General features: G+C 29.7%; 8 protein-coding genes across 19 annotated transcripts in view; 4 read left to right on the top strand and 4 right to left on the bottom strand.

The window, feature by feature from the left end:
• The window catches only part of LOC107432652 (subtilisin-like protease SBT4.14), a 5,751-nt gene extending 835 nt beyond the window's left edge, over positions 1-4,916 (bottom strand). The window contains exons 1-10 of the mRNA XM_048465811.2: positions 4,698-4,916; positions 4,480-4,571; positions 4,239-4,336; positions 3,926-4,069; positions 3,689-3,794; positions 2,006-2,519; positions 1,733-1,830; positions 1,209-1,433; positions 960-1,068; positions 551-764 (exon numbers count right to left, since the gene is read on the bottom strand). Coding sequence (XP_048321768.2) covers positions 551-764; positions 960-1,068; positions 1,209-1,433; positions 1,733-1,830; positions 2,006-2,519; positions 3,689-3,794; positions 3,926-4,069; positions 4,239-4,336; positions 4,480-4,571; positions 4,698-4,823 — 1,726 coding nt within the window. The 5' untranslated portion in view covers positions 4,824-4,916. The remainder of the gene's footprint in view (positions 1-550; positions 765-959; positions 1,069-1,208; positions 1,434-1,732; positions 1,831-2,005; positions 2,520-3,688; positions 3,795-3,925; positions 4,070-4,238; positions 4,337-4,479; positions 4,572-4,697) is intronic.
• A 2,254-nt stretch (positions 4,917-7,170) lies between these two features.
• Positions 7,171-11,862, top strand: LOC107409165 (CRS2-associated factor 1, mitochondrial). 3 transcript variants are annotated; one of them, XR_007238462.2, is made up of 6 exons: positions 7,171-7,829; positions 9,064-9,191; positions 9,814-10,039; positions 10,126-10,253; positions 10,955-11,425; positions 11,506-11,862. XR_007238462.2 is itself a non-coding variant. In XM_048465812.2 (5 exons), exons 1-5 carry the CDS (start codon positions 7,196-7,198, stop codon positions 11,129-11,131), a joined length of 1,293 nt encoding a protein of 430 aa, XP_048321769.2. In that variant the 5' UTR covers positions 7,171-7,195; the 3' UTR covers positions 11,132-11,862. The 3 variants fall into 3 exon arrangements, 2 of the variants coding, with proteins under 2 accessions (XP_048321769.2, XP_060668835.1); XM_048465812.2 differs by having other exon boundaries at positions 10,955-11,862; XM_060812852.1 differs by lacking the exons at positions 10,955-11,425; positions 11,506-11,862 and adding an exon at positions 10,662-10,936.
• A 6,817-nt stretch (positions 11,863-18,679) lies between these two features.
• On the top strand, positions 18,680-25,778 carry LOC107432666 (lysophospholipid acyltransferase LPEAT2). The gene is made up of 14 exons (XM_048465120.2): positions 18,680-19,365; positions 20,231-20,411; positions 20,555-20,614; positions 21,080-21,243; positions 21,334-21,397; positions 21,491-21,559; positions 21,975-22,070; positions 22,879-22,923; positions 23,526-23,596; positions 23,987-24,053; positions 24,155-24,205; positions 24,404-24,514; positions 24,614-24,661; positions 24,815-25,778. The coding sequence occupies exons 1-14, from the start codon at positions 18,890-18,892 to the stop codon at positions 24,956-24,958; spliced, it is 1,647 nt and encodes a 548-aa protein (XP_048321077.2). The 5' UTR covers positions 18,680-18,889; the 3' UTR covers positions 24,959-25,778.
• A 37-nt stretch (positions 25,779-25,815) lies between these two features.
• Positions 25,816-30,161, bottom strand: LOC107432667 (uncharacterized). Its single transcript, XM_016043852.4, has 11 exons — positions 29,969-30,161; positions 29,809-29,853; positions 29,540-29,581; positions 29,226-29,345; positions 28,933-29,078; positions 28,708-28,855; positions 28,432-28,515; positions 27,348-27,463; positions 27,021-27,079; positions 26,345-26,435; positions 25,816-26,200 (listed from the first exon to the last, which is right to left on the bottom strand). Exons 1-11 carry the CDS (start codon positions 30,075-30,077, stop codon positions 25,973-25,975), a joined length of 1,188 nt encoding a protein of 395 aa, XP_015899338.3. The 5' UTR covers positions 30,078-30,161; the 3' UTR covers positions 25,816-25,972.
• An 8,688-nt stretch (positions 30,162-38,849) lies between these two features.
• LOC107432650 (MADS-box protein SOC1) lies at positions 38,850-46,408 on the top strand. 8 transcript variants are annotated; one of them, XM_048466132.2, is made up of 8 exons: positions 38,850-38,934; positions 40,100-40,289; positions 43,762-43,846; positions 44,858-44,919; positions 45,018-45,117; positions 45,321-45,362; positions 45,643-45,684; positions 46,042-46,408. In XM_048466132.2, the coding sequence occupies exons 2-8, from the start codon at positions 40,108-40,110 to the stop codon at positions 46,183-46,185; spliced, it is 657 nt and encodes a 218-aa protein (XP_048322089.2). In that variant the 5' UTR covers positions 38,850-38,934; positions 40,100-40,107; the 3' UTR covers positions 46,186-46,408. The 8 variants fall into 8 exon arrangements, with proteins under 8 accessions (XP_048322089.2, XP_048322090.2, XP_048322088.2 ...); XM_048466133.2 differs by lacking the exon at positions 38,850-38,934 and adding an exon at positions 38,971-39,040 and having other exon boundaries at positions 40,106-40,289; XM_048466131.2 differs by lacking the exon at positions 38,850-38,934 and adding an exon at positions 39,016-39,040.
• A 202-nt stretch (positions 46,409-46,610) lies between these two features.
• On the bottom strand, positions 46,611-49,982 carry LOC107432677 (probable fructokinase-7). 2 transcript variants are annotated; one of them, XM_016043866.4, is made up of 8 exons: positions 49,774-49,982; positions 49,439-49,516; positions 48,976-49,193; positions 48,617-48,829; positions 48,148-48,345; positions 47,926-48,066; positions 47,651-47,767; positions 46,611-47,049 (listed from the first exon to the last, which is right to left on the bottom strand). In XM_016043866.4, exons 3-8 carry the CDS (start codon positions 49,135-49,137, stop codon positions 46,915-46,917), a joined length of 966 nt encoding a protein of 321 aa, XP_015899352.2. In that variant the 5' UTR covers positions 49,138-49,193; positions 49,439-49,516; positions 49,774-49,982; the 3' UTR covers positions 46,611-46,914. The 2 variants fall into 2 exon arrangements, with proteins under 2 accessions (XP_015899352.2, XP_048322083.1); XM_048466126.2 differs by lacking the exon at positions 49,774-49,982 and having other exon boundaries at positions 49,439-49,742.
• A 2,439-nt stretch (positions 49,983-52,421) lies between these two features.
• Positions 52,422-57,770, bottom strand: LOC107432672 (agamous-like MADS-box protein MADS3). 2 transcript variants are annotated; one of them, XM_025079604.3, is made up of 8 exons: positions 57,010-57,770; positions 54,930-55,035; positions 54,411-54,472; positions 54,111-54,210; positions 53,563-53,604; positions 53,414-53,455; positions 53,092-53,243; positions 52,422-52,714 (listed from the first exon to the last, which is right to left on the bottom strand). In XM_025079604.3, the coding sequence occupies exons 1-8, from the start codon at positions 57,189-57,191 to the stop codon at positions 52,621-52,623; spliced, it is 780 nt and encodes a 259-aa protein (XP_024935372.3). In that variant the 5' UTR covers positions 57,192-57,770; the 3' UTR covers positions 52,422-52,620. The 2 variants fall into 2 exon arrangements, with proteins under 2 accessions (XP_024935372.3, XP_015899344.3); XM_016043858.4 differs by having other exon boundaries at positions 54,960-55,035; positions 57,010-57,767.
• An 11,013-nt stretch (positions 57,771-68,783) lies between these two features.
• The window catches only part of LOC107432671 (histone deacetylase complex subunit SAP18), a 3,628-nt gene continuing 2,348 nt past the window's right edge, over positions 68,784-70,063 (top strand). Inside the window, exons 1-3 of the mRNA XM_016043857.4 lie at positions 68,784-68,978; positions 69,237-69,269; positions 69,659-69,769. Coding sequence (XP_015899343.2) covers positions 68,895-68,978; positions 69,237-69,269; positions 69,659-69,769 — 228 coding nt within the window. The 5' untranslated portion in view covers positions 68,784-68,894. The remainder of the gene's footprint in view (positions 68,979-69,236; positions 69,270-69,658; positions 69,770-70,063) is intronic.

The raw sequence follows: 70,063 nt of genomic DNA, 5'->3' as shown, positions 1-70,063 counted from the left end.
TTTAACCATAATATTTTGCTTCTTTGACAATTTTTTTTTTTTTTTTTGGGTACATATCATTTTGGTTGTATCTATTTTGAATTTTTTTTTTAATAATAAATGCAATCTGTATTTTAGAAAATTTTACTATAGCACTCTCTCATTTAATTTTTGTTTCAATTTAGCCCCTCATATTTAATTTTTGTTTTACTTTAGCCAATTTTACGAAGTCAAACTATTACTCAACACATGTGTTTGACTTAAATGACATTTTTAATTATATATACACACAAACAAACAATTTATTATTCTTTTTTTTTTAAAAAAAGTAATTATAATTTCATTTACAATATTTTGTATTCATAATTAAATAGCGTAAGAAATAATGGATAAATTAATAACTAAAGAAATTATGATTGATCATTGCAAATGGTTTCTTTTTTTTTTTTTTTTTTTTTTGGTATATTTGAATTTGTGAAAAAAAATTCAAAATAGGAGTTAAATCGATATTTATTTATTTATTTATTTTTTAATTATTGATTTGGTAGCTAGTGATAGAGAGACTATGTACCTGTGGTGATGATGGCAGACCTAATGGCAGCAGGAGACCAATTAGGGTGGAATGATTTAATGTAGGCAGCAATACCAGCAACATGTGGACAAGACATGGAAGTTCCAGACATGAGTGTAAATTTAGAGAATTGGGTGTCACCTGCCAACCCAGTCAGTGACTTCAAAAGAGTGTATGATGCCAATATGTTTACTCCAGGTGCTGCAATGTCAGGCTGCATTCAAAGCCCACATCAAAAAACTACCTATCTTCAATAATCATCACCTCATGTACATGTATATACATATATCCTAATTAATTTTTTTTATCAATATTTTTGGCGAATTATTCTACATATATATTGAAATAGTCTAATCCAACAATTGGATAAAATATGAGAATATTTAAAGTCAGTAATTTATTTGTATACCTTAAGTAGGCGTTGTGATCCTGGGTTTGGACCCCGGGATGAAAACGAAGCAACAAATGGAGCTCTTGCTTGTACATCATGAGACTTGTATATCACAGCTGATGCTGATCTGAAGCAATATCAAACAAATTATGAAGCTGGTTTGTTTAATTTTATGTTGGAAAAAATATATATATACATATATATATTATCAAACACATATTTGATAAATTTGGTCGAGATTGATATTGTTTGCATGGTTTAATTTACCTGGTGGAATGTATATATTTATCAATGGTATCGGCAATGGTGGAATTGACTATGGTTCCTGGAGCCATGAAAATTTGAGCAGCATCAAGAAATTGTTCAGATTCAACGATTATGCCAGCCCCTCCTATTCTTTTAACCACTGAATCAATTCCCCATGTTGAAAGCTGGCAGAGAACAAGCTTCCCTTTTACCTTCTTAGGGTCTAATGAGTCCTGAACACAATACCTGTTTATAAGGTTAATTTACATATATATATATATATATATATATATTTCCTTCTTGTCAGATTTCTTACATATTATTGATATATATATAGATATAGATATAGTCCTGCTATAGTAGACAATGCCTTGCTTATATTGAGCATTTAATGTTCATAATTCATCAAATATATATATATATATATATATAATTCATAAGATATATTAACTGAATTAGATCTAATTAGGTGTCAAATGCCAATTATAGCAAAATGCTATATTTATATAGACATACCAAGCACAATTATATATTTATATATTTACCTAGCAGTTTCTTTGCTCCCGGAGCTGGAGGGTATATCAGCTCCATTAACAAGAGGGTACAAATTTTGTTTCGGATCGAACGTGTTTACTCCAACACCCTGCATATTACACATACAAAATCAGGAAGATCAGGCACATATAAAGCCTGACAACTATTAATATTGTACAACAAGTTACTTATAAATATCAAACACTAGATAGTTGTTTAGTAGGGTCTGCATACTTAATTAGTATATATACCAAATTGTATGTGAGTTTATTTGTGATACTTACCGTGATATTTAGTCCACTGCCCAACGTGACTGTGCTCTTAAAAGCTCTATCAATGCCACTAGCCGCCACAGTCACCAACCAAGGTGCATAATTAGCAACACCCCCCAAACTAGGTCCATCATTCCCAGCGGAAGCCAAGGTGATGATACCCCTCTTCAAGGCATGAAATGCACCCACAGCAATGGGGTCGGTCGTAAACTCTGACGATCCCCCACCAATTGAAATGGATATCACATCAACACCGTCGTGTATGGCGGCGTCGTAAGCGGCGAGAATGTCCATGTCAGAGCATCCACTTCTTTCCCAACACACTTTGTACATGGCTATCCTTGCAGAGGGCACTGCCCCACGTGAAGTCCCTTTGGCAAGGCCAAAGAGGCTGGCGTTTGGGACAAGGTTTCCTGCAAGGGTTGATGAAGTGTGAGTTCCATGGCCGTCCGTATCCAAAGGAGATAAGACATCATTTGGATCTGGAATCCCATCTAGCTTGAAGTACTTTGCTCCGATAAGCTTGCTACCATATTCAAGATGAAGCCTAGGTTAGATTCTGGTAACAGGAAGGAGACCAAGAATTTTTATGTAGTTAATTTTTTTGGTGTACTAAGCAACTCTTAGTTAGGTGTTCATATATAGTTATACTATTTTTTTTTTTTTTTGGTGTTTTTCATTTTCTATTAATGTTGGTAGAATAAAGTTTTTTTTTTTTTTTTAAACTAATGCTGTTTTTGAATTTTTAATCATTTAATTTCTTGATCAAGATTGGAGGCTCAGTAATCAATATACATTTGCAATAACGCTGAGTCGGAATTATTTCATCAATTAGTATTGTGTTTTACTAATTCAAATTTAGTTTTTTTTTTTTTTTTCCTCAGAAATTCAAATTTAGTTTCTTTCAACTATTAATATACTTTTCACGTTATAAGTTACTAAACAAAACTGATACTAGCATTGCTCATAACCAGATTTAATATTATCTGGAGAGGAGCATATTTAGAATTTTTTTTTTTTTTTATCTTTGTAAAATTTATGGTTAAAAAGAAGAAATTAACACTTTTGATGTGGATTTTAATAGCTAGCATTTAAGAATTTATTATTCTTTTTTTTTTATGAAAAAATGACTTGACTGTTATCAGAAAAACATGCCAATGTTTTCGATGTGATTTAGAAGCATGGACATTACCAAGTATATTGAAAATGACCTTAAAGAAAAATTGAAATTTTCTTGTTATATTGGGAAAGGGAATTTAATTATATGGCAATCCTGGTGATTCATGAATAAAATTAACAGAATAGGACATATTATGATGGGCATTTATGTGGAGTATAATCATTAGCATATTATTAGTTTGCAAAAAGATCTAAAGAAATCCTAATTCATCAATAAATTATTCCATTTAAAACCATACAGAAAGCATCCACTTGGGTGCCTTTCTATTTCTGAAAAAGTATATATATTTAATTCATTTGCCTGTAACATTAGATGGTACCATCCATACATTAAAAACGAAAATAGACCTATTCAAACATTGAAATTTGAAATTAACTTAAAAATTGATTTATGTGTTTTCCAAAATTAATATTGAAAATTAGTAAATATATTCTGAAAAATGGTGTTATATATAGTCAGCTCAGTTGTAAGAATTTTGTTTGTTTGGTTAAAATATATGGAAGATTATTACTCACTTGTTACATCCTGAGAAATTAGCAAAGGGACCACAACTTCCTTTCCATTTTGCTGGTGGAGGCCCAAACCCATCATCCTTAAAACTGTCGGAGTCTGGAGTGATTCCTGGGAAACAAACAAACCAAAATGTGTATATATACTTTCCCAGAAAACTAACTAAAATTAAGGAAAACAACAAAGTTAATTATTTCATATATATGTGTATATATATAACAAGAACTTGAAACAGAATTAACCTGTATCAAAAAGAGCCACAACAATATTACTTTCAGTCTGCAAATTTCTTCTAGCTGTTAGAGGCAAACCAATGAAATCCCATGATCTTGTTGTATGAAGCTTGTGATATTTATTCGGAATTACAGACAACACTTGCTCCATTCCTATTTATATACATATATATATATATATATATTCACAACAAATTAACAAAGGCAACTTATTTAATTAATTTTTCAGCAAAAAACAAAAAAGAACTTATTTAATTAATTGTAATAATCCATATATACACCAACAGAAAATTAAATAAAAGATTTATATAGGTATACTTGCCCGATAAATTATTGGCTTCATCAGAAGAAAGCTTTGCAGCAAAAGCATTGAAGCTCTTTGTGTAGCTGTGGACCATGGACTCCTTAGCTTCAACATAGCTACACAGCAACATCATCACATCATGAACAAATCACAGACCATATATAGAGGATGCCTTATATATTAATCGGTTATAGGTGCGTATTAACGCTAATATGTTGATCTTAGACCTTCCAAAATCCTGTATAACACCATTACTAACCTTCCTTTGATGGAGGAGAGGAGATTCAAGTGAGTCTGAGCCGCAGAGTTTTCATTCACCGGATTATCTCCCAAGAACACAATGTAAAAATTCTGCGCACATTAAAATTTTCGTAAATAATTAATCATGGAATATCTAAGTAATGGTGAGGTAGAGATTTAGAACAAAAAAATTATTTGCATAATGCAATGTGTATTATCTCCCAATATATAATATACCTTTTGTTGATCATATGATCCTTTTATACAAGTAGGGCACATCATGATGCTGAGTAGAAGAAGAAGAAGCCAATTGGGAAGAGGATGAGGAAGGATCATAAGGAAAGCAGCTTTCTTGCTCCTCATGGTGTCAATTGGCAAGGGGAAAAAAAATAAGTGATAAATGACAACTTCCTTATGCTTTGTATTAAGCTTTTCCTTACTGTATTAATAGTAATGATGAGCAATATAGATTGGTTTCAACCAAAAAAAAACATTTTAAAAAAATTTTAAAAAAAAAAAAAAGAAAAAGAGCAACCATTTTATAACAACAAGTTGACAAATTAAGCTAATTTTGTCGAGGTTATTTTTGGTTTGGGAAACCTTAAAAGAAAGACAACAGATTTTCTGGTTATTTTGTTTGCTCATGTCAATGTCATACATGGCCTAAAAAGATTGCTTCTATGAAGAAACTTGCTCAAAATATAAATAAATCAGATCTCTCTCTGTATTTCTAATTTACTTGGAGTTGGTCCATTTTAATTTTTTGATTTATGGCAATATATTGCAATATATGCCCTATCATGGGTCACGATAAACTTTTTTAATTTATCATAATTAATTAATGAAATATACTTTTCTCAAACAGGAAAATAAATTGACCTTATTGTAGGTATTTTGCATCGTCAAAATAGTTGCTATCTTAAATATCTTTTGTTATTTTATTAAATTGGTTAAGATCATTTAGGTACCACATATATGGTGGTGGCAGCTAATTCTTATGTGATCTAATAAAACACAGTATTGGCTTATAATTATAGACAAATTAATATGAGTATAAATATGTGTCTTTAATTTTAAGTGTGGATTAGTATTTAAATAATGAAGAAAATTAAAAATCTTAAAAAAAGAACGTTTTATTATGATCTAGAATCGGAAGTTATGATAATTGTCAAATCCAGATGAGTTTGCTTTAAAAAACAAAGAGGTCATAGACCAAGTTGGGCTTTTCTTTTATATCTTGTATTCTAATTCAAGCAAAACGAAGCTTTCAATATTTAATTTCCAAAAGAAGCTTTCAATATTTATCCATTTGTGTAAATTAATGAGGAAAGCAAACCGTGAAGCTTCTCAACAACAATTGTTTAAATTTACCCAAAAAAACAACAATTGTTTAAACATTTACCAACAAAAGCAATAATTGTTTAACTAGTCAAATTACTTTGCTTATCTTCTTAAAAGATTTTATCCGAAGCCTCGATTGAACAGAATTAAATTATTAGAACATTACTTTTAAAAATAAGCATTTATATATAAAATTTGGTTCAATTTTTTTAATTTTTTTATGGACTTGGGCTTTTGATTTCTTTTAAGCCTGATCCAATACTCTACCCGCTAGGCCCCGATGGCCATCCTCGTACGTTCCAACCCAAAATTATACTATACATTTTTTTTTTTCGGTGAACAAAATTATACAAAACTATATTATACACTTTCGTTTTTATCAAAAAATTATATTATACACTTATAATCATATATATTCACCAAGTGCATCAAAACAATTTACCCAGGAAAATATATATATATATATATGGTAACACATGTTGACTCAGCTGTTAAGTAAGTTATATTTAGAATTGGTAAATCACGGTTCAAAATATGTTTTTTTTTTTTTTTTTTTGGATGAACATTATTATATTATATATTTATAATAATATATATTCAACAAGGTGCATCAAAACAATTTACCCAATATGTATATGTTAATGCATGTTGACTAGCTGTTAAGTAACTCATATTTACAATTGGTAAATCAGATTCAAAATACGAAGTGAAGGGAAGAAATTGTTGTTATAATAATAATAATAATAAGTAAATGTTAAGGTAGTCTGTCTTGTTAGATTTTATAATCAAATAGCTAAAGGCATGATTTCAGTAAATAGATAAAATAATAAAAAAACCTTTAAAGTCGAATAATTATATAAATTAATAATTGATTAATTATATAAAATTATTTAACATTAAAAAATAATCATCGTATATATAAGGAAGTCGTTACTTGACAACTTATATTTTATATAAATTCTATTTCTTTTTCAAAATATATCTATAAAATCATTTACTTTGTATATAAACTGTAATAATTTTTATTTTTTGCAATTCCACCGCAATTTTTTTTTTTTTTTTGATGAAATGCCACCACATTTTATATATTCTTTTTTTTTTTTTTTGGTGAAAATTATTAACTAGATCATGATCACTATTATGTATGCGTAAAAAATAATAATGCATGTACCCAAAAAAAAAAAGTTTAAAAAGCAGTAATAATAATAATAACATCCATTTAAAGTTGATAAATTATTTATTATTTATTAGTTTATAGAAGTTTTTGTATTAAAAAAAGTTTATAGCTTTATTTTTTTTTTGAAGTAAAAAAATAAATAAATAAATAAATAAAAGAAAAGAATTAAACGGTATGTCGTTTAAGCCTGTATGGTGTGGTAGTGTAACTTGTGAGAATGATTCTAATTCTACCATTTTCCGACACTGCAACTGCAGCCGAGGACAAAAACCCTTTTGAACACCTAAAACCCTTCATGTTCGTCGCGAAGCTCTCCCGCCAAAAACAAGCTCCACTCGCGCTTGCTCTCAAACTCTCCACGCGCCGCCTCTCCTCCAGACTCCATGACCACTACTCCTTCAAACCCCCACCGTCCCTCTCTCCGAGCCCCCAAAACCAAAGCCTCGACGGCAAAAACCCTAGCTCCACCAATCTCATGAAAAAGAACAAACCCCGTTACTGCCCACCGTCGTCGCTCGACCGGACGGGCTTGAAGCCCATACGTTCAACCCTGCCGTTCGATTTCAGGTACAGTTACACGGAGACCAGCCCTTCGGTTAGGCCCATCGGGCTGAGGGAGCCCAAGTACTCGCCTTTCGGACCTGGCCGGCTCGACCGGGAATGGACCGGGGTTTCTGCTCCGGCCGTGGACCGCAAGGTCAGATCCGTGGAGGTAGTGGAGGATCCCAAGTTGGACGAGAAGAGGAAGGCAATGAGAGAGAGTATTCTGGGAGAACCACTCACTGAGGCTGAGCGCAAGATTCTTGTTGAAAGGTGTCAAAGGAACAAAACCAAGAGGCAAATCAATCTGGGTATTGAGCCTTTTCTTGCATTGTTTTATTTGTTTTTGAATCTTGGTACTTGAATATTTCCTTTTTTCTGTATTTGTTCTAGAATTGGGTATATTTTTTTTCTTGCAATTTAATTCGAAATTGAGATTTTGGAGCTTGGGTTGTGTATGAAAAATTGCTTATTTATTTGTTTTTTGTTTAATTATGTTGGTCAAGAGCTTTCAGTTATGATAACTGTGTAAGTAAGATACAGAAATTTGCAGCATTTTTTGCATTTCATATTTTTCAATTAATTGCATATCAAATACTAGGTTCGCCTTGTCTAGTTTCCATTTAGTTCCAACTTAATCAATTCAAAATTTGTCATATAGTGGGAAAGTTTTTGTGGATGAGGATAAAAGAAAGCATATATTAATTCACAAATGAATTAAGGTGGCCAAAAAACAGTTTTATTCCATTCTATGCAACTAAAATCAATACTCCTTGGTTTTCATGGTTAGCCTTGGAGCTCATCATACATCATTGTTTTAAATATTGAAGTTATTTCTATAAGTTCTCATGTTAGATTGTGTGTTTTCTCCTGTATTTGTACTGAAATGTTGTTTCTTATAGATGCAAAGAATATATATAGTTTCTATTAATCGTCCAATTACATCTATAGAAATATGTTTGTCAATCGTGTATCAAATCTTGCAAGAAACTCTGTAAGAATTTTTTATGAAAGAAATAGAGAATTGAAAAGTGGAAGTTCTGTTCGAACACTATCCTATTCTGTCATTGTTGATATCGGGGTGTCATTAAAGCCCCTAGACAAAAGCTTGGCTTCTTAGTGAGTAATAACCATCTAATAAGCAAATTGATATGGATGTTTTGTTTGCTATATAGAGAAGTTGAAATAATTTTATAAGGAAGTTATAGCATATTATGTTATGACTTACGAACTGCATTTATTTTTATGAGATTAGCCATTTAGGATGTAGACTGCCTTGCTGTTTTGAAACGCTCATTTTGTTTGGGGAAAATGGTGATATTATCCTGCTTTACTCTTGTAACTTGTTTCGCAAACAAGTGTAAATCTAATGGAAGAGAAAAACTCTTTTCAATATGTTTAAACTAAGAAGGCATTTCTGACCCAAAACTGAATTTAACCGGGGAGGGGATACTAATATGTTACCTCTAAATTTTATTTATTTTTTTTCTCGTTGATTTTACTATTCTTTAGTCTAAATTTTAGCAATGGTGTCTTTTCTTGTAGGAAGAGATGGTTTAACTCACAATATGCTGAATGATATTCATAATCATTGGAAACATGCTGAAGCAGTGAGGATAAAATGTCTAGGTGTTTGCACTGTTGACATGAAAAATGTGTGCACACAACTTGAGGTAATGTTTGAAAATTGGAAATAGCTGCAACTTCAGCATGTAGCATCCTGTCTTGAAAGAGCTTTCTTCTATCTCTTATTTTCCCTGCCTCTCTTCTTTGCATTGCAAGTCTTCTGTACTAGAGGGTAATTGAATTAACTGCTTATGCATGTTAGTATACTCAACAACCTTTTCATGGTTAGCACAATCCTAGTTTGTTAGAACGTGGATACAAAAACACAGTCATGTTGAGTTTGCTAAACAGTTTGTATTGTAGGTAATGCCCAGTTTCATCATGTCATAGAGCATCAAGGTCCTTGGTTTTTGCTCTTTCTCCCTCCCTTCTTCCTTCCTCCTCCCCATTTGCAACCTTATCATCAATTATTGCTGTCTTTTTCCCTCCCCCCCCCACCTTTCGTTGGGTGCAAAATATGTGTTGTATCCAATAAACATAATTCAAATCAAAACTCTAATGAAACCATCATGTTCCTTAATGCGCGTGACATATGAATGCATAATCATATAAGTATATACACATTATTTTCTTTACACTATGTTCTTAATTATATATATGCAAATGGTCCCCAAATTCTTGTGTCTCTTGGAGGAAATTTCTAATGCAAATTTTGTATGTTTATTGCAGGATAAAACATTTGGAAAAATTATGCACAGACAATGTGGCCTACTTATATTGTACAGAGGCAGGAATTATAGTCCCAAAAAACGGCCTTTTATTCCATTAATGCTGTGGAGACCCCATGAACCCATATATCCAAGACTAATCAAAACTACAATTGATGGCCTGAGCATAGAGGAAACAAAGGAAATGAGAAAGAGAGGATTATCTGTCCCTGTTTTGACAAAATTAGGTATATTTTGCTATTAACTGTGGTTCTCGATGGTTGGTTTATTAGTGTATGTTGTCTGATTATTAACAAACAAGTTGTAACTGCAGCCAAGAATGGTTATTACGGTAGTCTGGTACCCATGGTCAGAGATGCATTTATCTCCTCTGAACTGGTTCGGATTGATTGCCAGGGTCTTGAGAGGAGTGATTACAAAAAAATAGGCTGCAAACTGAGGGTAAATTCTATTCTTTATTTTAATGTTCTTTATGGATAGTTTTATGATGTATATTAGAAAATAGGTATTCTGCAACTTCTTTGTTTCAAATCCTCATGAGGAGGTCTCATATAAGGTCTCATATAATAATTCTTGCTGGAAATTGTAAGGATTAGGATGAAACTAGGTGGATAAACACTCTTTGTTATAGAGTGCATCGAGTTAAATTTACACAAAATTGTCACTAGTGCAGAATTATATAATGCCGGCATCAAACTATTTTTCTTTTCTTGTAGGACCATGTTTTTTTTCTTTTATATATAATTGCATCATTTATTCTGTACTGTACCAAATTAGAAAAGGTGATAAAATTTAATAGTTAAATAGTATGTTTGTTATTTTAACAGTATGTCTTGAATTTCTATCCAGTAATCCCTATACAATTGTCTTGATCCCCACTTCGAGTTGGATCTGGATATTTTTTAACAACCCCATTTGTTATTGTATTCACCTTTTGATAGAGTGATGGTAAGCTTCCTCCAACCTTCTGATCCATAGATGTAGCCAAAAGCTTAGCCGTTGAAATTGATTTATGTTGTTTAATTTGTTCTTGCTTTCTTTCAATTTAAACCCTAATCGAAAAGTCTTTGAATATTATAGACAACAGGTAACTTTATGCTCTCTTTCGTTTCTCATTTCTGAAATTATTCTTATTGATATAGGATATGGTGCCTTGCGTCCTAGTAACTTTTGAGAAAGAGCAGATTGTGGTTTGGAGGGGAAAGGACTATAAGCCTCCAGAGAATGGATACTTCCTTGCTGATCGGGAACCATTTGATGACCCTGAAGCTTTTGTGTTCTCTTATGAAAAAAGACATGATAAAACAGCCAATGATTAGTAGTTCCTTATAAAGTTATTCTGCTACAAAATTACTAATACCAACTCGGATGTTATTTGTTGGAGTTGATCAAGATTGCAAATGCAGCAAACTGATATGGGTATTCCTCTTCATCCTTGAAGAAGAAAATTGATGTCTCTGTCTATGAATTGCATGCTATGTTTGTACACCAGCCAGCCTTCATGCTCACGGCTCATTGGCTTTGGGACAAGAAAAGGAGAAGCAGAGAAGGAAAGAATCAATGTGAAAGATTGTGAAAGAAAGAAGGAAGAGTATCAAAATTAGATTACAAAGGTAGGTCAATTATTGTATACATTATTTTGATGGGGATTGTGAAGATGTATACTTACCAATTTCTTTACCTTTTGTTAAAGGAATGTGGACATAATTATTTTGATCCCATTGAGGGGGGGAGGAAAAAAAAAAGAGCAGATTGCTCAAAGTGGCTGCAAATACAAGTTCCAAGCATTGCTCCTTTTTCTTTGAGTATTTTAGCAGGATTAGATTACAAAGGTAGGTCAATTATTGTATACATTATTTTGTTGGGGATTGTGAAGATGGATACTCCCCAATTTCTCTACCTTTTTTTTTGTTTTTTAGCCGAAACCCAATTTCTCTGCCTTTTGTTAAAGGAATGTGGACATGATTATTTTAATCCCATTGAGGAGGGGAAAAAAATAATAATAATAATAATAATTGCTCAGAGTGGCTGCAAATAAAAGTTCCAAGCATTGCTCCTTTGAGTATTTTAGCAGGGTGTTTGTTGTGGATCTTTGGGTCCTACTGCCCAATCCCCACAAAAAGCATGTTTGATTTTTTCTTCTTTTCCACTTTTTGCCATAAGGGTGGAATTTTATATTTATTTTTTGGGCAAATGAGAATTTATCTTTTTTTATGCAGGGTAATTTGGGCAAATTGTTGATAAGCAAAGCATATAAAAAGCATCTTATATGCATAAAAGTAGATTTATTAAATTGATTGGACAGTTAAAAACTTTTAACATTGTTTGCAATTTATTCAAGACCAATATACATTAGTTTGCATCTGATCAAAGCCTTGGTAAAAATTTTGTCAAATGTGAAAAAAAAAAAAAAAAAAAAAGAAGCAAGTAAAGTGTTTAATGTTAATGTAAGATTCAGATCACTTTGCCTTGGTAAAAATCTTGCCAAATGTGAAAAAAAAAAAAAGCAAGTAAAGTGTTTAATGTTAATGTAAGATTCAGATCACTTTATCTAGTGCATGTCTCTTTTGTGCTCTTTTGTGTTTCATCACTCTTTGATTTCAACAAAGATGATGAAGCTTTAAATACATGTTTCATTAATATGTTATCAAATAATAATTGTAAAAACAATTTGTAAGCTTTTAAGAAAAGGTTCCATGCTTTTATTAATGTGTTCCTTTGACTTCCAACCTCACATATCTGTACCATGTGCTTACAGCAAAATTATCTTATTGCCTTTAATTATCTTTTATGTATATAATAATTAACATGAAACATGATCATAAGCATCATTAAGAGGTTCTTTCATTATTTTTTTATTTTGCTTTTCCTTTGCACCTTTTTTTTTTTTTTCCCTAACCTACTTAGTTCATCATATTGTCTCATTTTTTATAAGAAATGTATATGTACGAATTTTTATTTGTTGGAAAAAATATTGATATTGTTCAGCTATAAATATATAATGGAACATTTCATCCTTTTTCAAGGATAAAACTTAAAAAATGACCTCTATTTTCATAAACTTATAATTTTAACTTATATTATCCAAAATTCTCTTTGAAACATAGAGTACACCCTCAAAAAACTTGATTTCTCTATTTTTTTATTTTTTTATTTTTTATTTTTAAGTTTTGATTCACAAAATAAGGTAGAGAATACAGTACCTCAAATTTTTGTAGGAAAAACTTGAAATTTTGTAAGAAAATTTTAAACCTCTTGAAAAAGTACAATGATCAAAAGTATTTTAAACAAAACATGGTTAAAATTAGTCATGAAAATGAAGGTTATATTCCAATTTTGTCTTTGCAGGAGGATTATTATATCAGATTTCTCATATATATATATATATATATATATATATATGTGTGTGTGTGTGTGTGTTGTGCAAATCGAGTTTCGTCTTATTTTATTTACACAGAGAAAAATAATTCGATATTTTCAATAGACTTTATAATATATATATATATATATATATTTGAAACGATATATATTATTAGCTTCAATACAGTTATGTAAAAAAATAAAATTACTAATAATATGTCAATCTTTTTTTTAATAATATAAAGTTTTTTTTTTTTTAAACTTCTTAATAATATAAAGTTAGCTAACCATATCTCATAGCCGATGCTTCGGCTTCAGGCCCAAAAAAAAAAAAATGGGAGAAGCCCATGCTTTAGCTAGGTATGCTCTATCTTTAGAGTTTTCTGAATCCATGGATGTGAGAATTTGTTCTTCTGCTTAGTAAAATTACGTTTTATTTCAAAAATATATATATATATATATATTAGTTATGTTCAAAGTATATTCCTCTGCTCAATTTTTTAAGCCAAATGCAGAATGTATGCGTTTTGAAAAATGACTTGAAAGCACCTTTTTTTTATTTAAAAATATGTATTAAAAAATCTTTTTTTTTTTTTTTGGGGGGGGGAAAAATAGAGAGAAATACTATTAGAGGGCAGGTCCAAACTTGAAGATCAAGATCAGATTCACACGCAACTCTATGTGCATGTACATTATAATATGAAACAATTGGATCTTCTAAAACTTCAGCCAAAAAAAAAAAAATTTTGGATCTTCCAAAATTTTTCTTGTATCACTTGCCGTACAATATTCGATACACGTGCCATAATATATGTATAGAGAGATTTTCAAGACTAATTAACAATAAATATCTTATTTTCAATCATTAATGTGTTTGGTTAAGCAACTAAAAATAATGAATAACATAGCAGGCATTAAATTTTTCATGTCAAACAACTAACAAAATGTCATATTATTTTTTATATTGTTAAATTTTATAATTTTATGTAATATCAGATATACGATAATAAAAACTAAAATATTATATAATACCTATATTTTGATATATATATATATATATATATTTTTATAAAAACTTATTTTTTAGCTCTATCCCTTGTTATAACTGTATCACTCCGTCTATATTTATAGTAATGTGATAATTTACTAAAATAAAAAAATAAAAAGATTAATTTGATACAGAACAAAAGTTTTGTTCAATCAAGAAAACAAAATAAATAGTTGCTAAAAACACAACTTAATAACAATAGCCATCTTTTTAATGATCCAAGGATCCTGAATATAAATTAACCTAGTGATAAAAAAAATAAAAAATAAAAAGGTATTGATTAAATTTCACCCTACAGGGAAAAATGTGCCCTCTTTTTTTTTTTAGGTGTTGATTTTTATAACTTTATTTGTAAACTATTTAATACATAATCTAGAAATATTCAGCAAAAGAAACAGTGACAAGTGACCCAATGAGCCCCACTCATAAGACAGACCAAATATAAAAATTCTACAAAAGAGTGCAAACTCAATTTGGCCCTTAGCTACCTCCAAAGCTATCACAATTTCTATTGATTTTGATAGGAATTTGAGAGAGGGACTTTGAAGGTAGAGCTGGCTGTGTCAGATTGTGACAATCATAATCCAAATTGGTCCCATAGTCCAGGTCCTCTTCAGCCTTGAGCCAGTGAGAGGGGTCCAAGTGCTCAAACCCAAAACTTTAATTTTTTGTGATTAATATTCATTTGTTTGTTATTTATTCTTTGTATTCTACCTATTTATTTCCATAGATTTGGATTCCCTTCTACATCTTTTAAGGACATTTGTATTCTACCTATTAATTAATTGGGATTTCTTCTATATCTTTTTATGTGATTATTAATATATTAAATATTTGTTTATCTTTGCAGTCCAATGTCTTTTTTCGAAACATTTCTCGAAGCAATAATTCATCTGCCAATTAAAACTTTAAAAACTGTTATTTAATTCTCAATCTATTAAGTCAAGTCTCATTTCCTTAAATCATGGAGCATGTGAAACCTTATCGTCTAAATATAAATTTGTTGTTTTTAAATGTTTTTTACTAAGTGGATTCTGTTGTCTTTCCTTGTATCGTTTGTCAACAAGTGGAATTTTATTTTATTTTATTTTATTTTTTTTACTTTATCAATGAATATTTGCATGCCTAATGGTTAGCATAGAGAAAAAATAAAAAATAAAGAAAAATAATTAGAGTGATTATTATCACTTGAATATCGTTTTTATTAATTTATTTTAAAGTTTAAACTACTTGTACTTATTTTATTTTATCTCTTAAAACTTAATATTGACTTCGTTTTTTTTTTTTTTTTTTTGGGCAATATATCTTAACTTAGCTATGAATAAACTCTGGGTTAAAAAAAAAAAAAATCTAAATTTAAGCGAAATAGCTAGAGGTTGATATATATATATATATATATATGTGTGTGTGTGTATGGTAGTGTCAATTTGTCAATGTGCAATGGTACACATTTACATGCTCTTTTTGATCCTTCATTAGTCTCTTCCCTTCAATGTCACAAAATAAATAAAATATAAGAAGGCCACAGGCTCGTTAACATCATATTCCTCCCCATTCCTACCCTGCAATCAATGTGAAAAATCCGAATTGTTATTATTTTTTGTTTTTCAATGAAACAATCAAATAAAAGAAAAAATAATAAAAGCGATCCAGTGTGCACTAAGGATAGAAACATTTAGAAAAATATAAGTTAAAAAATTTAGAAAAAAAAATAAATAGAAAAGTTGTGTCATTTTCCAAGAAATTATAGTTATGTGGATTTTTTAAAAATATAAATTTATCTTTAATTTATAACACCAAGTTTAATGCTTCTTTTTTGTTTGATGTTTTTATATTTTTTTTAAACACTTTATATTTTGTTTATTTTAATTGTTTATTAATGATATTTGAAATTTATTGCATATGTCAATTAACTACAAATATAAAAAATAAAAATAAAAACTAACATATTTTCAAATAACGTTTCATTTTGTGTTTACAAATATATATATATATATATATATATTTTACCTTAGATTTATAACTAATTGAAAAGTCTAACATTACCAAATTAATTATTGAAATAAGTAAATTATACGTAATTTAGTAGGAATAAAAAAAAATTAAAAACTGAACAAGTTGACAATCAAATCTAATACTAAACTTCTAAAATTTTATTATTATCTAAATATTAAAAGAGAAAAACTAATTTATGAGAAATAGAAACGTTGACACTTTTAAAGAAAGCCTAAGAAGAAATGATTCTTTTCTTTTGCTTGCATTTGGACAATGAATGTATTCTATTGCATAAAATACAACAAAAGAACTCAATTTGAATCTATATATTTACAATTTGCGGATTTCTTGAAATTGGGGATTCTAGCTTAGAGAAATAATGCTTTTCAAAAAAGGCCAAAAAAAAAAAAAAAAAAAGGAGAAATAATAGTTTCATCATGGACTCATGGGATAGTTGGATTAGATACATCTGCAAATAACGACGAAGTGGAAAAAAAAAAAAATGTACAAAATACGTATAAAATAAAGTGTTTTATATATTAGCGCTGGTCCATATAATATTAATTTATGTAGGAAATAGTTATTGTGTATGACAAATTATATATATATATATATATATATATATTGATATAGTTTAATATGCAAAATGAAGCCATTAGTAGGCTTAAGCTAATTTCCTAGTCCCGGAAAGTTAAAATAATAAAGGATATACCATGAAGAATGAGAATGCTATTGACAAACTTGTATTTTCACTGTTTCAGTTATGCAATTAATAATTATCCAATAATAGATTTTGATATTCCATTTTCATCCTTTTTTTTTTCTTTTTCCTTTTATCTTTTCCATTAATATTTTAATTCTAATCTAATTTTATAATTTGGCTTCCTACTTCCATGTAAATATCTCAAACTTAAATAAGGATAAATATAGTAAAATTGTATCTTATTTATGAAAATTATGTTAAAAATAGTATAAAAACTTCTATACGCATGCCTCTATATATATATATATATATATTTATTTTTTTTTTGGGGATAAATACTTGCTTCTATGCTTGAATAAGAAGTTTTCTTATGGTAGGCTTATTATGTTAAACATTAATGTTCGTGATGACGAACTTGTAGTTTACTTAAAAAATATAATTTTTCTAATATTTTTCCTTTGTATTTCAATTTTTTTTTGTTCTAATGTTCTTGTTGATCTATCATTTAACATCAAAACAACTTTCAATATTAAAAAATTATCAAATTTAACTTTATGAGTTGACCGGTATATTTTTTGATATTGATGTTATTTTAAATTGAATGAAAAATAAACAATAATTTTAAAGCAAAATAAAGAAAATACAAAGAGGAAATAAAGGATAATAAGCGATGCTTACCATAAAAATTTCTATAACAAAAATCTCGAAAACAATGAAATATCATTATTATAACTTATATATATATGGACATTCTGGTTGTAAGTTTAACACAATATATAGTTAACATAATTATATGTAAACTTATTTTAAACTAATCCAAGAATAAGCAAAATACAACATTTAATAACATATAATATAGTTTCCTCTAAAAATATATATAATAATAGAATTCAACTTGATTAGTCAAATTACTTACAATGTTAAAATTATAATTTCTATTTTTTTAGGTAAAATAATTTCTATAATAGAAATTGCCGTAGCAAAAAAATAAAATAAAATTAAAATTAAAGCAAGCATTGTGATTTTGCCACAAAAAAAAAAAAAAAAGGCATTATATATTTTTTTGAAAATATAAAAAGTAAATTTAGGACCACTTATCCCTCTGTGATTAATTTATTAACGATTGACAACTCAACATGGATCCTAGAGCACCTGCAAGCTCATGGGTCCCCTATAAATTTCTCTAATTTTCCTTCCTCCCAAACAACTCATGGATCCCCAAACCAAAATTCCATTCTCCAAAAATTTAATTTACTTTTTATTCCTTTTATAATATGGAAGAAAGTAAAAAACACCACTATACTTTTCTGTTTTTTGGAAATAAAAAGCCGCTATACTTTCAAGTGTAAGAAAAATATTGGTCAATTAATGTGCTCCCTAATAAATGTGATGATTTGGTTTTACCTTATTTTCCTTCTACTTAAAAAAAAGAAAAAGAAAAAGAAAAACATTTAAATACTTCTTTGCCATATTTATGATCTAGATTTATCATTTTATTCAAAAAAATAAATAAATTAGACTTATCATTTTTTCCATAAAAAAAAAAGAGAATTATTAATCAATTTTAGTAAAAAAGAAAAAAAAGAAAGCTGGCCAATATAAAACAGTGGATATTTTATATTTGGCAATGAAAAATATTAAAATAGTAATTTTTAAATAACATTTATTTCACTAAAATTTAGCGGACTTAAAAGATTTTTCTAAATAAAAACCCGAAGCACGCGGTCCGAATATTAAATATACAGTAAAAAAGAAAATGAAAATAAAAATAAAAACATTTTCCAAAAACAAAACAAACGAATAAAATGTGTTTCCGACCACACAAACCTTCAGAGACAGCGCGAAACTCAGTGCAGAATCCGAACCCACCTCTCTTTCTCGCCCTCTCTTTACCACTTACCGGTTTTGTGCGGTCGCCGATTTTTCTTCGTCTTCCTCTCCAACCTTTTTGCCCTTTGAAGCTCCATAACAATGGCGGACCATGATGATATCTCCAAGCCTCTACTCTCGCATAGTCCCCACTTAATATTAACCATCCAAAACGATGATCCACAAACCAATCGACGATCTTCCCCACGAAATCACCATCATCGCAATCGCAACCATGTCGTTGGCAAGGACAAAGATTCCAACGCCGATTCTCGCAGCAACCCATTTTCGTTTCTGGGATTGGATTGGTTCAGGGTGCCCGGAACGAATACTGTTGACCCGTTTCGCAACCACACCGTTAAGATTGAAGGAATCTACGAGTGGGTTAAGATCGTGATCTGCCTGCCTATAGCTCTGGTTCGTCTCGTGCTTTTTGGGGCTTGTCTTTCTGTGGGTTATCTCGCTACCAGGTTGGCTCTTGCAGGTTGGAAAGATAGGCAGAACCCTATGCCCAAATGGAGGTGTAGAATCATGTGGATTACTCGGTTCTGTGCTCGATTTATTCTTTTTTCTTTTGGGTGAGTTCGATTCCTCGCTACTGTTTGGATTAAAGGTTAAGGTTTTTTTCTTTTGTTTGGGTGGGATTTCTCATTGTTTTTGAAGACTAGAGATGGGAATTTAATGATTTTATAATTCGTTTGTGTCAAGTTCAAACTTTTGGGTTGTTTGGTCATGTGTTTGGTAGAAATTTCTGTTTATGATGATGACTTATTTTGTGACAAAACTCAATTTTTGAGATAAAAAATCGTTGCTTTGCGTGTGGAAATATATTTAGAATTCTCTTTCTGGTCGTGAAGATTTAGTTACTTAGTATTCCTTTCGGTAGTTGGCATGACAGGAAGATTGAAGAGAAAGAAGACGTATAGTAATTCAAACATATTCAAATAACTTTTGTTAGGCTTGTTTGAGTGGAAAAATAACCAAATATGTGGGTTATTGGGATTTGTTTACCTCGTTTTTGGGAACGCAGGGTTGTGGTCGTTGTGCTAGTTGATAGTTAAGAAACTGAAAGACGAGAAAAGGAAAATGAATTTTGAACTTAATAAGTGTAAAGGAAGCGTAGTATTTTTATTTGGCTAAGTCACCACTTTAGAGTTTAGTGTGGTATACGAGCACAAAGTTATGTAACTTTCAAATTTCTAAAATTTCTAATGTGCAATTGAGAACCAAAGATCATTATTTTGCTTAAGTTGCATTTGAGGGAGTGATTTGTGGTAGATGAGGATTAAAAATTTTCCGGCATGTTTTGCTCTATTTTTTCTTTTAATCTTTTTTTTTTTTTTTTTTTCCTTCTTTTTATTTCTGTTTGAGATTGATTTGGGTTATGAATTTTACAGATTGCTCATTGTTTCCCTTTTTTCCTTTTCTGTCACTCCATTGCAGCTATCACTGGATAAAACGGAAAGGGAAACCTGCTCCTAGGGAATTAGCCCCGATAGTTGTATCTAATCATTTATCGTTTGTTGAACCTATCTTTTATTTCTATGAATTGTCTCCTACCATTGTGGCATCTGAGTCCCATGATTCCCTACCTTTTGTTGGAACTATCATCAGAGCAATGCAGGTAAACTTCTTGCATCTTTCCCAGCAAATTAAACTTTTCATGCTTTTTAGGCTTCATCTGGTTACTAAGTTAACTTGCATTATTCCCTGTGTTAGCTGAGATTAATTTGGTTTTGACGTCTTCTCTCATTTTTATCTTCTCAGGTTATATATGTTAATAGGTTCTCACCACCCTCAAGAAAACGCGCTGTTAATGAAATAAAGGTAGGAAGTTCAATTAAATTTGTGTGACTCGTGTGTGTTTTTGTTATCTTTACATGTGATCCCTTGCTATTTCAAAATGTTAAGTTTATATACTTGCTCTTTAAGTTTATGACTTTTTCATAGGTGTATACTTTGTTATACTTATCACCAAAAGATAGCACAAGCATCCATGGCTGTCTTTATGCACATTAAACAGCAATTTAGTTTCTTTCTGATGGTTTAACTTGTATTTTGATATATTTTCTTCCTCACTAAAATGATAGAAAGTACTTGTTAGCCAAAGCATGTGCCTATATTGCTTAACCCTATTATGGTTAGCACTTAGAACTACCTAGAAAGTATAGTAGCAATTCAGTTGCATACATCTTGATTTTCTATGTTATCTTGGGAAGCTAAAATAAAATGATTTTTATCAATTTATAAGCTATTTGATACAGAAATGTGCCTTTTAGGGTCTGAATACAGAGAAAGGCTGCTTGTGATAGATTTCCTCGAGTGCTTTTGTTTCCTGAGGGAACCACAACCAATGGAAGGTCCCTTATTTCATTCCAACTCGGTGCATTTATTCCTGGTTATCCAATCCAACCGGTAGTTGTTCGTTATCCCCATGTACACTTTGATCAGTCTTGGTAGGATGCCTTTCTAATGTGGAATTTTATTGTCTATCTGTCTTCAATTGTATCTTAATAAGCTTTGTTTTCATTTGGAACTTTGCTTAGGGGGAACATATCTTTAGGAATGCTTATGTTTAGAATGTTCACACAGTTCCACAATTTCATGGAGGTAAATTCTGTATCTTACTGATTTTATTACCATGTCCTCCGAATTGTTTAATAATTTAATATGTGAACTTTTCTATTATTCTGAATTTGACAGGTAGAGTATCTTCCTGTTATGTCACCTCTTGATAATAAAAAAGAAAGTGCTGCGCGTTTTGCTCAAAGGGTGAGTTTCTGTACATATTAATCATTTCCCCTGTTACTACAACAGTCAAATATTGGCATCAAATTTCTTGTCATTTGTTGCATGATTGAAAAAAAGAATTTGATCCCTTTCTTGCTGTAATTCCAAATAGTTTTTATTCTGTTGATTCCAAAAAGGAATCAGGAATTACTTGAATTTTTAATCTTATGGCAAGGAAATGAATTTTGATTTCCAAATTTCATGGCTATGCTGTGTACTAATATCACATTAGCTGGATATAATTATTCTTTAGCAACAAGCTTGTTTATTTTTTAACCTTTTTCCATTTTAGAAATATATTTTTGTCGTAGATTTGTTGCTAAGTTATGATGTTTGTATTATTTCTCTGGCTTTGTGGCACTTGTTGAATAATAACATAATGTTTAACATATGCCAGACAAGCTATGCTATTGCAAGTGCATTGAATGTTGTACGGACATCTCATTCCTATGGAGACATAATGCTTCTCGAGAAGGCATTACAGGCTAAAAAGGTATGCAAGTCTTGGGTTATGTTTAATGTATGCATCATTTGTTTGGAAACTTTTGAACCTAAGACCCAAGTCCAATATATTCCATGTATTCACCGCTTTGAAATCCTTCTGACAGGAAGATGTTCTTTGTTTTTCTTTTTTTTCTTTTTTTCTCTTCCTCACTCTAGAACATGTTGTATTGTCAATCTTGCTCAGGAATTTTGGGTACCATAAAGCACCGTATGTCAGGATTGAACCATGAAATGGTTAGCTTGACAGTACTTATGGAATTACTGGAGTAAAATTTATACAATAGATTATCCTAGAAAATGTAATTATTTCTTAGCGCTCCCCATAAAAATAAATAAATAAATATAAATCTCATTGGTATTTTCTTTCTACTTATAAAGCTTTTGAAAAAGTATTGGCATGCTTCCTTTATTACTCATTACTTAATCTATCAGGCTGCGGGCATTGTGATTCATGCTGGTGCTTTAGATCATGGCTTGTGGCCATGGTTAGTTGAGAATCATATTAAACACATAAATTCTTGACCTAGTTGCCTGTGATCCAACTCCTAGTAACTTTAATCGAAAGAAACAAACCCCATAAGCAACGCCATGGCGTGATCATGGCTCATCATGGCTCATGCATCTCATATATTATACTTGCATCTTTTGTTGATTAGTGTAGTGCTTGAATAATTATCATTTGGATGTTTTCTTTAAGGTCTTTTTTTTTGGTTAAATTGTATTTAAAGCTTTACTGGCATTGGAGTTATTCAGTTATCCTTTCTAATTGTATGGATATGTTTATCATGCTTCTTCAGGAGAACCCTTCAGCTTATTTGGTTGAAATGGCTAGTGCGGAGTTGGTAAGTCCCTGCACTGATGTTCCTTTGACTTTTTTATAATATACTTGTGGATTATAGTTTAATGGAATAGGATTTACCTTTTTCCCTTCAGCAATTTAGAATGTTTTTAGTCCATGGATTTGGACCACTAAGTAAATTATTCCCTGTTAATGTTCCTAAAGACAATGTGAAGAGGAGCAATGATTGAGTTCTCTTGTGAAAGTATTGATAAATTAGAAATGTTACTTTCTTATTCTCTACCCTGATTGTTGTGTGTGTCGATGCATGCATATCATTTGTTATTTCTAGGATGGGGATTGCTTATGATTCTTTGTATATCCCATTTCTTTAGTTCCATCTTATTATTTACACAATTGTCTACTTAAAAATTTGTGTTCCCAGCATTTAAAGTATTTATTACACTTGATGCACCTACGTTCTGAAAAGTTGCTTGATATTATTATGTTACTTCCTTCTGGCAAGGCATAAGTATCTTATCAATTTTTAAATTCTGAATCATCAGTTGATGGGGCAATGATCATTTTCTTTGTTTTGAATTATTGACCGTACTTTATTGTGAAATTTGGAAGTAAAATAATGTGAATTCTTTTGTTGTTTTATAGTTACACCATATGAGCAGCTTGGATGCTGTAGATTTTCTGGATAAGTTTCTGTCCATGAATCCAGACCCCAGGTATTATTCATATGTTTAACAATTAGTAGTCTGAGGAGTTTCTGGAGTTAGTCTTTTGGAGTGCATGAAATCTCTAAGTTGCTCCGCCTTTTCTTTTATTTGTAAACAATCTATTATCTTGGCTGTTTGTTGTGCATGTTGATTTTTTTCTTTTTTTTCTTTTTTTAGATTTTTTGTTATTCTATTAATTTTTACTTCTTGTATTGCCATCTAAGTTTAAAAAGTCATTATACGCTTATTGAAATCTTTAGCTCTCTCTCTGTCTGTCTATCTGTCTCTCTCATCTTTTTTCCTTATGAAAATGCTTTTTGTTTTAGTACACTGTTATTTTTAAACTCTTGAACCTCAATTCAGACACTGTTAAATTCTCATTGTTGTATCATGTTGCAGTGGTCTCGTTAAATATCATGATTTTGTGAAGGTTTTGAGGCTCAAGGATTGCACTTTAGTCGAGGAGGTTAGATACCGAACAATTTACTATTTCTGCAGTTGACTATAAGTCTCAATTTATTCTCATTATTTTCTTAATTTGCAATTCACCAAATTTTTGGATTACAGATATTTTCATTCATTGATGTTGAGAAGAGTGAAGCAATCACATTCAAGCAGGTATGTTGCATCCAACTCCCTCACTCTCTTGTACTAGGTGGTTTTCTTTGCTGACAAATCTTAAAGGAACCTACATGTGAGCATGCTCTAGTTTTGAGCCAAAACAACCTCCTATGAATTCAAAATTCAGCTCCTATATGCTACTGTCATTCATGTATCTGACTCATGTAATTGTATCTTTTGTTTTTCGGCTTTCAGTTTTTATTTGCATCAGCAAACGTAAGGAAGCAGCCACTATTCCAACGGGCCTGTGAATTAGCATTTACCGAATGTGATGCTGGAGGAAATGGTTACATTTCAGAGCAAAATGTATGCTGCTAATACTGCTCTTTTCTTTCTTAAACTCCTTCCAACATATAAACACAGATAAGATGACTTGCACATTCTTTTTTGTTGCTTTTGAATCAGTTAGGAGATTCCATCAGACCTGCAATTCCAAACATAAATGAGGATGAGGTAAGGGATAAAATACCAAACTATCTAAGTAATTATAATCTCTTCCATTAGCCATGCGAATTGGATGTAGCACAATAGGATTCGATGTTTCTATAAAAAGATCCTAAAAGTGACCACTTGTGACAGAAGCTGTATGAAATTGATTGCTTTCAGGTCCATCAGCTTTTTGATTTATTTGATGCTGATAGTGATGGGAAGATCAGTAAAGACGAATTTTTAACCTGCCTGAGAAAGAATCCACTGCTTATAGCACTTTTCTCACCTTTTTTGTTGCACAAGGATCTATCAGATGAGTAGTAGGAAGCAGTAGGAAATGATATAGTGGAAGAATTTTCGATGCTATGGAGGAGAGCTTTTGTGTAACATTTGTATCACTGATAGGCTGGTTTTGATTTGTGGGGACTAGATGGTTTTTCAGTGCCAGGGGGCATCAATATTTTTACAACCTTGCCCCCCCAAAAATTGCTCATAACACAGATTTCACCCCTACATACACACTTTTGGTTGTTAGTCTGTAAGTTTCCGTATTATTATTCCTTACGAACTAATTTTACATAAACTCTAGGGCATTAAGGTTGCAATTATTTGTCTGCGTTGGTATGTAAAATCATCTGAGTTGATGTGTCTTGACTTAGCGATGTGCCATCTTTGGTTGAGTGTTCATTATGATAAAATATTCATACTATCTTCTTCATTTTCCAAATGAAAGCTCAAGATTATCTGACCTGCATACTTTGTGCAAGTCATCTTAATTACCATCCCAGGCCTAAATTGATTCAATGGGATGGGCTTTGGGAAGTTCTTTTTGCCGTGGTTTTAAGAACGTATAGTTTTTCGTTTGTAAAGCGAGCCATGCATGCAAAATGCTCAAATTTACAACAAAAGATGATATATATATATATATATATATGAATATATGAAGGACGGTAAAGAAAACGTGATAATTTTTGAAGATCAGATATAATTAATTTGATTTAGTTCTACATAACAATTTATACAATATCAATGAAATCCTCCAATTACAAGTTTTTAAAATACTAACTGAAACTAGAGTATGATTTAGTAGTTGTCATATCTAATTAACTGCAAATGAAATACACATCTAATGAAGGTGGGGGGCCGGAAAAAAAAAAAAAAAAAGGGTGCCTCCTGTATGATATAACCCCTCGTCCATATATATAATAATGTAATGACACAATTACAACTACCGAAAAAAATATGGTATGAAAGAAAAAATAAAAAATAAAAACCACACTTTGATCATGTAAAGAGTATGTGCTAATCTTCGCAACAAGCAGACACTCTCTTTGCTTATCGATACTCTCCAATCTCAAAAACCCGGGCTGTTGCATCAAGAGACACTGAAACAAGGGAATCTCCATTTGCAGAAGCAGAGAGAGATTGAATGGCATCAGAGTGCCCACTAAAGGTCCTCACACAATCACCAGAGAGACTATCCCATAATCTCACTTTCCCGTCCACACAGCCTGTGGCTAGGAACCTGGATCCCCCAAGCCATGTTAAGCAAGTCACTCCATCCTGCCCACAATTTTTAAAGTTAAATTATGCGTGTAGAAGGTAACTAGTGATTGATTGAAGTATTTAAATAGGAAACTAGTGATTGGTTAAAATATGCCAACTCAAAAGTCCACTCGTTTTGTAGAAAATTAATCTCCAACTGACCTCATGATCACATGTGCTTCGGGGCAATGAATGCTGTAAATCCCAGATAATAAGTTTCTGATCCATACCTCCAGTTGCAGCCCAAGGAGAACTGCAATACACAATATTGAGTCATAAGCACAGAAACAGCGGCCTACATACATTATGAGTTACATCGATTGCGCATACTCAAAAGCTGCAGATTTCAGAAAATATCTGAAGATTAATTTAGGTATCCTTGTCTGTGATGCATTAGTTGATAAAACTTACACACTCAATTTCCAAAATGAAGTGTTGAACTTGGCAGAATTTAACAAACTTTACCTAATAAATAGGTGTGAGCTGGAAATTTATGTTATCAACTAATCCCTGATTACCATCAATGTAATGCCTGATAAGCACCTTGTTTTGATGGTGGCATGATTAACAAGAAGTTTCAGCTACAAGGGTAATGCAAAACTCCCTGGATTTAAGGATGCTATGTTGGAAGTTTGGCAAATGCAAATGACCTTAGAGAATGATATGTGCAAATATATATGGCTGCATGCCATCGACCCACCTTCACATAATCCGAGGATCTTCCTTATTCCAACACTCACAAACAAGACATCTTCCATCTCTAATATTTTTTAGCCTTTGATTATTTCACCAGAGAGAGAGAGAGAGAGAGAGAGAGATTTGGTAATTATCAGTTTACCTCGGTGCAAGCCCAATGCATTCAATTGAATCTGAATGAGAAACCAGAGAACTAACCACCTGTGATAGCAACATGCAACACTTTTAAAGGCCTGCCAATAAGTTAAGAATAAAAAATGCACTCTATTTGAACACATAACGCGAGGTATCAGAAATATAAGCAAATGCATATACAAGTATTCAAATATAGCTTCTGTTTAAAATGCTTTTGAGCATTCAAGTAAAATATCAAAGATTCACTAACTTGACGCATCTGCCCAAGGGTAGCATACTCGTACAAAAAGACAAAGTAAATAGAATTGCATGAAATATTTAAGAAAAAATGTACCTTCCCAGTTGTTATATTCACAATGTGAACAGTACTATCCTTTGAACCAGTAAGAGCAAGAGATGAGTCAGAGGTTATTGCCAAGCATGTCAATCCTTCGGTATGATATGGATGACCTAGAGGATAATAAGTGAAAAGGATGTCAAAGAAAGACCAAAAACAATTATTATTACAGATCTCAAACTTAACTAATAAAAACAAAACTTTCACTGAACACGAAGAATGTTCTGGATACATAAAAAGGAAATGCTTGGATCAGAATAAGATGATCTAAAAGGCAGGGTGTGCTGTCTGAAGTTCAACTCACACATCCAAGCAATTGACATTAATAGACCATCTTGCATCCAGTATAAGGTATCATACAAGGACTACAACCCTTCAAATAAGTAATTCAACATCATAAACTAGTTTTTTTTACCCACCACCACTTTGTATTGTTTGAGATTCCAATTTTTTTTAGCTCATTTGCACAGCCCAGTTGAAGTTTGTAGAACATTGAGACACAAGTTTATAGTCTCTTGTTAACTCTGAAGCAACCAACTCATTATAAATGTGACATGACTGGGATGCGCACATCATGATTGGAAAAGTAATGTGAGTCAATAAGAGTGAGAAAGAAGAAAAGGGAGGAAAACATAAAGATCACAAATAAATAAAAGTTATATCTTCATATGCATTTACATTGTATAAATATTCAACAAACATGAAATCATTCAATTAAGAAGACTACATGGCAAACAAGATGCCAGATATGAACGCAAGAAGAGTGTAGAAACAATGGTCATTCATGTCAAATTATGACTAAATCGGAATCAATAATCTTACAATTTACAAAAAATCTAGACAAGAAGGGCGTACTGAAGAAGACACTGGGTACTAGGTGAGTGGGGGGTCCTGAATGAAATTTTGATAATTTTTAAGGAATGAGCTGACATAGGCAAGTAACAATCATGGCACAACTACAAGGAAATAAACCAGAACAATTTCAACCAAATGGTCCAACTCTACTATTAGTTGAAATCTTAATTATTTTGACTTGAAGGTTAGAAAAGTTGAAAATTCAAATGGAAACTTGAGTGCATACCTCGTACAACATGAATGTTTTCACCACTTCTTGGATTCCATATCCTCAAAGTTGCATCATCAGAACCAGTACATATAGTTTTACCTTAAACAGCCAGCAATAATAAAATATTTAAAAAGGGAAAATAAAATACAATAAAACAAAAATTTGGATGAAACAAATAAATACGCAAATCTTAAATCTTTAAAAACAGACAGTTTTTAAAAAAAAGAGAAAAAGAAAAACAATCTAACAAATAAATAACAAAAGAAAATCAAAATGACGAGTACTACATACCATCAGGGGTAAAATCACCACAAGTCACGGTACTACCATGACCTGAGAACATATTAAGATATGAAGCTCTATCAGCATTCCACATCCAAATGGTAGAATCCTCTGAACCAGCCAAGACAAGATGCCCTCTAGGATGCCACCTGACCCACTGAGAAGCCGCATTGTTCATACTCAATCTTAAACATATGGTGTACAGTTACGTACAATAAAAATTGACAATCTCACCTCAATACCCCCAGAAGGACCTTCAAGTGTGCATTTGAGATTTCCTAAAGCTATGTCCCAGATTTTAATAATTCCGTCAAAGCTTCCAGATGCAAGCAACTGTCCGTCGGTGCTAAATGCCAAACTAGACACTGAATCCTTATGACCTGCACAGAAGCTTAAAAGAGGTTCAAAAGTAGAAAAATTAACATAATACCGAGCAAATGAATGTTTTACAACTTGGAAAACATTCAAGTGAAATCTAATAAAAAGTTGAGCGAAAATCCCAGAGCTGTTTTTCTCATGCACATTACCTTGGAGCTCAAAAGCCCAATCTCCTTGACCAATCCTCCAAAGAAAACCTTTGTCATCACCACCCCCCGTTGCCACTAATGCAGCATCGGTTGGGCTGCAAGAAACTGCGTAAAGTTCACCTGCGCATATATATATATATATATATATATATAGAATTAACAATAAGATACCAGATAATGAGCTACCATAGTTAATGCCTCGGATTTCGAAAATCAAATTGATAATGAAATGAAATAGGAGAACAAAAAGAGCAGATAAAAAATGCACAATATGAATACGGATACATTAACAAAAAAATTATAAGAAACATTACCCTTGTGGCCCGTGAATATGTGAACCGAATCGTCATCTTCCTCTTAAACAAACACAGCACAAAAAAGAATCAGCTTCTAAAAGAAAACATTTCACGTAGTAAAAATTTGATCTTTATAGAACTTACAGAACCATAAAGTTAAAGAAAAACAAACCCAATAAATTTTTTTAAGTTACATAAAAAGCTATAAACTTTAATCCATATATATATATATGTAAACGAAAACATATAAATATAAGGATGGTGGTGGTGAAATTGAAGTGGCATACCAGCAAATTCAGCATCAGAAGCCGCGTCTTCGGCATCAGGAAGATCTGAAAATCACAGAATACCATCAAGAAATCAGAAAACGATCAAAATCATATATATATATATAGAGAGAGAGAGAGAGTGCGAAGGGAGAGCAGAGAGAGAGAGAGGGAGAGCGACCTTCTTCGTCGACGTTAACTTCGTCGATGATATCGGACTCGTCGATGAAAACCTCGCCATGTTCGTCTTCTTCTTCTTCTTCAGCTGAACGGCGAGCTGGGCTGTTCATCTTCTTCTTTCTTCTTCTTCTTCCTCGTTCCGCCGCACAAACATAACAGGAGAGAGAGGTTTAGCAGCAGGATTTTTCGTAATTAACTAATTATTTTAGAATTTTTGATATTTTTCAAGTCCTCTGGCCCAGTAACGTGATCTTTTTGGGAGTTAACGGGCTTGGACTTGATTATTGGGCTGAATGAATGTAAAAAACCGGACTGGACTGGATTTGGATTGGGATTCCAATTTGACATTTAGACCGGTAAACCCTATTTTGGTTTTTGCTCCCAGATTTGGAAATTTAATTATCCTGACCATCATTTGATAATCAAAAAGTTTAATAAGTAAATAAATCCATGGGTTGTATTTATTAATTATTATAAAAAAATATAGTTAATTCGATAAAATATATATATTTTTAATAAAAGTCAATATATAATTGTGTTTCTAAAACAATGTATGAGAAGTTTTTTATTTTATTTTTTTTGTTCTTTTTTATTTTTATTTTTTTAAGTAAATAAACTCTTCAATTTTTATAAACTCTACAAACAAATTGGTCATCTAATTTTAGTATATGCTCCTTCCAATTTCCAAGTCTTTTTTTTTTTTTTTGGGGGGGGGGGGGTAAATAAGTATTCCTAGGTCTTGTTAAGTCCCTCTCAATTGGGAATTGGTAATTTTAATTTTAATTTTAATTTATTAGTATTTTGCTAAAGCAATTTTGAAATTTTGTTGCAGAACAGATTTTTCTTTTTTGTTTGGGTGGATGAAAAAACTCAAAAGGCACGGTTAGGTGGATTAATGAGGGATTAGGGAAGTTGATTTGACATGCCACATTTATAGAAAAATAGACGTTTCCCAAATTATGTGAATTAATGTAGTGCCTATGGACCACCAATAACCATCCATCTCCGTTGTCAGATGTTTACACTATCTTTACAGACACTATGTCCTATTTCTTCTATGTGGCATAATTAATTCATTCACCTTTTTTTCTTTTTTTTTACCTTTAATTTAATGGTAAATTCGCTAACTTTATGACTTGAAAACTTACCCAAATAAAAAGGGGCTAAGATCCACTTTCAAGCTATAAAAAAATAAAAGTAAAGAAAAGGGGCTAAGATCATGCTTATAAATGGTAATAAAATTTAGTACCCAACCAATAATAAAAGAAGATGTACAAAGTAATTAGAGTATCTCTAATTATGAATTGTTGTTTTTATTGATGATGTTGATATTATTCAAAAAGATTGATAATTGATTGTATATTTTATTATTTTTTAATAAAATATAATATTTTAAGCAAAATTTTGCTTTTGGTAAAAACTTATAATGTTTAATATAATTTCTAAAAATAAACATTTAAGCTTACTAATCATTCTAGATATTATTATTTAAGATCAATTTTTTAACATGATATCTATATTGCTTATATACCATGTTAACTTCTCACAATTCACATATTTTATTAGTCACTTGCCAAACCTACTTCTCCCTTTTATGGTAATTTTTTTGCTTTTAATTATTCATATGATTAAAAATGAAAGGAACAAAGAGTAAGATACAAACTCTCATTTTGTAATGTTGTTATATTATCAATTTATCATTGATGATATGGATGACAATTTTGTATTACGGATTGTCAGTAAACTATATAAGTTTTTTAATGTTGAATAATATTTCATGCTTTAATAAATATATATATATATATAGTTTATTTGGAAAATTTACCGTTGTCTTCGCAAAAGATTATGCATGACAATTTTCATGACTTCATTTACCATAAAAAAAAAGTATTATAAAATATTGTCTTTTAAATCAATTTTTAAAAAATTTCAAAGTACGTTTAGCATAAAATTTAAAAAACTCATTTCAGACTCATCAAAAATAGCAAAAAAAAAATGTTTCCCTATTTTTTTTTTTTCCCCCTCAATAGATTTCCGTAATATAGTTTCTGAAAAGTATCAATATTTAAAAAATCATTCTTGGAAATTGACCAATCAAACACTTTTTTTTTTTTTTAATTCTGAAAATGTTCAAAATTTTTGGCAGTGAGAACTGAGACGTATAGATGACCCATGTCTTTCATGGTACGGTCACTCATGTGATCAGAAAGAGCATGTTGTAAACGGGCAGGTGCACAAATTACAAACTGCTTGCTTTTCTGTTTAGTACCATCATAACTTTCTGCCTAACTTTCCCTTTTTTTTTTTTTTTTTTTTTTTTTTTTTTTCGTACTAAATTTAGCAAAATTTAAAGAATGGTCCTTCAATATACTACCTTTGAATTACCTTTTCTTCCAATTTCGTCCCCCTTTTTTTTATATTTTTTATATCTTGTTATAATAGTATTTTTTATTTAAAAGTTTCTTAACTTAATTGTGTCCTTTTCTACCGATTTTAGAAATTCAAACTTACAAATATCAATATTGTATGAAATTATAGCATTTGTAAGACTTCTATTGTTGTCCTTTTTCTCATAATATTAATGCTTCCCTAATAAATATATTCATAATTTTAAAATGATTCACTCATAAAGATATTCATCAAATTGATTTTAATTTCTTTCTTGTTTAGGTTGTGTATTTTGTTAACAACCATTACATCCCATGGGGTTTTTTACCCAAAAAAACAAAAAAAGAGTAAGTGACTACGTTGCTCTATCCATGCTAATAAATGGGAGGGACCCGAATTTAAAGTATAATAATAAAATCAAATAAAAAGAAAATATAAAACATGGAAGTAAATAAGAATTCTTAGTCCTTTCCAAAAAATAGCTTAATAGCAAAATTATTATTTTCTTAGACAATAATAATAAGTTCAATCATCCAAACCTTTGTAAAACCAAAAAAGAAAACAAAGAGATTTTACTTAAGCTAAATACTAGTCCAATTATTTCTATACACAAAAGACAGCCTAGCTTTCCAAATCTAATAAACAAAAAAGTTATACAAATTAACCACACAAAAACCTCTATTTCAAAAAAAAAAAAAATTATTTTTTGGGCCCCAAATTTGCTATTTCCATTTGAAGATTTATATATGTTACTGCAAATTAAGTAAAACGAAGATGGTACTGCACCTACTCTTCTCAATGTTTTCCTCATTTCTCATGCATGTAAATCCAATTTCCATATATATATATATATATATATATATGTATGTATACATTCTTGCTTGTCTTCAACAATAAAAACAATTTTAACTGTTGGCACAAAATCTATAAGTTTGGCCATCGAAATATTAGTAAAAATATTATGGTTCGAGTAGGTAGGTTGCCAAAACAACAAGTAATAATCATTGTGACAAGACTTTAATTCTTTGTCAAACTTTTTTATAATTAGAGTTCAATTTGAACAGCAAATCCGGTGCTATAACTATTTGGCTTTTGTTAATTTGTCAACATATATATTCCTAATATAGGTTCTGCAATAGTTGTATATTTTTTTAACTGGCTAGTCAATTTTCACAACATATTCGTATAATTTTTTACCCAAAAAGGGTGGGAAAATTGTTTTGCCAAGTTTGTTGCCATAGTTCATGTTGCATGATAGATATATGATTAACACAACTTGCACTCTGCAAGTGGAGATAAAGAAAAAAAAGTTTCTTCTTTTGTGGTTTTTTTAGGTTGGGTGGTGGTAAAGGAAAATATCAGATTAAGGTAAAGACAACAAGGTGGGAACAGAAAGTGATTACGACCAATAGACTTCTTTTTTATTATTTGTCGTTTTTTTTTTTTTTTTTTTTTTTTTTTTTTTTTTTTTTTTTTTAAGGCATCTACCATAGCTATTTAGAAATTAACCATTCTTTTTTTTTTTTTTAAATTACAACTTGAGAGTAGAAGATTTTTACTTAGGTCAAGGTTTGAACTCTCAATCTAAAGTGTATTTTTAGTGTTTTTACTAATTGTATCAAGCCCATAAATACAAATTCATTTTTGTTGAAAACATGTTAATTAATACTTTTAGAACTCTAATATGTGTTGTTAACGAGGGAAAAAAAAAATCCAGCTATATGTTTGGGAAAGAAAATGAAGTGTTTTTCTAATCTATATATATATATATATGCATATATATAAAGTGTCTTCAAGTTGAAAAAGTGTAGTAGGATAAGAAAAAATTAGAAAAAATTAAAAAGCACGTGGTGCATTAAATAAAATAAGTGTTAATAATATCAAACATACCATAACTATTGCTGTTTATCATTATTGGTTATTTATATTGATATACCAATTATTAATTAGTTGCATTTTAATTATTTTTTATATTTTTAAACCGTAAATTGATATGAAAAAATAAATTTATAATTTAAATTTATTCATAATTAACACATAAACATATGTTCTTAATGTGATGGTCATTGAGAGTGATAAATAATATTTTTCCATTTTCATTTGTCATCCTTTCAAAATCAATCACAATTGAATAATACAGAACTGCCATCTTACTTCAATAATTAGTCAATCCTTCTAGTTTTTTTTTTCATATATCTTTTTTTTTTTTTAATGAATTATATAGTCTCTAACCCCTAAAATACTTTTGAGAAAAAAGGTATGAAAATAAAATCTAAGAACCAATAATAATCACAGATATAGGATAGAATGGGTAGGAAATGAGGGGCTTGAAAAGTTGGGGGTAATTTGGCAGATGGTACTTGTAAGGGGTTTTTTCTTTGGTTTTTGGTAAACGGTACTTGCACGAGCTAGTCAACCAAATTTGAGTCTGTGTTATTTGTCTTTCAATGGTGAAAGGATAACATACCAATGGTCATAAATTTATTTACTTTTTTCACATTTTGGAATTTGCAATATTAATACTGATAGAGATTATAAGATTTAATTATTACAAAGTTAGTAATGAAATTTGAAATTTTGAATGTTTTATTAAGTATAAAATGGTTAGCAACCCCAGCAAAGAAAAAAAAAAGGTATAAAGTGCATCGATTTCTTTGGTACAATTTTAAACGTTTTTAAAATATATTTTGGAAAAACTTATAAAAACCTAACATGCTCGTACTGGTCATTTTCAAATATAAAGTTTCACATATACAACGCAAAACAAATATATATATTTGCTGAGAATATTTTCATTGTTTTTTTAAGTTTTAATAAAACACATTTTCAATTCTACGCTAATGTATTTTGAGATTTAAGATCATGATTTTGGTTCCTAATCAAATATTATTTTCGTTCTTATTTGAAACTCAAAAACAACGTGATATCTTTCACAAAAAAGAAAAAAAAGAAAAAAAGAAAAAAGGAAAAAACAACAACATGCATGAAATATATTTTAAGGGAAAATTTAATTTAAATCTCCTTAATATTATCCGAATTACGTTTGAATATCGTATTTTTAAAAAATCATCACTTATCTTTTTTTCGATTTTCTATATGTGTCAAAACAAATATTTACTAGTTAAAAATATTAAAATTGTATTTTCATAATATTGTTCAATTATAAATTAATAATTTTTAATCCTTATTTGATTTTTAATCGTTAAAAAAAACTATAATTTTGATAGATATAAATTTTTCTAAGAAAAGTAATGATAATTTATTAAAAAATATATAGTCTAAACATGGTTAAACTGAAAAGGTTAAAGGGAAATTTATTCTATGCTTTTAGATATAGAATGACAATATTTGAGGTATACTTGAATGGTCATTTCTGAAACTAATTAAACCAAATTCACTGTAAAATTATCTACTTTACATGAATGTTTGATGTTCGGCCGAGTAAAGAGTGGATTTGTTTGAATTTTAACGATAGAGAGAAAAAAAAAAAAAACATTAATTTACACTGGAGCACAAAATGAATATTTTAAAAAGCAAATTACATCAGTGTAAAAATTTTAAAAATTTGTTAGAAGTTGACTTCAAAGTTCTAACTAAACTTTTTTCTAAGAGTAAAATATAAAATAATAACGTATTATAAGATTAATTTTAACAACCTCTAGATTTGTCTTAAAGATAAATGGTTCTTCTAATTTTTAAAATATTATTAATTTCTTTTTAAATTTTAAAAAATTATCATCTTTTATTATTGTTTCATTTACGCCTTTGAACTAATAATATCCCTACTTTCTTATAAGTTCTAATTACAATTTTCAAAACCTAAAAAATTATATTGTAATTAATTCAAAATCCAAGGTTCAAATATATTATTCCCCATATTATAGCTAGTAGACAGAAAAAGGTGAAGATAGATTTAACCCCAAAAAAGAAATACAAAAAAAAAAAAAGAAAAAGAAAAAGAAAAAGAAAAAGGTGAATAGAGAAATCAATTAGATGGGTAGGGAGTCAATGTCCACATTCCAAGGTCAAATCTAGACCGCAGGATGAAGACCCATGGTGGGATCCCTCAGCACCAAGAGGTTTGGAGCAACCTAAGCCAATGCACATAAATGGCATAGAACCCACCATGTACTGCCAACTAGGGGACACCACAAAAATGTCTATTTTTATTTTATATTCAAAAAATGCTACTATTGATAAAAAAAAATAAAAATAAAAAAATAGATTAAGATATTATAAATAGAAAAAAATAAAATAACAAAAAACTTTTTGAGCATCCAATGGTTGTGTTGCAATGTTTCCATACATTATCCCCACGACCCCAACCTCCATATAAAATGATCATATTCAAAAAATTGTCCACCACTTGTCTCTTCAGAGTGTGTCTCTCACTTCCTTGACTACTTGTTGTGTTGTTGATGATAGGTCTTCTTATTTTTTTAATTCACAAAAAAAAAGAAAAAAGAAAAGTCTTCTCATCTTTTTGCAACTATTCTTTGGGCTATTACTTATAATAGTATTAATTTGCACTAATACTTTATTTTCAAAGTTTTTAAATGCCCTTTTTTGTTTTTTTTTTGACTTAGTACAGAAGTAGTTGGGATTTAGGTGATTAAATAGACATATTTAATTGCTTTTAGTTTGAGATGAAAGAAATTGCATTTATGATGTTTGGTTTAGAAAAGAGTACCTTTGTTTTATATTCAAATAATAAGTTTACTTCTCAAAAATAATTGAATGATAAAATTTACTATTTCAATATAGGGAGTGAATTAGGAATAATTCGTTTAATAATCTCTTTCATAAGTTAAATTAAAAGATGACCTTTATATTCAAAATTTATAATTTCAATATATATATATATTTTAATCAAAATGCCTTTGAAAAAGAGAGTATACCTTCAACATCTTTAAATTTTTCAAAGAGATTCCAAAATTTTAAACCATTTCAAAAAAAAAAAAAAAAGAAAAAAAAAGAAAAGATAGAGAATACGTTTCTTCAAAAGGGGATATTTTTTGTGAAAATAGAATCATATTATTATGCATATAATTTTTTCATACACATTTTTTAACAATTATTTCAGGTGACGTCGTAGGTTTACGTATTATTTCATCATCCCACATTCTCCACTTGATTTTTTCAATTTAAAAATGTATAAAAAAAAAATTGATATTTAATACGGTAGCACAACAATGAAACAATAAAGATCAATAATTGCTGTCCATACTAGGGCCTGTCCCACACTAATTTGTTTCTTTCTTTTTTTTTTTAAATAAAAATAATATTTGTTCACATTAATTAACATATAATAAATATCTACTTCACTAATTGAACATCATACATATTGACTCCACAAATCAACCCAAAAAAAAAGAAAAAAGAAAAATAATAATAATAAGGATCATTGTATTACACGCGCCAAGAGTGGGAATTGGGTATTGTTCAAGTCGAGGACGACTAGAATAGATAATGTTGTTTTTTTTATTATTATTTTTTATTTTTTATAATAAAAAAATTAAAAAAAAAAAGAAAGAGAAAAAGAAAAAGAAAAGAAGTAGGAATATCTGACGCGCCAGACGAAATGGGGAAAAAGGGATGAGAAGAGTGGCAGACGCAGAGCTTGAGAGTGTGAAACACACGCACCTCCCAAATTTGACAAATTTTAAAAAACGTAAAATGTAAAATGATAGCAGTGTGATGCGTTTTCGCTTCTGTATTGGTCCATTTTGTCAGGATCTGTACGGACGATGTTGATGTGTTTCTAACATTGTACGAACTTCTATTATTTTTATTATTATTTTTACACAACCCTCACACACACACACACACTCTCTCTCTCTTCCTTTTTAGTTTTTCCCAAACAAAATTACTTCCTCCACCCAAAAAAAAATAAATAAATAAAAAAAGAATACTATATATCTTTTTGGCTAGAATCTAAGAATCTTACTATGATTATCGCTTGGACAAATTGTTGATATGATTATTATTTGTTTGATTGAATTTGGTTGCAGAAAAAAATATTATTTCTTATTGTTGATGAATTTATATAATATCTAAAATGATTTACTTTTATAACTTATAATTTTATAATAAAAAATTGTTGTCTAAATATAAGTTATTAATAAATAATACACATATCGCAATAATTTCATTTGCCATTATCATTACTTATATAAATAGTAAAATATAACAATCTATGAGTTTTAGGTATCATATATATATATATATTTTTTTTATTTTTTTTGTAGGTTAAATCGTCATCTCTCTTTATTTTGTTTTTCCACTTTTTATTGCTTTGGATTGAGTTTTCTCTCTGTTGGTTTCTATTCTGGTTTTTACCAAAACAAGCAAAAGTATGACAATGTGAGGCTTTCTGTTTCTTACTTCCAATCCTTTTTATTATATATATATATATATATATATATATATTTTATTTTATTTTATTTTATTAAAGTAAACATCATACTCTAATATATAATAATTATACTTTTGCAACTTTTTCTAGGTGGGTCTTAGGAATTTAACCAATAGGGAAACAAAGGGAAAAAGGGGAGTGATGGTATACATGAATAAGGAAAGGTGGGTGTTTTCCTCTCTCTCCCTCTCTTTCTATCTCTCTCTCTCTCTCTCTCTCTCTCTCTGTGCTTCTTGAACTCTTTTGATTTGGTGGTGACCCAAAATAAAGGTCAATCTATCAAATAAAAAAAGAAAAATTTAAATTCCAATCTGGGTTTTTCCCCATATCTAAATCTATCTTCTTCTCTGTGTTGTTGGTCTTTGTGGGTTTTCAAAACCTTGAATTTTCTTCATTTCTTCATTTTATTTTTAGCTTACCCCCCTCTGTTTTCACTTTGGCATCTTTCTCTTCTCTTTTGTAGTTGTAATGGGTTTTTTCTTTCTTCTTTTACCTATTTGGTAAAATTTCTAATATTCCTTTTTAAGTCTTTCCATTTTTAGCTTCTTAAAGAACAATATGTTTTTCTCCAAGTGCTGAACAAGATTTTGATTGTGCGCTTTGTTTTGTGGTGGTCTTTCCAGTCACTCTTCTTACCTTAACGTACAAATATACATATAAATATTTTTCTGGTTCTCCTGCAGTCTGTTCAGGTAAACCAAAAAAAAAAAAAAATTAAAAAAAGAAAAATCTTCCAGGTTTTCTTCTGGGTCGATCTTTCTTTATCCCATTTTAGGCTTTCTTTTTCTTCATTCATAAGCTTTCTGGGTTTTGTCAATTTGGTAAGTCTTCCTTTGATTTTTCCCTTTTTTATTTTTTATTTTTAATATTCTCGTCCTTTCTCAAACTTTTTTTTTCCCATTTTTTTTTTTTTTTTTGTCTCTTTCATTCTTGTATTTTGTTCCTTTGGATCTTCAATATGAATCCTGTTTTTTGCTGTTCGTAAACCACAATGACTAATTGGAAATTGAAAAAGATCTTTTTTTTTTTTTTTTTTTTTGGGTGTATTTTTGGACTATACTTGTCCAATGTTATTCTAGCTGTAGATAAAAAAATCTCTGGTTTATCTTCCTTTTTCCTCTTGTTTCTACCATTCAGTACATAAGAAAAAAAGGCTTTCAGCTTCTTATTTGGGTTTTGCCTCTCTGGTTGTACACATATCTATATGTATATATATATATATATATATATATATATATAACATCGATTTTTGAAAAATAGGTTTTTGAAATCTTCAATTTTTTTTTCGTATTTATTAATTATTATTATTATTATTTTTGGTTGGAAAAGGTGCAGAAATGGTGAGAGGGAAGACTCAGATGAGGCGGATTGAGAATGCAACAAGCCGTCAAGTGACATTCTCAAAGCGGAGAAATGGGTTGCTGAAGAAGGCCTTTGAGCTTTCAGTTCTTTGTGATGCTGAGGTTGCTCTAATAATCTTCTCTCCTAGAGGGAAGCTCTATGAATTTGCTAGCTCAAGGTACAAAACTTTAGTATTCGTACACTTTGTGTAAATAATATTATATATATATATATATATAAAATGTTACCTGTGAGATTGAGCTGAAACATGGTTATTTCTTGCATTCATGTAGTGGATTTGCTATTATATGTTGATTTAAATTTTATGCGTAATTTATCATTTTTTTAGGAGTTTCTTGCACTTTAGGGTTCTATATGTGTTTCTCTTTTTTTTCTCTTTCTATTTCTCTTCTCTCTCCCCTTCTTAATCTCAAGTCGGTTTTTTCACGTTCATGCTGATAATAAGAATATGGAAAGGAAGACAAAATTATGAATAAACGGAATGAAAATCATTGTACAATTAATTGAATCTTCTTTTTGGTTTTGTTATTCTAAAGAGTTTGATTATTGCTCGTCAATCATGTATGATTCTCATTTTTTTTGTTTCAACACATTTTATTCATAAGCACAATATGCTTTAGAAATATATTGTTGAATTGTTAAAGTTGTTGAGTGCGGTTTGAATCTATCTTATCAACTTGTGTGCATTTTATATAATATTATTCTTGGATAAGCCATATAATTAAATCGATGTACATCAGACTAATTGATCCACTATATAAAAAAAAAAATACAGCTAATGTGAGTATACCACTCATTTGCCAGTCTTATCACCATTGAAGAAAGAGAAATGGATTGTGCATTACCAAAACAAAAGAGAAATAGATTGTACTTTGCATTGGTTTTATTTTTTACTTTTTCTTGCGGGTACTATGCATTGGCATTGTAATCAGTATTACGATAAAAATATAAAATATAAAAAATTTATATGCAAAAAAATTTGAGCAAAAGAGATTCTTGTGCTGTATAAATCACCCCAGGTAATTTTCCCTTGTTGGTAATCTCAAAAGCTTCTAAAACTTGGAGTAGTACTGAAGTGTTGATAAATGCAACTATTAAAAAAGGTCTAGTCTAAAGAAGTCATGGCCTAGTATTTTTTTAATTCTTTCTATAACATAAATTTGTTCCCAATTACATTATAAAATAAAGTCATTATGGAATAAATATGCCTTTTCTACCCTCCTCTCTCTCTAAAACAAATATATATATATATATATATATATATATGTGGACTTTATGATTATGATTGGTAAGGTCATACCTTCTTGCAACAGTATCATCTATATTTTCTATTCATGAAGATTGTTTTTCTTTTATTAGAGAAGTAGGGGAAAGTTCAATTCTAGAAGTGAATGCTTGAAAGTTTCTAAGAAGAAATAAATTATTTCCTAAATTATGTAGAATATGTAACTAAAAGAGATAACAGCTCTTGCCAGTTGGTCTTTTGCCTTTTGTTTTAATTAATGGATCATCATCTTCATTTGTAATTGTAATGGTTAAAAGGAAAAAAAAAAGAAAAAAGAAAAAAGAAAAAGGCTGTGAATAAACACATAAAAATAGTTCATCGTTTTGTCTATTTATTATTGATTTGAGTAGTAAGGTACAAAAGGGGAGATAATTAATATTTGTACCAAACAAATCACTTCACTTTTTCTTTTATTTATTTATTTATTTTTTAAATTAACAAATTTGCCCCATCTAGAAAAGGCAATTATGTTTATGATTTTTTTTTTGTTGACTCTTTGATGTTTTTATGAACACTCCATAATTAATAGTTACCTTAGTAATAAAGTTATTTGCTTGTCCCTTAATAACTTCTATCACATAGTTATTCAAAAAAAAAAAAAAAGAAAAAAAGAAAAAGAAAAAAGAATAATGTATTTGGACGGATATTTAAATCTCTTTATAAGATACATATAAGGGAAAAAAATATTCTTTTCAATCTAATATGAATAGTGGTGAAGATAATTCAATATTAATTTAAATTATTTTAATCTATGGAGAAACATTTTCATATTTTTAGGCAATAGACAATTTTATTTTATTTTTCGTTTTCTTTTTTTTTTCCCCAGTTAGTATGAGAAAATTATATAATTAGGGTAGTTTATGGTGATTTCCTTTGGGACAGACAATAAGATGAAACATCTATAGTAAAAATCATAAACTAATTGCCCAATTTGAAGTTATGGTAGTATTGTCAAAAGCAAAAAAAAAAAAAAAAAAAAAAAGAAGTTAAAATGGACTATGTGTAGCCTTTTGTGAATCGCATACTTGCCTTACTAAACCTTTCAGATTTCTAACTTGTTAAATTATTACTAGATTTTTCTTTCGGAAACGTATAATTGGCTTCCCTTAGCCTTTGATATAAATATTATGCTTTCTATTTTTTTTTATTTTTAGATTGGAGATGGATCGTTTACAAGAATACAGTGACTTTCTTATTGAGTTATCCCTGCCAAGGACAATATACATACTATGTTAAACCGCTACATTTCAATAGTCAAAAGTTGTTTTCATGTATAGTTAATACGAACGATTAATTTCATATATACATACATATAATCTCTCTTTTATTTTTTCTATTTATATGCATAACTCTTTTCACAGAAGTTGATGTTTTATTTTATGATATGATTTTTAACTTGAATTTATATACCTTATCAATTTCAACCTTACGTACTGCATAGCTCACTGCTATGTTACTCCTAGCTTCTATAGCTCCAATGTTTGAATTCAGTGCTCAATTGTTAGTGATTCACTTAATTAGTTCTGGTTCATGTATTTCTGTTCTAGACAACTAGTCTAATTTTATCAATAAAAGCCAACATACGATATATTCCTTAGAACCCCTAAGGCAGTGTTAGGTTGTTTAAATAGACTTTAAAATGGAATGAAATATTCCATGGTAATATATATATATATATATATATATATGTGTGTGTGTGTGTGTGTTTATATATAGGTTTTGTAGATTCATTGATCGGGGCTTAAGAGAAGAATTTTATAAGTTTCCAAAAATTGAAGATACAGATCAAGGAATTGAATTTCAATTATTTGTGGAAGCATATCAATTGGTAGAACTTAGAAAACTTATTAAAAAAAAAAAAAAAGATATAATTATGGTTGTGTCGTCCAAAAACAGAAAATAGTCTAAACAGAGGAAATAAAGTGATTCCTTCGAGATTTTTGAAAGTATCGTCGGATACCATTGAGGAACATAATTTATAACAAAGTTTTTGTGTTGTTGATTCCTAGTAGTGCCTCTTCCCCTATGCAACCTATTGGTACTTGTGGAGTACATTTGACCTAACCTATAGAGTAACCTTTCGCTCAATACTCTCGAATCGACAATTGAAGCATCTGAGGCTGCATTAATCGGGATACACAACAGAAGGGCTTGTTTTATTTGCAAACTTCACGTTCAACAAGATTTATTTCAATAAATTTTTTTTTCTTTCTATATATATAAGTGCATTCCATGGAGTTAGAATCTTCAGCATGCTGTTAGAAGTAGTTTATATTTATTTCTCTTTGACATTTGGCTACTATGTTGTCATAGTTGTTGCACTAACATTCGTTTCAATGTTCAGCATGCAGGCTACAATTGAACGTTACAGGAGGCATACAAAAGACAATCAAATCAACAACAAATCCGTTATTGAGCAAAATATGCAGGTTTTTCTTCCCTACAAGTACAGATGCAATATCGCCATGAAACCCTTTTGGAATACAATGAATATGAAAAATATTATCTTCAACTTACATCCAAAAGGAAATAGATTCATGGCATTTGGCTTTGTTTATATATTATTTTTATTTTTATTTTTTAATTTTTTGCATTTTGTGGTCATAAATGAAAACTCTTTGCCTTACTTCCAAAATTGTAGTTTTGGAATACATTAATCCTAGAACACCAATTCCCGGTTGCTACATTCACGAGTACCTTCTTCCATTTACTTACCCAACATAATGTTTTAAACAACCTTGCTAATGCCAAATATTTATCCAAATTCCAATATGAATTGTTGGGTTAATAGGTCATAAGCGGAAGCTATTTTAAGCTAAGGTGGAGACTTGGGCATTTGATGATATTGGAAGAGGCTGAATTCAATTGGAGGGTTATTTTTTATTCAAGGAAGAGAGAAGGACCGAGAGTAATTGGAAGGAAGGAGAAATGCATGCTTGTTGATGATAAAGCTTGCAATAAGCTTTCTGTTGAATTCAGCTAATAGGCTTTTTTGCTTATATCACAAAGCAAGCATACCTTGCCTATTTATAGGCTTACAAGTTCGGTTATTACCTATAACTTGAGGGAGTAATCTTCCAGTTTTTTTCTAGTATGTTGGTTATTGCATGCAGTAGATTTTTCTTCATCAACTCCAAGGGTTTCACTTGGAACCCAAGCCTATAAGATATTGTAGGTAATTTGAGGAAGCCTATGCATTTTTACATCATCTTTAACTTCATGGTTAAGCAAATAGCCAGAACTAGCTGATATATTCTAGAAACTATGGTTAGCTTCCTAGAAATTTCCTAAATTACAACTTAATTATTCTTAGCACGAGTCACCAAAAGATTGCCAATTCCATTTTGTTTCTTCTACTATGTATTGTTTGTCTTTGATTAAATGTGTTGTTATTAAAGAACTTCTTTTCTCTTATAAACATGGTCATTTCAAAATTGCAGCATTTGAAGCATGAAACGGCTAACATGATGAAGAAGATAGAGCTTCTTGAAGTTTCAAAGAGGTTCATGATTTTTTTTTTTTTTTAAATTATTATTGTGCATGAGTTTTGCTTCTCCAATTTGAAATGTTTTTTGAATTTGGAACCTAAAAATGCCACAGGAAACTCTTGGGAGAGGGTCTGGGAGCATGCTCCATTGAAGAACTACAACAAATAGAGCAACAGTTGGAGAGAAGCGTAAGCAGCATCCGAGCAAGAAAGGTACTTCAATAAAGCCACGTTGTATTGACACTTTCAAGGTGTTTTTTTTTTTTTTTTTTTTTTTTTTAAATTTAATTAACCTGATATTGCCAGAGCTATCTTGCTTCCTCTAAGAGCATTTGTTGCATTTTGCTTTGCCAGAAACAGTTTTCTTCTTTATAAAATGAAAAATTTACGTGCTTGGTTTCTATCCAAACTTACAGACTCAGGTCTTCAAGGAACAGATTGAGCAACTGAAAGAAAAGGTAAAAAACTGCCAAATCAAAGAATTTCTAGCCACCAATCTTATCTTTCAGTCTGTCCTATATTGATAATAATTGTGGGAAAAGAACTGAAAACTTTTTGATCCTATATATACGAGGTCTATGTGTTGCAGTGCTTGATATGTGATTCCCAGCTTTCTAGAAAAGCATGAAAATTTTCACTTATCTTGCATTTTCAGCAGTCCCAAACATTCAAAGATAAATACTAGTTTCTGACTCAAAAACTTTTTCTTGTCTTTTTCCATATTTACTAAAAATTCAGGAAAAAGTCCTCGCAGCTGAAAATGCAAGGCTATGTGAGAAGGTAGGAGATTATTATTATTTTCGTTACTTGGTTGGTTCCTTGGGCATGATATTCCATTTTGTTTCCATTAGAGAATGTAAAAATATGAAATAATTGTACTTTTGGATTTAAACATTTTGTGTATATATATATATATATATGTGTGTGTGTGTGTGTGTGTGTGTGGAGTTCTACGCATAATGTTGTATGTTGTACATTATTGAATTTTGATAGTTGTGGATATTACTTTAGAACTAAATAGTTCTACATTCCATTGTTCTACTATTAAAACATGTTGATAACATATATTGATTATGGTATCTATTTTGTAATTTATTTATTTATATTGTTTCTTCTTCTATCCTTTTTTGGTTGCAGTGTGGTGCTCAATCAGTGCAGCCACTGAATGGGCAAAGAGAAAACTTGGGCTATCCAGAAAGTTGTCTGAGTTCGGATGTTGAGACCGACTTGTTCATTGGACCACCAGAAAGGAGAGCAAAGCGCTTACCTGCACAGAATTGATGGAAAGGACAATATAGTAATGGTGTTCGGTTCTGAACTGTTTACATATTTCTGTATTAGATTTCTGCACTACTAAATTAATTTCACTTCTGCAAGAATAATACCGACCGCAGTAAGAGTATTAATTTCTATGTTGTAACTTGTGATGATTTATTATGACAAGAAAAAAACGCACTATTGAGTATTATAATATCTTGTAATATAATGCCATTTTTATTGAAAATTTCCATTGGTATATGGAACCCACTATATATATATATATATTTATTTGTTCTACCTCCTGGACCTAATGACAGCAGTGACAACAGAACTTTGAAAGGATTTTCAGTAAACGTTTTTGTTTTTCAGATGTGCTGACCTTTCACACAATTTGCCAATAATGTTACAGTTCAACTACTGGAAGAGTATGCAACATAAGAATGGAATAATGCACAAACTGATTTCTTTTTTATTTTTTCAAGTTCTTATATTTAGAAAACTGATGAAAATGGAAGAATTAATATACATTTCACACAAAAGTAAAATTGATGCCCATCTCATCTGCTTCTCTTTCATCTGTACAAAATGGGAGCAGGAAAATTGGGTTTGTTGCTGTATGGTAACCCAGTTTATTCATTTGGGGAACTTAAAAGAGCCAATAGCTTGTTTGTCAATTTTTTTTTTTTTTTTTTTTGGGTTTTTTTTTAACAAAATCCAGTGACATGATCTTATGATGAACATATATCATTTTCATGTAGTGCTCTTGCCAAGAATTTGGTGGACTGCATCCTTAGTGGGTAATGCAGGTATTGCACCCATCCCCGTCACAGTGATAGCACCACAGGCATTTGCAAAGAGGAGAGCTTCCTTCAACCGGCTTTCATTCTGTAGTACAAAAAAAATAAAAAAATGTATCTTCATATTTTACTTTGATCTTTTCATGCATTTTGGATAATATTTTCCTGGTCATATTGCTAAATATGAAATTAAGGTGTTTAATGAATAGGAGATCTAAAAACTATCCAAAAACATGGTATTGGTGAAAAGATGATTTGTAATCTGTTCAAATAAAGAGTTAAAATAATAATAATAATAATAATGCATTCATTAGTATGAGTTTGTAAGAAACCAAAACAAGAGCAAAAATTCTGTTAATGTTCTTTTATCAACCCAACATCGTAATCTGACCTTGTGCATAAAGAGAAATATATTCTAATCTGGACTGTCGGTAGGAATAAGGAAGTAATCACATAAAATAAATATTCTACACATCTAACCTTAATCACTGATGATAAGAACAATTTTTTAAATCTTAATGCAAATGACTCTTTCAAAATTATATGGTAGTAAGATTGTTACTAATAATGCAGCCTGTTAATATCATTTTATTATAAAGTATTGGATAAATATCTCTAAGAATAGTAGAATCTCCATCCTTTTTCCTCCCATTCCACTTCAGGAAAAAAGAAAAAGGAAATATATGTACCTTGTACAGATTTAAGTCTGAAGCCAAATTCCACAGAATGCCAGCAACAAAAGCATCACCAGCACCAGTTGTGTCAACGGCATCAACTTTAACACCAGCAACTCGACCCTTAAACTCCTGCAGCACAGCGAAAGGCACATCATCTATATCACAATATCACTTGTATACTTAAAATTGCATGATTTTGGTTAATATAATAGCTGCCAAAAGACATATATCGACTTCACATTGGAATCTTTAAATTCATTGCTATAAAATTCACACTATACAATTACCTGAGTGTAGTATCTGCAGCCATTGTTCCCTTCAGTTACAAGCAAAAGCTTCATATGGGGTCGAAATAGCTTCTCCATCACCACTTTATCATCGTAGGGATCATCGCCTTCAGTTAGGAATTTAATTTCATCTTCACTAACCTGTAATTTGCCATTTATGCTCCATAATTTACAAATGACATCGTTCAAACATGCAGTCTTCGAACTATGAAAAACATATACCTTAACAAAGTCAGCCTGGTCCCATATGCTCATTATTCCTTTACGAGCAGAATCTTCAGAAGGCCATAGTGGCAATCTCAAATTTGGGTCATAAGAGAGGATACAACCAGCCTTCTTGGCAATATCCATGGCAGCCATATGAGCGGATCTACAAGGTTCCTCAATCAAACTTATTGATCCATAGTGAAATATACAACCCTACACGGCATAATTTTTTGAGGAAAAAGAAAAGGCATCAGCTAGTAGCTTTCTTCAGCGCTATACCACCGTCTCCAAACCCAATTGGAAAATTGTTCTACCATGTAGATTTAACATTTAGGACATAATTAATGGAAACATTCATCTTAGAACAAAGTATTTCTCTAGGAAACTAAATACAATGTGGTTAAACAACCCAATACTATATCACTTGAAAAGATTAGTCACTTAAAAAGAAACCATTACTGAATAGAGAATAATAAGTGTTTACCTTTTTAATCAAGTTTTCATCGAGTTCTTTATCTTGAAGCAGCATATCAGCACTTGGGTTCCGGTAAAACATAAACTCACGGTCACCTTCTTTTGTAAGGGTAACAAATGCCAAAGCAGTCCTTGCATGTGGATCGAAACGCATGCCAGAATTGTCAACATTGTTCTGTTTTAGAATGTCAGCCAACATGTATCCAAACTCATCTTCACCAACCTAAACAAAAACATTTACACATGAATTGTTGTTGATAGTAAAAGAATAGCACAAAATACATGTTCTGTCAAGTAAAAAGATCAAATATTTTTCTATAATTAAGAGAAAAAGATAAGGGGGGTTGAACTGTAAAATTATAGTAGAACCTTTCCAATGAAAGCTGCGGAGCCTCCAAGTCTTGCTATCCCAACAGCAACATTAGCAGGAGCCCCACCGGCAGCTTTTTTAAAAGCTTCAGCTTCTGCAAGAGAAACCCCAGAAACAGTTGGAACAAAATCAATCAACATTTCCCCGAAGCAAACAACCATTGAATCTTTCTCCAAATTCCCTCCATTTAAATCCGCTGTAAGCCCTCTTGAAGAACCTGAAAACAACCCAATTGCCTTTCTCAATTAACATCAACCAAAAAAAAAAAAACAAAATCCAAAAAATGGTTCAAAATTAGATACCAAAAAATGTCAATTAAACCAACAATTCTCATCAAAATCATCTACTTCAAGAAACAAAGTGGGTCAAAACAAAAATCAAGAAAAAAAAGTTTGAAGATCTGAAAAAACCAAATCCGAAAATGGGCATCAAAGAAAAACACATTGAAAATCATATATATACCAGAAGAAGAAGATCGCTTAGAGAACTTGAAGCTGCCCCTACGAGATCGATCAAGATTGACAGGGAAACAACCACAACCTGACATATTGAAAAATCCAAAACAACAATTTTGTTTTGAAAGAAATTAAATACAGAAATAATACAAAGAAAAAGAAAAAAAAAAAAAGTTAGCAGAAAGAGGCAGCCAATGAAGCAGGAAGAGGTTGTTGTTGTTGTTGTTGTTAGAAGGACCAAGCATTAAGAATTTGGTATATATTTTGATAAGTTTGCTATTAGTTTTATGTTCCTCCGGAGACTACTCCCTACTAGTTCGGAGAAGTCAACAAAATACCCACCTGGCTTTCATGTCCTCCCGAAATTCTCTGCAACAAACAAATGAAAAACCAAACCCGCATGGCACTTTGCACCCGCTCATCTTCTGGTTTTCTCTGTGTAGGGAAGTAGAGAAAACTTGTTCATTCCTGATGCTCATTCAGTTTCTATACTATATACTCTTTATGGGATCAGCAATCTCTCTATATGCTTTTTGCCTCCCATATTTTCACGTGAAATTTTCTTGATGGCAAAACCATATTATTTATTGAAATTTTTATCAAATTTTATGTAAGAAACAGGATTTATTGCATGTTAGGCTATAGCTGTGCGTATATAGATAAATAAATTACATGTCATTAGATCCGCTAAGTAAGTTACAGGATGTATTTAATTTATAATTTGAAAAATTTTAAAAGTCTTTATAAGTTTAGAGGTATTCGATTTAGATTTTAAAAGAGTATATACAAGTCTAATGATATTTAATTCAGATTTTAATGGATTTTGTAAAAATTTATTAAAATTTAGATGTATTCAACTAAAATTTTAAAAAATTCTTTTAAAATTTATAGGCATTCAAAATGTTATTGATTTTTAAAAAATTTTAAAAAATGATGGATTTTAATGGATTTGAAAAAATTTTATAAACAAAATTGTGAAGAAATTATCAATATAAAATACAATATTTATCTCAAAGATTTTGTTAGATTCTTATAAATTTTTTATAAAATCTATAGAATTCTATAATAATCCATATAATCCTTTAAAGTTTATAACTCATTTAAATCCGTCAAACTCAAAATTGAATATATCCCCTACATGTAATTGATTGAATATGTCATCGATATCAAAATCATGCATGTTTTTATATATATATATATATATATATATATATTACTGACTGTAAACTTGATTAACATCAAATTATATGGCATTGTCCTACTATAAAATAAAATATGTTATTTATTTTCGTAATGTATTTGTTGAGTAAAATATAATTAATTTCATTTAATTAACATTACTTTTTGATTATTGAGATGTATACCAAATTTTAAGGTCAACAGTTAAAACCAATTTTGAAACTATATGTGGCTTATAAGATTTTTGAGTTTGTAACATGAAATTCTTCCTTTTTTAAAATTAAAATTATAATTGTTTCTTTTAGATAACTTTAATCTAGAAGAAAAGAGGTCTTTTTTATTTTTATTTAATCTAGAAGAAAAGAGGTCTTTCTTATTTTTTTTCTTATTATTTACGGGCGCCTAATTTAATCCAATACCATCAAAATTATAAAATGTACAAAATTAGACCTCAAAAAGAATGGATGAGACAAACTTCACTAATTTGCTGCCATGTCCAAAAAAAAAAAAAAAAAGAAGGTAATTATAACAAAAAAATAGTAATAGCTTTTAATTAATCCAGGACTAATTAGTATTTTTAGAAATGTAAGTAGTCAAAAATGTGATTTATGAAGTAATTCTGTTATCAGTAAAAGCTGTCCCCAAAAAATAAAAAGAAAAAAGTTAAAAATAGAAAACTTCTCATAAAGAGAGAAGAAAAAAAGAGGGTGGAAAAACTGCCCAGATATATGGAAATTTTTGAGTGGTTGAATTTCTATTATTTTTGGAGTAATTTGTCAAATAATATTTAGAGTATCAACAAGTCTACCAATATGTTTATCAAGATAATATAGTATGATGACATATTATTAGTTTATTGGTTGAAAAATTAATTATTTAATTTATAGTATCATAATATATATATATATATATATATATATGCTAGAAATTACAAATTTTGGATTTTTACTTCTTTTTTTTTTTCAAAGTGAATTATAGATTTGCTACTTAATTTTTTTTCAAACTATTAATATGTTGCTATATCGATGGGTAATTTGGTAAACAAAGTCTTTATTTGTACATGGCATGATTCAAAATAATTAGTTTGTTCAACTTTTAATTTGCTTTATTCTCATGATCACTCCCATTATCAACGAACAATTTCCTATATATATATATATATATATTCATGACTGAAATAAAATACCGTGTCCAAATTTTTTCATCCAATGTCTGAATATTGTGGTTGTTTTGTTATTCTTATCTACTATTTCTTTGTAATATGAAAGGAATAATGCCAACACCCTTTGGGATAATTTTCTTTCTTCCCTATTGATTTTCCTTTTACTTCTATTGCTACTTCAATTTTGTCTTCTTCTTTTTTTTTTTTTTTTTTCAATTTATTTATTTTTTTAAAGGAACAATTCAATTTAAAAAAAAAAAAAAAGTGGTCAAATTTTTGGGCCAACTAACAGCTTAATTCCACAAATCGGGCCGGAAATAGTTGGGCTGTTCATTCAGGAATTTGCACGCATTGCGCTCCATGCGTATAAATTCTATTTGTATGGGGTGCTTTTTATGCTTTATTTACACACAAAAGAAAAAAAGAAAAAAAAAAGTTATGATTTTGTATTTATTTATTTTTTATCTTGCCTGTGTTAATATTTTTTATTTAAAAAAATCAGTCCAATAAGAGACTAAATCTCTTATTGTGGTTAGATCTTAGTATAATCATATTTCTATATATGCATATTTATGTTGGCAATTAAATAACTCATTTATTTATCAAAAAAAAAAAAATAACTTATTAAAGAAAACAATATAAATACACATTATAAACAATCACATAATTAATAAAGAGTCATACTTGCAAATAAGTATAAGTTGGTATATAGCATTTGTGATACAAATCAATGCAAATACAAAAACCATATATGAACAATCATATTGTATCATATACATATAAAAAGTTATTAAATTCTACCATATATATATATATATATAGTGAGAGATATATGATGGTGATGAATTTTAAAGAACCCATCCTTGCATGAAGTTGGTCTCACCAGGCATACTCTTTGTAATGGAAGATCCCTCACCACCTTGATGAACAAAGGGATGGTACCTGCATATATATATATATATAAATGAAATTAAAAGCAATCATTTTAATTTATTAACCAATTTCTACTGAATGTTATATTAAAATATATTAAGATATAAGCTATATAAATTTATATAAAGATTTATATACATTAGTGGACTTTTATTAATGCTTAATTAGATGGTAATTTATGACTTCAGTTTGAATTTACCTGCCTAATTATATAAGCAACAAACACACATCTATACATATTATAAATTTTCAGCTATCTTTTCTTATTGAAAGTAAATATTTGTGTGTGGCTTGGAAATTGGAACTAGTAGTTGCTAGTTATAGGGTGAAGTTGGTGGTGCATATATATATATATATATACATACATAGATACAACATATACAAACCCTATTTGTAAGACGGGTTCAGTTGGGCAGTCCATGGCCATGGTGGAGTTGGTTTGAGAAGAATGTGCAACAAAGTTGCTGTTTCCAACTGCTGCTGCATTTGAGTTCCATAAGCTTTGAATGGCTTTCAGGCTTTGTCCTTCTGTCTCAAGCTGAAACAAAGTATAATTTATATATAAATATATATATATATATATATATACATACACATATTATATATAATTACACAAAACATGTACATATATAAGTATAATGAAAGAAGTAGGAAGTATAGGGTGGAGATCAACAATTAATTTCTTGTTTCAAAGGAAGTAGTAAGTACCTTAAACTTAAGCTGCTTGTTAAGGTCTCCAAGCTGACGCTCCTGCATGCCAAAATTTGCTATATAATTAGTAAAATACAAGAAACAAAAAAAGATATCACTAAGCAAGCAGCCATTAAAGTATATATGATAACACATAATTTGTTTACCTTCTTCCGTAGATCTTCCATTTGTTCGATCATAATCTGTGTCTGCATTTAACGATTGAAAAAAAAAATTTATGTTATATACAATCACCTATTAACATTATATATAATTTGAAAAAGTGTTTATCAGAAAAGAATTAGAAAAAACTAAATTTAAAAAAACTTAAGAGTTATATGTTCTTGTCAACTTATCTTAGATTTGAAATTTGAAATTACATAATGAATCATAATTCATTACTATGTAAATAGTTTCAAGGAAGGTGGAAAACAAATTTGTACTTAGTGGAATCTATCTTATGCCTTATTTTATTATTACTATTACTATTTTTAAAAATTTTATAGCCTCTGTGTGTGTGTGTGTGTGTGTGTGTGTGTGTGTATTCAAATAGGGTATTAAGGTTCGAATTCAAGACCTCATGATAACAAAGGTTAATGACACACATACTGTTCATGTTAAATCATTATGCATCATAAAAACCTAAGCTGATAGGAAAGAATCATGAAATATGTAGTATATATATGCAAAGAAGATTCAAAAACAATGTAATTACCCTCCTTTGCCTAGCTTGTGCAAGAGCTCCTTCAAGCTGCTTTTCAAGATTCTGCAACTCCTTTACACTAAGTGGTCCAAGATCTTCACCAAGCAAGTGCCTTAAGAATTAATTTTTGCACAACTAAGAATGTTAGAAAGGTGACGCCTACAATTTCAATCAGGCATAGGTCTGATTGAAAAATCCAAACTGAAATCAGGGAAAAAATTAAAAAAAAAATAAAATAAAAAATAAAAAATAAAAAAATAAAAAAAAGAAGAAGAGAAAAAACGAAGAAGAAGAAGAAAAAGGAAGCACAACCTCTGTGTGCGTTGAAGGGCTTCATATTTTGCCTTTAATTTTGTAACCTCCTGGTACCAGCTCTGGAATCATAACAAAAACAGGGGGAATTAATTCTTATCAAGAAAAGAAGATCCCAAACTAAAACGCCATAGAATTAGAAATGGCTTTAGGTTTAGCTCCAAACCAAATGAAATATATATTTCTGGGTTCTACAAAGAACGTTATAGGAACTATATTTTATAATTCCTTCAGGAAAAAAAAAAAAAAAAAAAAAGACCAAAAAAGAAAAGGAAGAAAACTATATGTTATAACAACTAATTTGAGAATATCATTTGCATTAATTTTCTTTCCAAAGATGTATACACACACACACACACTTAGCCTCCAAGAGGACTAATCTAATTAATGTGTCTGTATGTGTATGTGCATATATTATATGGAGGATTATGTAGAACTTTCATTGACCCGAGTAAGCAGTAGATAAACAGTAATTAGAAAGTAATTAAACTAGCTATATTAAAAAAGGAAAATCATTACAACAAAATCTTGGTTGGCAAACACAAAAACCTGTGTTTCACGTTCAATGCTGTTGTCTTGAGGAGTGAAGGAACAACGTTGATAACGCTCAAGGGTTTTTGGTATACTGCACCGCCGTCCCACGGTACATGTACCAATTTAACACACAACATTATAATTAGCATTCATATCAACTTGAGGCCAAAACTAATACTTTCAGACATCAACAGATCATAAACTAAATTATTAAAAAAAATTAAAATTAAAAAAAATTTCAAGCACAAACAACTCAAACATGAACATACATAAGTTATTGTACAAATTAATAATGTATTTTAGACTATAACACAACTTCTCAAATACAAGGAAAAAATATGACAAAGATTCTAAACTGCCTCATGATTATTGGTGATATATGGATTAATCTTAGAAAAGCCCTAGTTACACTGTTTTAGTTAGTATCAATTATAATTAGTCCACATACAAATAAATAAAAAATATTAGAAGCCAGTTTTAGCATAAAATTTCAATATCAATATCTCCTGCTGATAGCTTTTTTTTTTTTTTTAGTATGCATTAATCGAATACTTTTGGAACTCAAACTAATAGAAATGAAGAATAACATAAATTTAATTGGCATAAGATCAACAAAATGAGTACGCATATCAGTCAGTTAGAAATAATGCTTGATTTACCAATCAAACAAATATGACAGACATGATTGAAATTCTTCAAAAGTAACATGGCAGGAGAACCAGTGGAAGATGCATACAAAATTTCTGCAGATATATAGATGTGTGTATCATACGTGTTTGATAATATGCCAGAGAGAAAGTAAACTATAAAAGACAAAGATTAAAGAACGTCGTTAAAACCAAAAGATCCATAGGGGATCCATAAGAAAATGAGGAGGTGACGTATACATTTTCCAGTACTATAACTTCCTGCAACTTGATTGGCTACCCAGACAAAAAAAAAAAAAAAAGTTCTCCAGTGAATTGGAGTTAGGCTTTTGTTTCTGGAAAGAGAAAAACAAAATAAATAAATAAATAAATAAAAAGATTGAATCCTAGATCTTGCACAGAGGTTCGAGAGGAGCTTTGGTGGTTATTGATTGGGAAACGTCCTACATCCTATGTATCAAAGTTGTTTCATGTGTCCAAAAGAAGAAGAAAAAAAGAAAAAAAAAAAAAAAAAAGCTTTTCTCGTACTGTTCTATCACCATGAAAAAAAAAAAAAAAAAAAAAAACAAAAAACAAAAAACAAAACGACATTCATGCCCAGTTCAGATCAGAAAGAAAGAGAAGGAAGCACATGAGATGACTGCGAAACGTGTCGATCTGTGGTTGGAATACACACACAGATAAAAAAAATTAAAAAAAATAAAAATGACAGCAGAAAACCTTTGCTACCTCTTCTTTATCCAAGAAAACAGAACCCCGAAAAAGCACCCAGAAAAATCATTGAGAGCAAACAAAAACCAGAAAGAAAGAAAAACAAAAGAGTACCCATGAAAGATTGAAAGATATTGTCAGTGTACAAGAAAAAAGAGAGCATTTTTAATCACAAAGGGAGTATATATTCTTTGACAGAGAGAGAGAGAAAGAGATGAGAAAATGAAATATGAGACCCAAGAAGACATTAAATGTATGAGATAGACACAGAAATCTAAAAGCCAAAAAGAGACATGAGAAAAAACATTGAGATAATGAATTGAAATTTAAGGAGTTAGAAATCTCATTAAAAACAAAAGTAGAAGATGGATTTTATTTTATTTTATTTTTTTTGTTGAATAAGTAGAAGATGAAGTTTTTCAAGAAAAAAAAGGAAGTTCAATATCCCAAAAACTGAAAACCAAAGAAAGAAACCCAAAACCTAAAAAGAAGCTAGCTATCTAGCTGTAGTAGTTCTGAAAAAAAACCAAAAACTAATCAATGTGTAATAAGGTGATCAACAAGGAGTAAACAAACCAAGAAAATATATAAAATTCAAGGAATTAAAAAAACAGAAAAAAAAAAGGAAAAGGAAAGCAAGAAATCCAAGCTAGCTAGCTACAGCTGAGAAAGAAAGGGGTATCCAAGAGGTTTTTGGTTTAGCATACCCAGCATTACCAAACTCATAAAGCTTGCCTCTACTAGAGAAGATGATAAGGGCAACCTCAGCATCACATAGAACAGAAAGTTCATATGCTTTCTTTAGCAAACCATTCCTTCTCTTTGAGAATGTTACCTGCCTGTTTATCTTATTCTCTATCCTCTTCAGCTCTACTCTTCCTCTTCCCATTTTTTTTTTTTGGAATAAAAATTTTTCTCTTCAAACAAACACACACACACACACACGCAAAAGAGAAAGAGAGAGAGAGAGAGAGAGAGAGAGAGAGAGAGAGAGAAAGAGAGATAGATAATAACCCAAATGCAAGATGATCTCTCTTTTCTTTATTTGTATGTATATTTTTGTATATATTTATTCCTTTTCTCAGTCTTTCTTTCTGTTTGTTTGGGGAGAAAGGGGAGGGTTGCACAAAAATGGAGCTTTTTGTTGGTGAAAAATGGATTGTCTGAGAGAAGTAAAGAGTTTAGAAGGTCTTATATAGAAATGGGATATTGGAGGAATTAGCAGATTGAACAGAAAATATAAGAGAGAGAGAGAGAGAATGAGTGGGGGTACTACTACTACAACTGCATAAACACAATAGCTAAAGAAGATCTTCTTTTGATATTTTTCTTAACAAGAAAATGGAAACCCAGTAATTCTTATTCTTTTATTTCTCATTCTCTTTTTCCATTCTTAATTTTTAGCAAAATTTAAGCTCTCTCTCTCTCTCTCTCTCTCTCTCTCTCTCTCTCTCTCTTTCTCTCTCTCTATCTCAGACTCAGAGAGCCGGTCTGAGATCAGTTTGGCTTGCTTCAGATTTAGAGGGAGAGTAAAGGAAGAACATTATTCCCTACTCGCACCTAGTTAGTGTGTGAAATACACGCTCCCATTGAACTAGAATTCATTCTCTTACAATACATATACATAATTAATTAATCAACCTAATTTCATTGCAATTTAAGTGATCTTTTGTACAAATGTTTTTTTTTTTTTCCCTTGTCTCTTTTATTTTTTAGTATAATCATTTTATTTTTATTTTTGGCTATAAAGTGAATAATGGCACTTGGTCTTGCTATATCGTTTGTTCATTATACTTTTTTCTTTTACCATATAATTTGTAAGTTGAGTACCATGGAGTAATAAAATGTATCTTTTACAATTTGCAAGGTCATAGAATATTAATGTATCTTTTGGATCTTAACTTAGTTATATGTAAATTAATTGTTATGCTGGGATAGTCTAATGTCAGATTCTACCACTATTTGTTTAGGCAAGTGTTTTAAATCATTCACCTTCAACATGTTAAAAACAAAAAAAACAAAAAAATGGAGTTTTCCATCAACGAAGAAACTTATGAGTAGCTAAGTTCGTGATTTATCTACTATCAAATATATTCAAGGGCTAATATGATTATTTATTATATATATATATGGATTTTTTATTCGGTTTTTATTTATTAGTCATTAAATCTCTTTAATAGTTGAAACTTAAAGATATATTTGTGTTTTTATATAAGTTAGTAAAATATTAAAATTTCAAAGATGGCAAAGTAAATTCAATGACTCATATTTTTTTTAAATATATTTTTAAATCTCAATTTTTAAAGAGATTAAAAGAATAAATAAGTAAGATTCCAATGAAAAATCTATCAAAATAATTTAATAAGAGACTTGCCTATCTTTATAGATATATATATATATATATATATATATACTTCTAACTTTCATCTTAGCTAGATTTGTTGGTTAATTGTTGAAATGATCATTAAAATTGTAGTTGATAATATTATTACAACAGAACACTTACTTTTTTGAACTTGAAATTGGGCATGCCATTGCCATCCATCCTTTCCGTGATTTTTTTTCTTTAAAATAATTCTAATGTGAGAACCGGGTTTAAAAAAGAAAAATATAGTTATTTCCTACATATACATTAGTTCAAATTTTAAATTATAGTCAAAATATTGATTAAGAAGGAACAAATTTAAAGTTTTAGAAATCACTAGTTATATTATTTTGGTCAAAAAATCAACAGAGACTAAAAGCTACATTTTCATTTCATTATTTGGACACATAAAATTGGAGCTAATTAATTTAATTTTTTTTATTATATTCAATTTGGGGTTTTTGTTTAAGATGGTAAAAGTTAGCCTATAACAACTTGTTAAATTTGGATTTTAACTTTATAAATATATATACGCAATAATTTTCTATTAATATTTGATTATATGTAATTCATATGAAAAATATGAGCGGTAAGAGATTATAAACACCTAGTAAAATCAGATATATAAATATATATATATATATATATATATATATATATATATATATATATATATATAACTACTTCTTATTCGATATAACTATATCAAACTAACTAATCTCCTTTATCACAACTATTGGATTTTTTTGAATTTTTATTTGATTAGGATGAGCTTATCTCTTTTAGAAGTATATGATTGATCGAATAGATTTTTAGAATATCATCAGATTGATGTGATAAAAAACTAACATATAAAAAATATATTAAATTACAAACAAAACACATGGTTGAGTAAGAAGCATTAAAGGATTGTGTATGACTAAAAAGCTCAAGGGTTTCACATATTAGCTAGACCGAGTATTTTGGCTGGGAATATGAATCTGCATAGAAGCAGCAAAACGAAAAGCGTTGAAGATAAGATTTTCTGAAATTATTCCTATATATATCATTATACGGATCCATTCTAGAAATTAATATACCGTTAAAATTAAATACAGACATATATGTAAGAAGAATATATATAGTTAAAGAAATTATAGTCCAAATTAAGTTAGAGAGATATTTAGAGGGGATTAGCACAATGCAATAAAAGGAAATCAAGCTTCAGCATTGGAGCTACAAATTTCCTCTGTATAAGATATATGTTAATGTTAATTTAATTAAGCTATGTTAATAATCCACTCGATAGAAATGCATAATTAATCATGGCCTGGGTTAGTAAGTATATGAAAAAGCTCTACCCAATTGAAGAATAATATATATATATATATATATATATACACACACATTACAGTGGTATGACGAAGAAATCAATGAATGATCTTGACCCTTGTCGGTACTTGGATGGAGTCATATATGTGTATATATCATATATGTAAACATATATGCCAAATAATTTGTATTATTAGAGCCTATTTCAATACTATTACTGCATGGTTTGCAGTTTACCAATATCGATCTTTTCCTTATTCCTGCCACTACTACTGCCAATGTCAGGCAGATTAGTTTTCAGTATATGTATGTAATTATTGGTTCACGAAAATGAGACTCTCTCAATCAGCTTTTCATGATGAAATGACAACACCTTTCATGTTTTTATGTATGACATGTTTTCGTTATGATTTTCTAGTGCGTGGCATGATAAGTTTTTTGAGAAGTTTTTATTTTAGTCCTTTTTCTTCTTTTTTAAGTTCGAATATTTCCTTAAGAATTAAATAATTATATCTATATAATTTTATGAATTACATTGATTTACATTACCAATGGATTATATAAATGATCAATTATATTGTTCCTTTCAAACATTGTCTTGGATTAGTATGATATCCATCAACTGAATTTGAATTTTGATTAAGATGCACATGCATTAATCTTAATTTTGAATACGAGCTATCTATTAGCTAGTGATAAATTAATTATTTCATTTAAATATATGGTATTTATGTTCTTCTATTTTGAGGGAAACATAAATGAAGGTGTTTCAATCTAATTCGGCTTCATCATGGTTTTACTTTTAATTAATCAGAAACACTTTCTTAATTCTTTGATACTTCATGATCCTTTTGCTAGAAAATGATTAATGAAGTGAAAGATCCATATCTCTTCAAATCAAAACAAAAGTTTTCAATTTTATCTGCATTTGTTGTTCCTACAATGTAGTTTTGTGCAAAGCTATTATTTTTTAAAACGTATAAGTTCTTATAACTATGTTAATAAAAATTAATTTTTGTCAGAAAATTAGTTATCATTATAATTTGTGGAATATTTAATAATCATAATGTTTTATTCACACTTTTTGTGACTAGCTAATACTATTTATAAAATTCATATGATTAAATATCTTTTTTTTTGTGGTATTTAAATAATTTTAGGACATAATAAAGACAATCTCTACATTAAAAATAAAAGGAAAAAAATCTACTTGTAAAGAAATTGAATTTTTGGGAGGTTATGCTTCACTAAGAGCATCTCTAAAAGTATCTTTGATGATTTTGTCTATTGTTATATTTTATTTGCTACATTAGATAAATAAATAGTTATAAAAAAAATCTTTCCTTAAAATTAAAATTTTTCTTAAAATGTCAATTTAAAAAATATATATATATATATATATATATATATATATATATGTGTATAGTCCGTCTATGATGCGGACGGTCCTCATACGGACCACAGTATTGGTGACGGTTTTTCATAGTATTGGTGACGATTTTCTGAAAAACTGTCGTTAATACTATAAAAAACCGTTACTAATACTGCGGTCCTTATGCAGACCGTCCTCACCATAAAATTTCCATATATGTGTAATTAATTAATTTTTAGAAATAACTTTTTACACATAACTTTTAGAGAATAATTGTAAAATTGACTATATATTTATACTATTTAGATTTAGACGATGTCATATTTTATGCCAAATAAATAACAATCTACATTTACTATTAGAGATGCTCTAACAGTGAGTTATATATTGTTACTTTTGTGGCATATAAATTGATATCATCTAAATCTAGATGATATAAATATACATTTAAGTTTAAAATTATTTTCTAGAGTTAATGTATAGAAATCTATTTATAACTATATATATTTTATTAATTTTTTTACAATGTCTGATAGAACTCCTACAAGTATAAGGACATTTTAATAGTGCCTTTTTTTTTTTTTTTCTTTTTCCTGTATTACATCAGTTTAAGAGGTGTTTAAACAAACTTGTTGGAGGGGATCTTTTTTAATGGTTGGAAAAAAATTTTAACAATAGACAAAGTTATTGAAGATATTTTAAATTAAAAATAACTGCATGTAAATTTAAATGTACTATTGCATGAAACGAGGTATACATAGAAAACTATACAACATATATTTAGAATCTATTATGAGTCAAATTAGTCTCCCTAAAGAGTGACATTTTTAATTGAGCACACTCAAAAAATCTCCCAAAAGAAGAATTCAAGAAAACACTCCACATGAAGGACAACCAGCACTTTGGAACGTCTGATTTATTTTGTGTGCTTCTGGATAAAATAAGGTTTACATGAAAGTTTAACACTGTATGGTCCACCCTTGTATATCGGGTAAATTTCACGAATATAAACCTGCCTAATTTTACAAATTTCTCATTAGCCTCGCCTATATGCTTTTTGTGTGCAATACAAATTTTGAAATGTTTTATATTATAATTTCCTTTTCTAGTTGCTGATTTGTCACCATCATATATGCTAGTCCCTGTCCTTTTTCCTTGCAATGTTGTATAATTGATTTAATTGGGGTTAGATGAGCAAAAATAAACATGGTTATATTTGGTTAAAAATTTTTATGATAAGAAATTTAAAAAAAAAAAAAGAAAAAGTGGTCCTTTTTCCTGTAGCTTGTGTGATTGTATTTGTACAAATGTATGATACTTCTTATGAAGTATTACGTTTGCCCTAATGGGAAATTGAACGTAAGTATGAGAATAATTAATTGGCTCTCATAAATGATTTACATTACAACTAAGAAACCGATAATTAGAAACTTTGACAAAATGAAGTAATAAGTTGATAATGATAATAATATCAATAGTATTAGCAAAGCGTACGGGATATATATATATATATATATATATTTATATCTCAAAGGGGAAGAATTAATGAAAGAGACTCATTAGTTTCCTAGGAGTTTCCAAATAATTTTCTTTGAAAATTTACCATTTAGTGAAACTCATGTCGGACAATATTCTTGCATATCAATCAAATCATCCAAATACCATAATAACCAAACAAAAATTTATCCCAAAAAAAAAAAAAACTAGAATTAAATTGGAAATTACATTTTTCCACCATTTTTTTTTCTATACTAGAAAAGCCACATTAATTTTATGGTAACCTTTTTTTTTTGTGGTAATAATTTCTTGTTCATGTGTATCACCGACTGCATAATTAAACACCATACGTTTATTTCCAAATTATTTCATTCCTGAAAGATTGGTTATCGACCAAAAAAGAAAAAGAAATAAAATCCTTTTTTTTTTTTTTTGGGGGAAATTATAAGGTTTAGATATTTTTTTTGAAAGAGCTTTAGACAATTATAATTCAGAGCAAGTATACAATATATAATGAGTATATATGTTTTTTATATAGGAAAATATGTGATGGGTTAAGAAAAAAGAAAAGGAAAGTTATAATTGTGAAAAGGGCAGGCATTAAACATACCCTTTTATATATGTCCAAAAAACTGTTTCAGTGGCCTGTAAATTTAGGCGAAGTTTTGATCCTTCTTCTTCTCTTTATGTTTATCTTCTGCTACAAGAAAGGTACCCAATTAGGCCAATGGCCCCCACAAGCCATTGTGGCTTTTCTTTTCACTCTTTTCTATGCCTCACTATCAACTTCATTTGTAGGTAGTTAAAACTCAAATTTTTTTTTTTTTTTTCAATAACAAATTTACCAAAGCCCATTTAGCCAAGACGCCATTGTCGCGTGTTGCTCACGCGCATATATGTATATATATTGGTGAATATGGTAATAATAATGTATATGCATATAGCAGTGCAGTATGTACTTTTGTTTCTACCATGCATCAATCTTTTCACTTCTAAGTACATTTTTTGGATCTCTATTTCTATGTATCATATTTTGCTTCATTTTTCCATGATTTTGGTCAAACCCAATACTAGTTTTGAATTTTGATAACCATGTCAAAGCAAAAGAAAAACACTTATTTTATTGGCCTCTTATAAAAATATATAAAACTATTCTTTTTACCAAATATAAATATAAACATAATAATAATAATTCTTTTGATAGGTGATGTATTGTTTGCAAGATTAATTGAAGACAAAGTTTAAGTACGTGACCAAAGAAGTTCATTCAATATATGTTTCTTCTTAAAAGGACGGGAAGAATAAATGGCACCTTTTTCCACACAGTACAAAACACTACAATTGCTTTGAAACTTCTCTGGATATAAACAGATGCATTGAATTCTTTGTAGGAGTGTGTATTTAGTAATTTCCATGAACGTTTACTAAAACTAAATTGTTTTCAAAATAGTGTTTTATAAAATCAGTGCTATTAATGAAGAAGTCAGCCATCATTCATAGGCTAATTAAGATCATTAATCCGCCTATATAGCTAAATATAATTTTGTGAATTGCCTTGCAAAATACAATGAATTATGAAATTAAGCTATGAAGATTAAACCCCTAGTTCATTTAGAATATCTTAATCAGCAATGATTAATAGTGATAATCACGGATTATTGGTTTAAGGTCTGGTGTTAAAATTTCTCTTTCTCTCAATTTATTTTTAAAAAAAAAAAAAGTTAAAACCCCTATATATATAACTCATAGAAAAAGAAGTTATCTATTTGTGTTTTCTGGTTTTAGAAATGCTTATCAAAATAGAGAATAAAAAATTGTTTTATAAAATCAATAAACATGTTTAACAAATGGGGTCTGAATGCCCGGTATTCAGCAAAAAGGGGGATTGGAGCTCATGAGATGAAGCAGGAACCTTTGTGCAACAAATTGTGCTTCCAGAAGAATTTTTTGAAAACAATTCAAATTTTTTTTTTCTGTTAATTTTTTTCCCTTTCTGAATATTGTTTTCAAACTTTCATGGTCAATTTATATGGGTTTTAGAGAACAATTTTCTAGTTAAAGGGCCAAATAGGACCTAAAATTTTATTAAGTCACATATAAGGATTTATGTACAGGATAAATCCCACATCATCAATATGGTGGATGCTAAGGACAAATATTTTTTAGGGAGAAACAAAACCTACTTCACTATTAGGCTATAAACCTTAAAAATCCAAGAATCAAGATTGTTTGGTTAAGTTTGGATTTGGGCATTTTCATTATGTGTTGTTAATTTAGATGAACAATTCAAGTCTAATATGTTTAGCCCAAAATTTCAAAAGAAAAAAAAAAAAAAAAAAAAAAAAAAAGAAGAAGAAGTCTATATGCCTACCAAGTTCCAACATCCCAAAAGTCATCCCCTTGGTTCCATATTTTCCTGTATGTGTCACAAGGTTGGACAAAGTCACAAGAGGCATTCAATTAACAGAATTGGTATACCAATGTAGACTTCTACATTTTTTATTCCATCCCATGAAAAATTTTCCATCTAAACAAACACCCCCAATTTCCAAAGATTTTACCACAAAAGGGTGTCCAAATAGGAAAAAAGGGTTTGTAAAAAAGAAAAAGGCAAAATGAAAAGACTTATCTCAATGGAGCATTTAAAAAGTGGCACATAATTCTTCCTAAGTGGGGTCCACTAATTTGTCCCTATCAAAACAGTGAACCATGAGCTCCATGACAACCTCCACCCCACTGGGGTGTCCAATTAATCCAAGAAGGTGGTGGGGGGTGGTTAAGGCTTTCCATTTGAAGAAAGTTTTAATGGGTTGTAAATTTGTGTTGTTTAATGCAGATTTCTACTTTTAGCAATGGCATTGCTTTCAAAACCCTATCACTAAGCATGCTGACTTTGTTTCCTTGTAATGAAGAGGGAACAAAGAGTACACAGTCTATTGGGTCATCTTTTGCTATTATATATTTTGTCGCTTTTTTCCTTCCCAATAATTAAATACAGCTGAATTTTTTGACCACCCTAATTATACTTTTCACTGCTTTTTCTTTTTTTCTCCTAAGTGAAAAAAGAAGAAGATATTTTGTTGGTGAAAAATATTCTGCAATGAAAAATCTGCCACATGCCTTGCTACTTAATTGTCTGGTGGGTTGAAACTTTTAAAGAAGGCTTAATTTAATTACTGCACCTCATGTGGATATGGGGTACATAGTATTCATTTTGCCGGATTGTTAGTTTGAACTGATAAGGATTTTTCTTTTTGGGAATTTTGTTTTATTTTTTTATTTCAAGGCCAATATGATATTACGTAGACACATTAATAACATTACATTTTATACTCATCAGATAAACCTTTTATATTTACTTTTAAAAGATTGCAAAATAAAAAAGACTTTTTTTTTTTTTCCTTTTTAACAAAGATAGATACAGCCCGGTTAAACAAATTAAATATATATATATATATATATATATATATATATATATCATCAGGGATTTTATAATATTATCAAATGATAAAAGACTAGTGTGTATACAACATATTTAAATAATTAAGTTAAATATTAAGTTTGTAAATAAATTTCAAAAGGGTTTATAAATATAAATATTTGTGACAATTATTAGTAGAATCTCTGCTAATATATCAATTCTTAGTAGTTTTGTGTCACATATTAACTTTCCATATAAATTAGTATAAAATGTTTTACATGCTTTAAGTTAATAAGTGACATCTTAATAATCTGAATCCCATTCATGTGCGTCATTAGTAGTTAACCTTACTCAATATTTTAAAAAAGTGAAAGAGCAATATGAGGCGTTTTCATTGTTATGAGACAAGACATAAACCCTAGAGCATTGCCGTGTAAGCTTTTTGAGAATTGAATTTAATATTAAAAAAATTAAATATATATTTGAATTGATATGAAATTAAAAGATAAAAATATAAATAATTTTAAAATAACAAATAAACCAACTAAAATTTACATAAACATAAAATTTATAAATTATAGATAAATATACAATAAAACAAACATACACTCCTAATCTATTATTAATTATTTATAAGGGTAAGATAATTTTTTATGAAATGAATAAAAAGATTGTACTTTACTATATACGTGAGGTGTATCTCTCACTATTCGAGGCAAGAAAAAAAAAGATCATTTTTATGCTTGAAGTGTATGTTCCATCTCTTGAAGTGTGTGTCTTACAAGAAAAATGCCCCAAATTTTAAGCTTGGAGGCATTTAATGTTTCCTTTCATTGAATTGAGATATTGCTTTATTTTTTTTAATATGAAAAGTGACTATTTCAATGTCTTTCTTACCTCATCATCACTAAGAAGAAAACCATGGATAATAGACCATATTGATCATGAAAAAGAATATGCAAAAACCCTTTCTCTTTACCTTTTAGCTCGTGCATGGTCCTTAACTTTGAGAAGAAGTATCAATAAGGGCCTTAAACAGAGGGCACCTTAAATTCTCTTGGATTTCTTGTTGTAAAAGAATCAACGGTCAATAAAGCTTTCCTAAAATTTACCCGCGCGCATAGACATATGTTTTTACATATGCCTTTTTGTTTTTGTACTTTTTTTATTTTTATCTTTGGTGTATTTGTAAGTGGATTCTCCACTAGAAATAGAATATCTCATAAAAGAATGATATACATGATTTTATGTTAAAAGGTAAGCTGGGGGTATGCTATAATAAATTTTATCTTTAGCAACCACTTGTTTGTCACTGAAAGTACATGTTCAGTGACAATAGTACTATTTGTCTCATGATGATCACAACTTATTTTCCTTTCTTTTTTTTTTTAATGATTATTTTTGCTAAAATTATAGATTTTATTGTTGATATATTAGAGTTAATTAGATGAGTCGTAACCTTGATTAATGTGGTTGATAACCAAGTTGATACTCTAGCTCCAATTGCAATTTGCATGTGTAAAAACCAGGCGATTTTTCTATAATATTTATAAATATTATAGCAATTATACCAAAATTAAAGAGCATGATTTGCTTGGATTGTATCCCCTAAATAACTTTTACTTCTGTTTTCTCAAAGCTTATTACTATTATTATTATTTTTGAAAAAAGCTTTCTAAGAAACTTAATTTTATTGGTTCTGGCTTTGGTTAAAAATACTTCTAAAATTTATACTTTTAAGATTCATGCATGAATTAAGCTTACGACTCAAGAGAGCTCTATGGAAAAATGTCTATTTGATTCAATGTTATTTAAGAGGGAGTTAAAATATAGGTGTAGGCGGCTAAGTAAATTAACTAATAGTTTTGATGGTCCCATTGAAAATGAAATACCTTTGGGCGACAGTTTCTCGATCAACTAGCTCATATAAAGAAGTAAAGCCACTATCATCTAGTATACGATGTAGTATGAAAGTTCTTTTTCAAAAATTTCATATTGCATCTTATCTTAGCACCTTTTTCACTTAAGGACAAAAATTCAAGCAAGGGTATATAGACTCAAGTTTTTGTCTTAGTAAATAAAAAAACTATTATAAATCATATGAATAAAAAAATTCGAAATGGAATTGAGAGTAACAATTGTAGTTACAGTAATATTGATTATTTAATCAGCATTTAGAAATACAATTGGAATTTCATTTCGGATCAAACTTTTATATAATGTGAAAAATAATAAATATGGTTGTGGTCAGCAGTTGTTTACCAAAAAGAGATGAAAGGTTTTTTTATTTTTTATTTTTTATTAAAAAAAAAAACAATAAATAAATAAATAAAATCCTGATTTAGTCTTGGTTTTAGGCCCAATAGAAAGACGAGTCTGATTGGTTTTAGGCCGCAAAGAAAAATGAGTCCGATTGGTTTTGGGCCGAGTCTTCAAAACTTGTATATCAAGGCCAAAGCCCAGACTCACATTGAAAATCTTCGTCCATTGTTAGCATAAAGCATGTTGTATGCAAACACACAAAAAATTTCCCAGGCAAGTAAAACGGAGCAAGTTCGAGAAAGAGCTAGAAAAATCAATCACAGAGAGAGAGAGAGAGAGAGAGAGAGAGAGAGAGAGAGTGGAGATGGCGGGAGTAGCAGACGCGCCAAAGAGAACGCTGCCTCCTCCACTTAGAGGCCCTCGCTTCGAGCCCGTCGACCGCGAAAAGGCATCTCTTTTTTTAACCTAGGGTTTCACTATTATTTCTTTACCTGCTTTTCTATTTTTTATTATTTTTTTATTATTTTTTTAAGAGCACTCAGTTGAGATATTGAATAATGAGTTACAGTTCTCAGCTTATGAAAATTGTCTCCATGAGATAAGAGCTTGAAGTGGGTTATTTTATTTTATTTTTTTTAATGTGTAATCTTTTTTATGTTTTTGGGTATTGATTTTGGGTATTGTTTTTATCTCTTTGGTTTTGCAGACTTGTCCCTTATTACTTCGGGTTTTCACCAAGGTATGTTAGCTGTTCACTCTTTATTTGCTAATATATATATATATATAGATATATATATTTTTTTTAAGTTCTTTATTTTTGAATTTTCATTTGATGTAATTCTTTTCGTGGGTTATCGTTGTATGTTGGTTGTCGTGCTTTATCAAGTAGCATGATAAATATGGAATTGAGAAATAAGAAGGAAATATGATTAGTCTTAGTAGGTTGAAGTGATATGTAGGGAATAAGAAATAAATTGAGAAATCAAGCATAGCTAGTCATTGATATCTGTTCATACGTGAAATTTTCGTAGTTCCATCCAGAGATTTTACTGCTACTGATGTGATGACAGATTTACTTTGTTGGACTTTTTTTATTTATTTTATTTATTTTTTATTTTTAAAAAAAAGATTGGAAGTCATCATGCCAATGAAGATTTTGCTGTGAGAGGCAAGGAGCCCAAGGATGAGGTTCAAATTTATACATGGAAGGATGCAACCCTTCGTGAAATTACTGATCTGGTTGAAACTCTCTCTTTTTCTCTTCTCCTCTCCTCTCGCTGTCTCTCTCCTGCACACACCTCTTGCTTGTGAGTATATGTGGTCATGCACATAGTTTGGCATGCATACAAGCATTTAACGCATTGTGTTTCACTTTTTTTTTTTTTTTTTTTCGCATGTCTCTTTATATGCAAGAGAGCAGAAACTGAATCTGTTAGCATATTTTGGACATACTGTTGGGTTTGGAACTAAGAATCTGCATCTTTCTTTTTCATATATATGCAGACAATTGCATCCAACTTGGCTGTTTATAGT

This window comes from Ziziphus jujuba, chromosome 11 (assembly GCF_031755915.1).
Source record: "Ziziphus jujuba cultivar Dongzao chromosome 11, ASM3175591v1".
Lineage (NCBI taxonomy): Eukaryota > Viridiplantae > Streptophyta > Magnoliopsida > Rosales > Rhamnaceae > Ziziphus > Ziziphus jujuba.
Note: the sequence above shows the minus strand (reverse complement) of the source record. Positions and strands in the feature narration are given on the sequence as shown.

Bases quoted from the DNA above. Each gene is read 5' to 3' on its own strand.
- LOC107432677 (XM_048466126.2), bottom strand. From the start codon at position 49,523: ATGTCAGGTTGTGGTTGTTTCCCTGTCAATCTTGATCGATCTCGTAGG. The intron at 48,346-48,616 runs GTAAACACTTAT...TATGCCGTGTAG, and splicing joins ATGAAAACTTGATTAAAAAG to GGTTGTATATTTCACTATGG. The intron at 47,050-47,650 runs GTACATATATTT...TTTGTACTACAG, and splicing joins CAGACTTAAATCTGTACAAG to AATGAAAGCCGGTTGAAGGA.
- LOC107432650 (XM_048466132.2), top strand. From the start codon at position 40,108: ATGGTGAGAGGGAAGACTCAGATGAGGCGGATTGAGAATGCAACAAGC. The intron at 44,920-45,017 runs GTTCATGATTTT...AAAATGCCACAG, and splicing joins CTTCTTGAAGTTTCAAAGAG to GAAACTCTTGGGAGAGGGTC. The intron at 45,685-46,041 runs GTAGGAGATTAT...TTTTGGTTGCAG, and splicing joins ATGCAAGGCTATGTGAGAAG to TGTGGTGCTCAATCAGTGCA.
- LOC107432667 (XM_016043852.4), bottom strand. From the start codon at position 30,077: ATGAACAGCCCAGCTCGCCGTTCAGCTGAAGAAGAAGAAGAAGACGAA. The intron at 27,080-27,347 runs GTACATTTTTTC...TTGCTATCACAG, and splicing joins TGAATATAACAACTGGGAAG to GTGGTTAGTTCTCTGGTTTC. The intron at 26,436-27,020 runs GTAAACTGATAA...TGTGTATTGCAG, and splicing joins TGCATTGGGCTTGCACCGAG to TTCTCCTTGGGCTGCAACTG.
- LOC107409165 (XM_048465812.2), top strand. From the start codon at position 7,196: ATGATTCTAATTCTACCATTTTCCGACACTGCAACTGCAGCCGAGGAC. The intron at 9,192-9,813 runs GTAATGTTTGAA...TGTTTATTGCAG, and splicing joins ATGTGTGCACACAACTTGAG to GATAAAACATTTGGAAAAAT. The intron at 10,040-10,125 runs GTATATTTTGCT...TTGTAACTGCAG, and splicing joins CCCTGTTTTGACAAAATTAG to CCAAGAATGGTTATTACGGT.
- LOC107432666 (XM_048465120.2), top strand. From the start codon at position 18,890: ATGGCGGACCATGATGATATCTCCAAGCCTCTACTCTCGCATAGTCCC. The intron at 20,412-20,554 runs GTAAACTTCTTG...TTATCTTCTCAG, and splicing joins CTATCATCAGAGCAATGCAG to GTTATATATGTTAATAGGTT. The intron at 22,071-22,878 runs GTATGCAAGTCT...ATGCTTCTTCAG, and splicing joins AGGCATTACAGGCTAAAAAG to GAGAACCCTTCAGCTTATTT.
- LOC107432672 (XM_025079604.3), bottom strand. From the start codon at position 57,191: ATGGGAAGAGGAAGAGTAGAGCTGAAGAGGATAGAGAATAAGATAAAC. The intron at 54,211-54,410 runs GTTGTGCTTCCT...TTAATTCTTAAG, and splicing joins GCCCTTCAACGCACACAGAG to GCACTTGCTTGGTGAAGATC. The intron at 53,605-54,110 runs GTAATTACATTG...CGTTAAATGCAG, and splicing joins CACAAGCTAGGCAAAGGAGG to ACACAGATTATGATCGAACA.